Genomic DNA, 72,089 nt, shown 5'->3' on the forward strand with positions numbered 1-72,089 from the left:
TCTTGGCTCTAAGATGGGTTAAAGAAAATAATTAAAAGCATTATTTGCCCATTATTTACATCTGTATACTTAAAATATAATGAATATTACCAAAATTAGAATAAGACATTCCTATCATAGCTTCAGCTTTTATTTTTAGTCATTTAGTGGTTGCCAGGGGCTAAGCAGAAAAGTAACTGCTAATGAATATGGGTTTCCTTTGGGGTGATAAAAATGTTCTGGAATTATATATTGATGATAGTTGCACAATTTTTTTTTTTTTTGAGACACAGTCTTGTTCTGTCACCCAGGCTGGAGTGCAGTGGCGTGATCTCGGCTCTACTGCAACGTCCGCCTCCCAGATTCAAGCAATTTTCCTGTCTCTGTCTCCCAAGTAGCTGGAATTACAGGTACATGCCACCACACATGGCTAATTTTTGTATTTTTAGTAGAGACAGGATTTCACAATTTTGGCCAGGTTGGTCTCCAACTCCTGACCTCAGGTGATCCACCTGCCTCAGCCTCCCAAAGTGCTGGGATTACAGGCGTGAACCACCGCTCCCAGCCGCACAATTTTTTTTTAATTTCCCAGTTTTATTGTGATTGCTATGTTTTTAATATTTATCCCCTCCCAAAGTTACGTTGAAGTTTAATTCCCATTGTAATTGTATTAAGAGGTGATACCTTTAAGAGGTGATTAGCCCATGAGGGCTGTGCCCTTATGAATGATTTAATGCTACTGTCTCAGAAGTAGGTTTCTCATAAAAAATGAATTTGATCCCCTTTCCTTTCCCTTGCCCTCTCTTTGCCCTTTTGCCATGGGACAATGCAGCAAGAAGGTCCTTGCCAGATGCCAGTCCCTGACTTGGACTTCCCAGTTCTAAAACTGTGAGAAATATATTTCCATTCATTATAAATGACCTAATCTCAGGTTTTCTGTTATAGCAGCACAAAATAGACTGTCATAGTTGTAAAATACACATAACATAAAGTTAACATATTAATCATTTTTAAGTGTACAGTTCAGTAGTACTAAATACATTCACACCATCATGCAACCATCATCACTATTCAAAACATTTTTATCACACCAAAATGAAACTGTGTACCCATTAAATACTAATTCTGCATTCTATCCTCCACTGCACCCCTGGCAACCACCATACTACTTCCTGTCTCTATGATTTTTGACTACACTGTATACCGCATAAGTAGAACCATATAGTATTCGTCTTTCTGTGACAGACTTATCTCAGCATAATGTTCTGAAGATTCATCCATGTTGTGGCATATGTCAGATTTTAATTGTTGTATCATCTTGCTGTATTGAACCATTTATTAATATATAATGTCCTTCTTTGTCTCTTACAACATTTTGATTTAAAGCCTATTTTGTCTGATAACAGTATAGCCACTCTTGCTCTCTTTTGGTTACTATTGCATGGAGTATCTTTTTCAATCCTTTCACTTTCAATCTATTTGTGTCTCTGGATCTAAAGTGAGCCTCCTGTAGACAGGATATAAGTGAATCATGTTTTTCTAATCCATTCTGCCAATCTCTGTCTTTTGGTTGAAGAGTTTAACGCATTTAAGTTCAAAGCATTTATTGATATATACTTCTGTCATTTTGCTATTTGTTTTCTATATGCTTTATACATTTTTGTCCATCATTTCCTGCATTACTGCCTTCTTTGTATTTCACTGACTTTGTTGTAGTAAAATGTTTAAATTCCTTCCTTATTTCCTTTTGTGTATATTCTATAGCTATTTTCTTTGTGGTTACTATGGGGATTACATTTAACATGCTAAAGTTAAAACATTCTAATTTAAATTATTACCAGCTTAACTTCAACAACATACTAAAACTCTGCTCCCATAACAGCTCCATTTCCTCCCCTTTTGGCTGTTGATGTCAAAAAATTATATCTTTAGACACTGTGTGGCCAAAAACAAAAACTAATAATTATTTTAAATGTGATAGTTTCTTAAATTATGTAGAAAAAAAATGTGGAGTTACAAACCAAAGTGACAATAATACTAGCTTTTGGACTAATGATTGTTTTTCTTAATGTATTACTCTTAAATCATGAAGAAAACAAAAAAAGTGGGGTTACAAACTGTTGTTACAATAATACTTGCTTTCATAATTACCCATGTATATACCTTTATTGAGATCTTTATTTTTTCATACAGCTGTGAGTTACTGTCTAGTCTTCTTTCATTACACTCTGCAGTACTCCCTTAAGCACTTCTTGCAGGACAGATCCAGTGGTAATGAAATCCCTCATCTTTTGTTTATCTGAGAATGTCTTAATTTCTCCCTCACTTTGGTAGGACAGTTTTGCCAGAAATAGAATTATTGGCTGATAGTTTATTTCTTTTAGTACTTTGAATATGCCAGCCCACAGCCTTTTGGCCTCCGAAGTTTCTGATGAGAAATCTGCCAATAATAATATTAAGGATCCCTGGTATGTGATAAGTTGCTTCTCTCACTGCTTTCAAGATTCTCTGTCATTCAAAAATATGATTTTTTAAGAGATAGGGTCTTGCTCTGTTGCCTAGGCTGGAGTGTGGTGGCATAATCACAGCAAACTCCTAGGCTCAAGCAATCTCTCATCTCAGCCTCCCAAGTATCCTGAGTAACTGGGACTACAGGTGCATGCCAACACACCTGACTCATTTTATTATTATTATTTTTTAGAGAGGTGGGTTCTCACTATGTTGCCCAGGCTGACCTTGAATTCCTGGCCTCAGATGATCCTCTCACCTCAGCCTCCTGAGTAGCTGGGACTGTAGGCACAAACCACCACACCTGGCTGTCAAAGTATGATTATGTGCCTTGGTGTGGGTCTCTTTGGGTTCACACTACTTGGAGTTCATTGAACTTCTTGGATGTTTATATTCATGTATTTCACCAGCTTTGAAAAGTTTTCAGCATTAAGCCTTCAAATATTCCCTCTTCCCCTTTCTCTCCCTCTTCTCCTTCTGGGACTCCAACAATGTTTATGTTGGTCCACTTGATAGTGTCACACAGATTCCTTAAGCTCTGTTTATTTTTCTTCAGTATTTTTTCTTTCTGTTCCTCAGACTCAATAATTTCCATTATTCTCTCTTCAAGTTTGCTGATTCATTCTTCTGCCTGCTCAAATATGCCTTTAAATTCTGCTAATGGATTTTTCATTTTAATTATTTTATTTTCTAGCTCCAGAATTTCTTTTTGGTTTCTTTTTAGGTTTTCCGTTTATTGAGATTTCCACTTTGTTCATACATTATGTTCTTGACTTTCCCCACGTCTTCCTTTAGTTCCCTAAGCATCTTTAAGACAGTTGTTCAAAGTCTTTGTCAAGTAGATTTGACATGAGGTCTTTTTCAGGAACAGTTTCTGTTGATTCAGTTTTTTCCTTGGAATGAGCCATACTTTTCTGTTTCTTTGTATGCTTTGTCATTTTTATGTTGAAAACTAGAATCTAATAATATGGTTACTCTGGAAATCAGACTCTCCTCTTTCCTCAGGGTTTGCTGGGTTTTGTTGTTATTTCTATTTATTGTTTTTGTCTTGATTGGTATTGTCTTTGTGCCAATGATCAGCCTGAAATGTAAACTTAAGGTTTTCCCAGGTCTTTTCCAAACCTGTGCCTTTCCCTGGGCATGCACAGTCACTTTCTAATTTTTCCTCACATATGCCATTGTTTTTGAATATTCTAGCCTTTCATGTCTGCTCCCAAAAAGAGAAAAATGAGGAGGTAAAGGTGCTAACCCTTTAAATCCCCTGGAAATCACTTCAGCTGAAGGGGGAGGGGACTGCAACAATGGGGGTAGGTATACAACAAAGGCTGCCATCCTCTCTCTGCACCTCTGTGAGCAGAAATAGCAATCAGAGCACAGATCCCCAATATTTGGAGGACAAGGTGCTTTTTGCCCACTCTAGCTCCCATGAGCTGTGTGAAAACTGTTTCTGGAACACCTGTTGGCACAACTGCCTGCCATGGGGCTGGGATAGTGGATGGGTAGCTGCTACCATGCGAAGAGCTGTAACTGACCAAAAATAACCACAATTAGATCCAAACCTTCTCCCTGGAAAGTGAAAGCCTTCAGTAGACTCCAGAGATCCAAAATAGTTATATCAGACAGATTCTGCCAGTGCAGTTATTGTCTAGGTGAGGTAAGACCTTCTGATGCTTCCCACTCCGTCTTACCAAAATCCTCTTCTGATAGTTGCATAACTTTGTGAATACACTAAAAACCACTGAAATGCATACTATAAAAGGGTAAATTTTACCATATGTAAATTATACCTCAATTTTTACAAAATGAATAAATATATAAAACATATAGTCTGTCTGTAAGAAACTTGTTTTCATGATATAAACACTTTTCTTAAAAACAATGTCACAACAGGTAACCAACAATTTTTATCACATTTCAATGTATTAATCAAACTTTAGGTTAAAAGGGACTTTAAAAAGAAAAGTTGCAAACTAAAACAAAAACTACGGATGGGATTGTACCAGTTACTCACAATATTCCATTAGGGTAAGTAACGAATCATTGGTACATTCTAAGCATCATAAATGATCTTGGTTAAAGACTTATTTATACAAGGTAAAGATTATAAACTTTTAAAATAAGCTTTATAAACTTCTGATCAAGAGTAAAACTTCTAATGAGGAGTCGTCTGCTAATTTTTACTCTGTACCACAATAAATATCCAAAACCTAGTGTATGCTCTTGTTATTACTCAATTCCATTAATTCCCTTCTAGGAAAAAGAAAGTAATTCTAACCAAAACAAAGCTTCCTGCTAGTCTTCAAGAAGGTAGACATTACTATATTCTGTGCATTAAAAATTTTCAACTCTAATCAGAACTACTGGAACTCAGAACCATTGCACATAATAGCTTAACATCTTACTAATTCAAATTAACAGAACCAGCGGGCTGTATAAATTACTACTGTAAAATTATGTGTGAATTATTAATATATTAAAATAATGTTATTATTCCTACTACACAGAATAATTCGTTTTAATTTGAGCAAGGCATACTGAATTGCTAAGCCAAGAATCTGCCTAGGTCTATCCCATTAAGTCAACAACTATTAGCTGAGTAGTTACTATGTCCACAACATAGTGATGAATAAAAAGATGTTAGGCTCCACTCAAAGAATTTACAATATAATACAAGATGGAAATGCCCAGCTAATATAAACTGAGGGCAAATTATAAATTTTGAGGATCTTATACTTTAACATATATGTTATGAAGAAATCATTAAACAATCTAAACTATCTACTGTATCAGACAAAACTAGCAGCTGTGAGGCTAACACAATAGTCAAGATAAGGATGAAGAATCTAAACTAAGGCTATGGAGCCAGTTACAGTAGCTTGTAATCCCAGCAACTCGAGAGGCTGAGGTGGGAGGATCCCTTGAGCCCAGGAGTTTTATATATATATATGTATGATATATAATACATATATAAACTCACTGCTATGATCATTATATATACGATCATTGTATACATGACATATAATATGCCTGTACGTTATATATATATGAAATACATAATGATCACATATATATATACATATATATTTTTGAGAATGAAGACTCTAATGGGTTAACCAATTTTTTTTGCAAGTGACCTTGGTATGACTTATCCACAATAAAACCAATTCTTCAGTAACACATATGGTAGACTAGATACTGCCAATGTTTTAGGCTTAGAAAATGCTTTTAATTTTTTTTTATTTCTCCATGCTGTGTTCACTGCTTTACATATGTCTCTGACTGCCAAAGAATTGTTAACTAATCGGCATGAGATTCATTTTGTTAGTGCACAGCTGGGTACTTCCGTCATACAACATCTGCTTCTCAACATATCTTCTGCCTTTTCTTCATCTATCTCAAAACAGTTTCTAAAAGTTGTCACAGTAAAGTATATATATGCTCTCTCTCAAATATTTGGAAGCTGAACCTGATAATCATTATTATGTTTATTACTCTACTAAATTATAAGTGGCTTCTGAATGACTAAAAACCATCTAGTAAATCTAAGGATCTAGAAAATCTGGCATTAACATTGATTTGCTTGAGAAAACACTGGAAGAAAATTTTTAAAATACAAAAGTAAACAATTATTCGATTTGTAAAACAATTTAGTTAAGCCAAAGAATGAAATCATGCAATAATCAGATGTTAATTCTCTACACATATAGATCTCTAAGCTCTCTGAGTAAAGACCTAATGGAAAAATAACTGCTTCAACATGTAAATATTAAAAAGAAAATTAATACATATGAAGTACCCATAGGAAAGAACATACTTCATTCTGCAACCAAGACGGATTTTCCATGTTCTTAACTTTTTTATTATAGAGGGACTAATCAGGCAACTAATTATCCATGTCCTTAGCTTCTGCCTTTTTACTGGGGATGAGTGTGTATTACTCTAGCATCCTATCAAGGTACAGAATGGTAAAAACCCAAACATAGGTCATTCAACTCATGATATTAATATATTCTACTCTGAATGTTTGTTTTCAAATTGGTTGGCAGTCAAAGTATTTCCCTAAAGGAATCATATATAGTGGTATTTTATAGATCTCAGGCCAGTCCTCCAAAGCCAAAATGTAGTTGAACTAGAGAAGCAATAATAGTACACAACCCAAACATCCATTATACCAGTTTCTATGGCAAAATTCATTCCAGAACCCAAGCGAGCATTGGGTAATATCCTCCCAATCACTGGCAACGCAGCAAGAGCTTCACAGTTCAGTTTTCCTCTTCTCTCCCAATCAGCCCAAAATCAACAGGGTGAGAAGGCAGAAGGAGATCTAATAGTTGTGGAAGGCTCCAATAATAGGAAGCTGAGGGGTAGAAGGCAGAACTATAGCAGATCCCTTTGTTTTCACTGAGTCTGGTAAGAGTGAAAGGGGAAATCCCAACATGAGATATTAGGGGTAGAAAAAGTGGCCTTAAGAATACTATCATCTTCCGGAAGTTGACATTGAAGCTATAGATCTCCAAAAAGAGCAGGAGACAAAAAACTATCAGAGGGACTCTAGCAATGTTAAGGGGTTTCTTTGTTATATATCTGGTAGTGGCGGTTGTCCACTTGGTTTTGTTGTTTGATGTGTGTGTCGGGAGGGTAGGAACAATCAGAAGTAACAGAAGCAGCATTTTTTTAAGCATTCTTAAGCTAATGAGATAAGAAAATGCCTGTAAAGCCAATTTTGTAAAATGTTAGCACTTAAATATAAGGACATAGCTGAGCTACTCTTAGTCTTTATGTGATATGGATTAAAACAATGCACAATGCTTACTTATTAACTGCTTCAGACTAATGAAATGATAAGCATACCTTGCAATGGTTTTCAGTGCTATGTCATCACATAGCATCATCATCACCACCACCACCAGAACTGTACAAGACACTTCTGTAACTTTATATGAGGGAGCAATGTGCTCATCCCTAGTAGAAGAATAATTGTTGATCTAATCACAATCAACTTGTTCTCCACTTTTCCAGTGTTTTTCACAGCTTAGATAATGGCAAGACTGGAGTTAGGACAGCAGCTAAGCTATTACAGTAGTCCATGTAACCAATTCCAGCCAGTGAGATACAAAGGAAACATCTGGAAAGGGTTTTTTCTCTTCTAATAAAAGATATAGACACAGATGATACCATTCCTTTTTCTGCTTTAAATGTAACACCTGCAACTTCACAGATATCCTAAGACTATGAGAAAGAAAGAAAGAAAGAAACTTAAGTCATTGAAGACTATCTCCAAACTTTTTATTATGTGAAGCCATTTAAAAGTGTTTTTGCTAAGCCACTGTAAGCCACTGTAAGTTTTTCTGTTGCTTGTAGCTATGATAAGATCAACTACCTGTTGATCAACTTATCTGTTGATCAGATAAGATACAACTAGCATCTTATAAAGCATGTATCATGTGCCCAGCACTGCACAAAACCCTCTAATACATTATTTCATTTAATTCTCACAATAATCCTCTAAAGTAAATAATGATAACAACCACATTTTTTAAAGGGGGGAAACAGAGATTTATAGCGATTAAGACACTTGTCAACATTAGTTAAATGGTAAACTAGAACGCAAATCCAGGTCTGTATGATGTCCAAGTCCATGTTCTTTACATTACACAAGATCATATCATCAGTTATTACACTAGTAGTAAAGAAACAGCACGGTAAAATGAAATAACCGGAGACCGTAGAGTCAAAACAGGCCTTGGTTCGAGTCCTGGCTCTAGTATTTAATAACTGGGGAAATTAATTAATTTCAGTTTTCTGAACTATATGATGGAGATAATATGTAATAAAAATATATACTAATTATGATAGTATGTTCTTACAAAATTTATTGTGGCAATTGAATTTATTCCATTGTGTCTAAAACAACACAATTAAGCACATTCCCTGGCACATAAGAGACACTCAAACTTTAGTTTCCTTTCTCCTTTCCAGTCTAACAATTGAGTGTTCTGTCCAAATCATGAAGAGAGGTGAAATAGTCCATTTATGTTCTCATGGAGCTCAAAGTCAAGGGAGGTGATAAAACACTACAGTATAGTCATCTTAAAGGCATACATCAGATGCTATAGGAGGAATACAGAAAAGGAGGAAGTGTAATAAACTGGCTTCAGGAAATAACCTCTGAGCAAGCTAAAAAGAGCTTGCCAGGTGATAAGAAAGGGAAGGGCAATAGCAGAAATACGCTCTCAGTAGAGGAAACAGTATGTGCAAAAGCACAGAGGGAAAAGAAATCTGGAAATACAGTAGTCCCTGCTTATCCATGATTTCGCTTACCAGTTTGTTATCCTGAAGTCAATATTGGTCCAAAAATATTAAATGGAAAATTCTAGAAATAATGCATAAATTTTAACTTGCACACTGCTCAGAGTAGCAATCTCGTGCTGTTCCACTCTATCCCACCCAGGATGTGAATTATCCCTTTGTCTGGCATGTCCATGCTGTATATGCTCCTCACTCATTAGTTACTTAGTAGCTTGCTCTCTTATCAGATAAACTGTCACGGTATCACAGTGCCTGTGTTCAAGTAATCCTCATTTTATTTAATAATGGCCCCAAAGCTCAAGAATAGTGATGCTGGCAATTTGGATATGCCAAAGGGAAGCCATAAAGCACTTCCTCTTAAGTGAAAAGGTAAAAGTTCTCAACTTAACAAGGGAAAAAGAAATTGAATGCTGAGGCTGCCAAGATCTACAGTAACAATGAATATTCTATCTGTGAGATTGTGAAGAAGGAAAAAGATATTTGTGTTAATTCTGCTACTGCACCTGATAGAGTTTAGATGTTTGTCCCCTCCAAATTTCATGTTGAAATGTGACCCTCAATGTGGGAGGTGGAACCTAGTGGGAGGTGATGAGTAACAAGTGAATTCTCACTGTATTAGTTTACGTAAGAGCTAGTTGCCTTAAAGAGGCTGGCAACACTTGATCTCTCACCAGGCAACACACCTGCTCCCCCTTTGCCTTCCACCATAACTGAAAGTTTCCTGAGGTCCTCACCAGAAGCAGGTGCTGGTACCATGCCTGCTGTACAGCCTGCCTAACTGTGAGCCAAATAAAGCCTCTTTCCTTTATAAATTACCCAGCCTCAGGTATTCGTTTATAGCAACACAAAATGGACTAATATAGCACCTCAAACTGCAAAAGTTACAGCCATAGTATGTGATAAGTGCTTAGTTAAGATGGAAAAGGCATTAAATTTATGGGTAGAAGATGTGAACAGAAACGTGTTCTGATTGCCAGCAATCGAATTCAGTATTATGCCCAGTTTCAGGCATCCAATGGGGGTCTTGGAACATATCCCCTCAGGATACAGGGGGACTACTGTATTTCAGGACTATAAGTAAATAGGAACAGTTGGAGCTAGTAATGGGGAGTGATAAGAGAAGGGGGCTTGTTGCTTAAGCCCAGCAATTGGAGGCCAGCCTGGGCAACATAGCAACAACCTTGTCCCCCCAGCCCCAAACAAAAAGATTGCTACATCAGTCTTGCAGAGCCAGGCACCGTGGCTCATGCCTGTAGTTCCAGCTACTCAGGAGGCTCAGGTGAGAGGGTCACTTGAGCACAGGAGTTCCAGACCAGCCTGCGCAACATAGAGAGATCCCTGTCTCTATATATTCAAAAAAGAAAAGGAGGAGGAGGAGGAGGAGGAGGAGGAGGAGGAGGAGAAGAAGAAGAAGAAGAAGAAGAAGAAGAAGAAGAAGAAGAAGATAGAAGAAGAAGAAGAAGAGAAGAAAGAAGAAGGAAGAAGAAAGAAAAATGAAGAAGGAGAAGAGGAAAGGAAGAAGAAAAGGAGAAGGAGGAAGATGAGGAGGAGGAAGGGGAAAAGGAAAAGGAGGAGGAGGATTAATTCTATAAGCTTTTGGACTGATAAGAGTAACTGATATATATAGTTTAAAAATAATGTATTATTCAATATATACAAAGATAGTAGAGAAATATTTTTGCCAGTGGCAAACACAGCTAAATAACTGAATGAAAAATTATTAAGTAATCTTTATTTATGTTCTACCTTCTTTCCCTTTCTATTATCTAGGGAGAAAAAAACTTAAAAACACAAATTACTCATAAGATAATGAGATGGGCAAGAAAGAAAAAAGGAGGAGAGTAAGGGTCTAGAAAAATAAAGACATTTAATTAGTTATGAATTACTGAATTAGTAATCAGTTTAAAAATAACATGTACTTGCTCTAATTCCAACTTTACTATTCTCATTTAACATTAATAGATAAAGATGAGTTTAGTTCCAAGCCTGTTTTGGAGGGGGAAGGGGAAAGAAAAGACTGAAAATAAATATTAAAACTTATAAAATATTAATATTAAATAAAAGTATGTAAAAACTAGGCTAAGCATGGGAGTGGGGCAGATAATCAAAGAAATAAAGGGAGATAAAAAATATTTTCCAGGCCGGGCGCGGTGGCTTATGCCTGTAATCCCAGCACTTTGGGAGGCCAAGGCAGGCGGATCACAAGCTCAGGAGATAGAGACCATCCTGGCTAACACGGTGAAACCCTGTCTCTACTAAAAATACAAAAAATTAGCTGGACGTGGTGGCACACGCCTGTAGTCCCAGCTACTCTGGAGGTGGAGGCAGGAGAATTGCTTGAACCTGGGAGGCAGAGGTTGCAGTGAGCCGAGATCAGTGCCACTGCACTCCAGCCTGGGCGACAGAGTGAGACTCTGTCTCAAAAAAAAAAAAAAAAAAAAAAAAAAAAAAGACTGTCTTTAAAATAAAATTTGGAAAAAAAGAAAACAGAATAACAGAATTTTAAGAGTAACTTCACTTTAATATAAGTTGTGCAGCTACAATTCCATTCTCCAAAGTGCTTTGACAGTATTTAAAAAAATGACGTTTATTCATTAAAGGAGCACCAAAAGAGAAAAAAGAATCATTTTGCATCCTCCGTGAACTATTAACATTACCCAGCTCAAAGGTTAAATAATATCCTTTCCATTTTAAGTAAATGAAAAAAATTAAACCCCAAATGTCCTAACTTTTGCTTTTTGAATACTTTAAACCTCCTTGCTGATCTACAGATTCATTTATTATTCATGTTTAAATAAAAACACAGAATAAAATTCACTTAGGCATGTAAATATATGAGCTACTCTGTATCATCTCCATCATTCTTACAAACAAACTGCCCATTAGAGAAATCTTTGGTTTTTATCTCACTAATGTTTTCATGTCTTAATCTGGTCATCTATATACAAAATATATATATATAGAGAGAGAAGGCAATTACATTATTTCACTCATGGAAAATTATTTCTTACAAAACACACTGGAATTGTAAAGAGATTAATGGGAGAATGATTGTTATTCAGCCCTTTTCTGAATTATCAAATTATAACATCCCTATATCTGTAGTCAAGATAATTTATAATATGTTATAATTCTAACAATTATTCATCATTTTGAACTATTCAGGTATTAACTAATTCATCTGACATAACTTTCCTAAGATGCACATGTTTGTATTCATGTTTTTCAATAATCATTATTTCTAAATACTGAATTCAATCCTCACAAACTCACTGCAACAATATATGACACAAAGATTTAGAGTAATAAGCAGATGCTATAAGTACCTCTAAAAATCTTTCATTTATGAAAGAGCTACAGCCTCATGCTTTCAAATCAAAATATCAGAATATTATTTGCTAAATATATTTTATAGAATGGTCAAGCTGGATGCCAGAAAAGGTTAAATTCCTTGCAGTTCTTTGCTGTCCCTTTTTCCACCTGATTTATACTCTAGTCTTTTGTAATATTTCAAATCTCACACAGAGATTTAAATATAAATTAAAGACATCCCTCCACATATCAGCTGTGTTGAATTCCTCTTCATAATACTAGCACCTTGCACATATGATAAGGACTGAAACACATTTATTAAATGGATGACTGGCTGAACCAAGAATGAATCAGTAAATAAATAAATGATGTGACTATGACATAACATATTAAGAAGAATCTTGCTATTAATTATTTTAAGGTAATAAATCACTTCTCTAAATTTTCCTTAATTTCATTTTTCAAAACACTTCAAGTAGGTTAGCAATTGTGAAACTGACACTTCCAAATTTGCACATTAATATTTTTAAGAGTAAAATGAAGAAGGAAAAGAGGAAGTAGGTATTGTGATCCACAATGAAAAAATTTACTTAGGCTGAGGGTCAAGAATTCATGTAGCCATTTAAAAGTCAGTCAAAAATAATCATCTTTGGTGAAATTCTATGAAATAGAAAACCAAAGAGGCTATTACTACAAACGAACGCTTATTAAGTGTCCACTATGTATTTGGCATTGTGCAAAACACTAAAATCTAATTTCCCGTGAGTAAAAGGAATTTAGAATTTCAACTCTGAATCTTAAAATATGTAAGACATACTGCTAACGGGGGACAAAAGTGAATAACCAAGAAAAGAGTTAACTACTAAGGAAAATAGTATATTAACTTAAACATACTTGGTATGTAAAACATACATATTGCATAACAACAAAATATGTAACTATAAAAATCAAAAGTGATGACTAAAGATAAAAATTTTGCAAGAATATAACATTAAAAGGCTCATGGATAAAAAATGGTTTGGGGCCAAAATGAAAAAACAAGGCCTTGCTAAAAAGCAGAATGATACTAAACTTGCTAAAAAGCAGTATGATTAAAAATACTGCACTTGCAATAAGTTTCATGAATGCAAGAACCTTCCTTGTCTGTTCTGTTTACTTCAGCACAGTGACTGAAACAGCACAGTGACTGAAACAAAAACTGAAATATTTGTTGAACAGCAAAAGATAAATAAGAAACTGATCCTTGTCTTCAAACACCTTACTTAGGAGATAAATTTTTAATCACAATTCAACATTAACCAGTGTTATAATACAGTGTGTTATAAAATAGAGAGGCACAGAGGACAGAGGAGATTCTCTCAATAAAGAGAGCAGCTGTAAAAACTGAATGGTCTTGTTCCATCCCTTGAATTTGGGCTGACCTGATTTGTTTTATTCACAAATTATTTAGGGAATGCTTACTAAGTAACAGGTGTTGTTCTAAGCACTGAAAATAGAGTAGTATAACTAGTACGCTTTTTGTGTGTGTGTGTGGTGGTGGTGGAAATAAGGTCTCGCTATGTTGTCCAGGCTGATCTGAAACTCCTGGGCTCAAGCCATCCTCCCACCTCAGCCTCCCAAAGTGTTGAGATTACAGGCATGAGCCACCTTGCCTGGCCTATCAGTGTGCTTTTAATGATTAACTCACAACCCTCAAATGTAGTGGCAAACAGCAATCACCATTTAGCTCATGTTGACAATTTGTACTAGATTCAGCAAGTGGTTCTTTTGGTTTTGGCTAGGTTCATTTATGCATTTGCGGTCAGAAGATAATCTGGTATCTTCTGGGTAGCACAGTACAGCTACCAGGGTACAGCTCTAATATCACAAATCAGGGCAATGAAGGATGAATTTGGAGCTGAGAGGCAATTAATTGGTAATTGGCACATGCTCCCATTTCATCTCTCAAAAGACTTTAAAGTGGCCACAACTTTTTAAAAAATCACATCCAGGAAAGAGATAAGAATAAAAATAAGAAAATACATAAGTAATCAAATTAAATCACAAATTGTGACTCAACGTCTGTGTGATTAAATTTCTAAATAATTATGATTACCTGTGGGGTTTTTAATGGGGCATAATAAGAATTTAAAGCTCCTCTTTTAAAATGGGGCTGTTATTCTCAACTACGTACGCAAAGGTTACAAAAAAAAGACAAAAGAATATACCGTGTTAAGTCACAGTTCTCTAAATGGTTTATTATTATCTATGAGTTTGTATTTTCCAAAATTTTTTCACATAATTATTATTACTTTTTAAATTAGGGAAATTTTTAAAAATTGTTTTGAAGTTTAACTGGTCACTAAATATCAATGAATGGGATTAAAGCTGTATAGCCTCTTATGTAACAGGATTCTAAATTCCTTTGAGAGAGCATACATTAGAAGGAAATCATTTCTGCAAAGTAAATCCTGAAGTTTTAGGTTATTTCCTAATAGCTACGGATTTAGAGAGAATAAACCAAATGTTAATCCCTTCAAATGTTATGAACTGCACCAGCAAATTTATAGTGTTCTATTTAATGACTCAGGAGTACAGCTCTAAATGAAAACAAACAAATGAAAAATCTCCTAGAAATAAAAAATCAGCCAGAGCAGGAGATCTGATCATAGTTGCCTCTCTGGTTTTATAGAATGCACAGACCCAGTAGTACCTGAAGGTAGAATCACATCACCTCTCACAAGCTCAACATAGTGCCAACTGTCAGCCCCATGTTCCAACTCCCACAGGTTCTTCACTGAAGAAAATATCACAAATGGCCATTAATAGAGGAAATTATGCTTACCCTCATTAAAAATCAAGGGATGCAAATTAAAACCATACATATACCATTCTATGACCACCAGGATCAGAATAATAGCAATAATACTGTTTATTTATTATTATTATTTGTAGAAATGGAGTCTCACTATATTCCCTAGGCTGGTCTTGAACTCCTGGCCTCAAGTGATCTGCCTTGGCCTCCCAAAATGCTAGGATTACAGGCATGAGGCACCGTGCTTGGCAGAAGAATTATAAAAGTCTAAAATACCAACCGTGCAAGAGGATGTGGAGCAACAGAAACTTATACCTTATTGATACGGTAGAAATTCTACATATTTATGGTTACAGGGTACAATCCTGTCTTATTATCAGTATTAAAAATATCTTCTCCAAATTTCTGATTTGCCTTTTTTTAATAGTGTCTCCTGATAAATAACTCTTTAAGTTAGCCAAATTTATTTTTTTCCTACATGATAAACATAAAATCCTTCCTTTAAAAAAAGAAACAGCCTATAGTCCCAGCTACTTAGGAAAATGACTTGAAGGCAGGGAGTTTCAGTTCTGTCTCGGAAACATATAAAGACCCAATTATTTAAAAAAAAAATTAACAAAAATTTAAAAACAACCCTTCCCTATCCTACGGTCATAAACAAATGCCCTTATATTGAAAATTTTAGTTTCGTTCCGCACATTTAAGTGAAAAAGTATAGCATAGTGGTTAAAAGCATAGACACTGGAGCCAAACTACCTGGTTAAAATGTGGCTCTGCTACTGTGACCCTAGGCAAATTACTTGACTTCTCTGTGCTTGCCTCAGTTTCCTTATTTTAAAAAATGAAGGTAACTAACATGATAAAAAGAGTAAATGTATATAAAGTGCTAGAACAAGGTCAATAATATGATATGTACAACATAAGTGTTGGCTATTTTTATTAAGCCTTTAATTTGCCTGAAATGGATTTTTATATAGGGTGGGAAGTAGAGATTCCACTTCATTATTTCCCATGTAGATAACCAATTGTCCCAGCAATATATAGTGAACAGTTTATTCTTTTTCCACAAACTTGCAGTGTCACTCTGACATACATTAAGTTTCCATAAAGGTCTGCTTCTGTGCCTATATTCTGCTTCACTAGTCTATTTATCTATCTCTGTGAAGCTACCATTCCATAAAATTATAAATTATTGACATCAGTAATATAATACTACATAGTGTAGATCAAGTGCCTGCTCCCTAACTTGTTCTTCTCCAAGTTTCCAGGATAATTTAACCTCTGCAAATTTTAAAATAAGTTTCCAAATTTCATTTTTAAAAACCACAGGAATTTTTGCATGAAATTGCATGAATTTACAAATCATTTTGTGAATAAATGACATAATTATGATATTCAGTCGCCCTATCTGAAAATATTTTTTCTCTCCATTTAGGATTTTTAATTTTCACTCAATAAAATCTTACTACCTTCTCTGAAAACATCTTACACGTCTGTTCACACTTACATCTCGATATACTTTTGTGAAATTATAAATATTGTCTTTTTTAAAATAGATTTTGGTTTTAGGTTTACTTAAATACTATTTATTTTTAATCATTACCTTATATCCAACAACTATGCTAAAATATTGATTTTTCTGTAGACTCCTTGGACTTTTCTACATAGACAATAGTATCATCTACAAATAATACCACTTTGTTTCTTCCTTTCCAACTCTTATACCTTTCATCTCTCTGCCCTGTGTCATTACACTGGCTACAATTTCCAACTGAAGATATATTTTAAATAACTTACAAATAAGTTATATATTAATGTCTAATATAAAATAGAAATAGTGAAGGCAAGTATCTGTTACCCAGGCTGTAGCACAGTGGCATGAACATAGCTCACCGTAACTTCGAACTCTTGGGCTCAAGCAATGATCCACCTTCAGTCTCCTGAGTAGCTAGCACTATAGGCATACACCACCATGCCAGGTTAATGCTTGTTTATTTTTTTGTAGAGATGAAGTCTCACTCCATCGCCCAGGCCCCAGCCCCTTTTTACTCCAAGTTTCCAGGTTACCTACTAGGTCTGTGTATGTCCCCAGGTTATCCAGTGGTTTCAAATCTCGCTAGCTTCCCTAGTCTCCTGCTCATTCATTTTTGTAGTTATCTATTCATTTAAAATGACCCTTTGTTGTCATGCCTTTTTAAATCAAATATGTTTTAAATGTTTTATAACTGATTCAGTGAGCCCTATTATCAGAAAAATAAATCCAATTAATGTTTTCTTGACTGTTCAACCTAATGCCATAAGTCATATGAAGCTTTTGAACATGTCCTAGCTTAAAACAACTGTTGTAGAAGTTACTTTAGGAGAGTCTATTCCAACAGGAAAATTCCTTTAGAACAAGAATTTAATAAGTCAGTTCATTTGGTTGATGAAGAAATCAAAGACATTTAAATGTAGAGATACTTCTATTAGAACAATCAGCCAGATAACTGATCTAGTACGAACACAATTTGAGAACTATTTTAAAAACATGAGATGATTTACTTCAATAGTGTTCTATTTAAATCAGAACAATTCACTTTCCAGTCATATATCATGCATCATGAGTTATACCAAATTAAACAGCAATTCTATTGTAATTATGTCCCCAAACACCTCTTTTCATATTCTAAAAAAAGTCACAAAGCCAAATGCCATATATGACTTTGTATAATATTACTCAGACATTTCAGCCAAAAAGTCTCAGTTTACAGTAATAGAGGGCCTCACTCATGAACTACAAGAACAATGGCTCCATATCTGATCAATGAGTTCTGTTAAGTATAATGCTTCCATTTATTTGCCAAAAATTTGAATACCTAGTATGTGCCAGGCCTTGTGCTAAGTACTAGAAATGATAGAGCAGTATGTAATTTCCAAAATCAGCAGCTACTCCAACCTCTTCCCTGGTCCTAACACCTTCATAGACTCCACTCTGATAAAATAAGAAGAAAAAAAGAAATGTATTTATTCACTTTTTTCCCCCTTACTTCTATATTATATGTTAAAATCCTACCCTGTGGTTTGCATTTGTGGCCTGAATAACTGATATTCAGAATTATCTGGAAAAGCTTATTTGCAGAGGTGCAGATAAAGGAATGGCAGTGTTTCACTAAGTGTTTCACTTAGTGTTTCTGAAACACTAAGGCCAGTGTTTCAGAACCAGTTGTTTAGTTAGGAAAAGAACCAAGTCAACTATCCAGCCTTCATGGTGAGGCAGGAGAATAGGGTCTGGAGGCAGGGAATCTAAGGCCAATTCATGCTGACTTCCCAGAACTGAATTAAAAGGAACACCCTACCTCTCCACATCCAAGTAACAAAGGGATCAGAGGCTACTCCCTTTGTAATACCCCTACTTTTTCTGCAGTTGCAGATGAAAAATGAAAGTACCTCTGACTGGTCTTTTCCTGCAACCAAACTGGTCACGGGCCCAGTCTTCATTTGCATAGGAGTACAGCTTTGTAACTTCACTTCAGCCTCTGACTGGTCACTTTCCGCAACCAATCACACGTTTGCATAGGGTATAACTATGTAACTTCACTTCAGCCTCTGATTGGTCACCTTCACAAGCAATCAGACTGATTGTGGGCCACTACTTCATTTACATAGGGTGTAAACCAAGTTACCAATGGGAAACCTCTAGAGGGTATTTAAACTCCAGAAAATTCTGTAACAGGGGCTCCTGAGCCACCTCCTGGAGCCCACTCCCACCCTGTGGAGTGTACTTTCATTTCAATAACTACATGCTTTCGTTGCTTCATTCCTCCATTGCTTTGTGCATTTTGTCCAATTCTTTGTTCAAAATGCCAAGAGCCTGGGCACCCTCCACTGGTAACAATAGCTCAATATCACTTTGGATTTCTTGTTGTCACGTATGCAGCTAACAATGTAAACAGTAGTAAACTGTGATGAAAAAATGCTAGTGGACATTGACAAGGTGATTCCAAAATTTATATGAAAATTTAAATGATTAGCAATAGCTGAGGCAATAGCCAAAAACAAAGTTGGAGGACTTATACTACCACTCTGATTTATGATAAAGTGACAGTAATTACAAAAGTATGTTCTACAGTAAAGACTGACAATAGAATAGAATAGAGCTGCACTGTCCAATATAAGAGCCACAAGACACATGTGAGTGCTGAGCACCTAAAATGTAGCTAGTGTAATTAAGGAACTGAATTTGTAATGTTTAAATTTTTAATTAATTTAAATTCAAGAACTGATAAGTGATTCAGTTACTGGAAAACTCTGAAGTATGATTTGGACAAATTTAGGCATATGAACCTACTTATTCAACTGTGATTGTATGAAACCTAAATACAGATCAAGTATTTCTGGTGAAAATTTAGAGTCTAACTTGAGACGTGCCACACATGTTAAATTTATGCCCAATTTCAAAGACATAGTACCAAAAGATGTAAAATATCTCATTAATAATTTCCTATTGATTACATGTTAATATTTTCACAGGTAGGGTTCAATAAAACATGTTATTAAATAAAATTCATAAATTTCTTTTTACTTTTTAAGATATGGTCATTAGAAAATTTAAAGTTACACATATGGCTCACATTTGCGGCTTGCATTATATTTCTACTGAACACTATAGTGGTTCAGAAAGAGTTGGACCAGTTGCCACTGGTATAGTGAGTCCAGAAAGAGTTCCACATATAGAAACCTGATTTATAAGAAAGGCAATACTGCAAATGTGGTGAGCAAAGGATGTCTTTTCAATAAATAGAGCTGAATGAACTAAAAATCCATATGGGGAAAAAATGAATCTTGAGCCCTCACATAATAAATAAAAATGCCCAATTCCAGATAGACTGTGTATCTAAATGTGAAAGTCAAAGCAATAAAGCTGTTAGAAGAAAACAAAGAGTATCTTCATTACCTTGGGCTTGCCAGATATTTCTAAGCAGAATTCAGAAAGTATTAATCATTTTTAACAACAAGTTGAACTACACTAAAATTAAGAACTTCTCTTCATCAAAAGATACCATTAAGAGAGTGAAAAGGCAAGCCAGAGTGAGGAAAAAAGCCATTAGAGCAGAGAAAGCACAAAAAATGGAGAATATGAGGAATGGGGACACACACACACACAGAACACATTCATTGTATATACTTTAATGCCTCAACATTTGACTATTGCTTTCCTGTTAATATGTTCCACTTAAGAAAAAGTTCAAGTAACTAAAGTTTACCCATTCAAGAAACAAAATTTTAGTGAGCCAATTTTGATTCATTTTAAAAATAGTTATATACATGTATTTCTTGTTGTTGAGTTATCCTCAAAAAAAAAGGCAGCGTTGGAAAAAGTTACCCTCAAATTAAAATTAATAAAATATTTTAAAACATGATTGAGACTTTCAGTCCTGACAAGCTAGCTTAGACTGATTTCTCTTGTTCTTCGCCTGTATATACAACTATAAACCCAAGAAATACTGCAAGAGACAGCCAAAAGAAAACTTTGGAAGGTACGGTAGTAAGAGGACAGCAAACTAGTTTGGGATTTCAGGACTATATGTGCCCTCTACTCTACAGAAGAAAGCCAGTCTCAGCATGACCCAACCCCCAATTTGGTATAGAAGGCAGTCCAGGTAGGCTCATTCCTCCCCAGGATTGAACAGGAATACTTTCAACAACACCAGGTAAAGCTGACAAGCCAAAGGCAAGAGGGTTTATGACTGGGAAGCTTGCTAATAAGCAGCCAGGGGAAGCAATCTCCTTCTCCCACAAGGTCTGAGATTCTCTTGTCCCACAAAGGGAGACTGGGTTAGGGGGCCAGATGGCACTGGCAAGAGGGATTCCTTCAAAAGCGTCTCTCCTGAGATGCATCTTTGGCCTCAAAAGCCTGAGACTCCCTTTTCACCCAGAGGTGGCCCAGCCTGGGCAAAACCCTTCTGCGTCCTCTGGCAGTACCAAGAGGGAACCATGGGAGCCCCAGTGGTATCAGATAAACTTCACAGATCAAAATAACATCACAAAGACTCTGGGACTTAAACATCATTGAAATCACAGCCCACAAAATGTGGCAGGATTTCATGCTAAATCTAAACGGGGTGACTGTCTGTAACAAGTAATATATGTATACATACACAAATATATAAAGAGAGGGGGGAGAGAGACATATATATGATCATATATATAGATAGATACATATATATATATATAGAGAGAGAGAGTAATAAAAGGGCAGAGTTAAGCTCTAACATATTAATAATTACCTTAAATGTAAATGGTCTAAACATACTCATTAAAAGACTAAAATTGGCAGCATGCATACAAAAAAGATGAACAAACTATAGGCTGTCTACAAGAACTTGGTCCAAATTCAACATTAAGTAAGCTAAAAGTAAAAGGATAAAAAAAATTATATCATGTAAACATTTTAAAAAGCTGAATTAGCTAAATCAACATCTGCTAAAGTAGATTTCAGAGCAAAGAAAATTATTAGAGACAAACAAGAATATTACACAGTGATAAAAGGGTCAATCTACTAGGAAAACATAATAATTCTAAATGTGTATGTACCAAATAACAGAGCTTCAAAATACACGAAGCAAAACCTGACAGATTTGAAAGGAGACACAGACAAGTCCACAATTATAGATGGGGACTTCAACATGCTGCACTCATCAACTGATAAAACTACTAGAAGGAAAATCAGCAAGGTTATTTTGAACAGCAAAATTAACTAACAATTTAATTGACATAAATAGAACACCCCACCCAACAACAGCAGAATATACCTTTTTTTAAGCACCAATGGAAAATCCATTAAGAAAGGCCATATCTTGGGCCTGAAAACAAACCTCAGCAAATGTTTAAAAATTGAAATCATAGATTGTGTTCTCTGACCATAATGGAATCCAACTAAAAGTCAATGACAGAAAGACAATAGGATAATCTCTAAACATATGAAAATTAATCAACATACTTGCAAATAATCCATATGACAAACAGGAAGTCTCAAAGGAACATTTAAAAATACACAGAATTGAAAGAAAATGAAAATATAAAATCAAAATATGTGGAATGTAGCTAAAGCAGTGCTGACAGGAAAATTTATAGCATTAAAAATTTATAGTAGAAACAAGAAGAGGCTTCAAATCAATAAGTTATTACCTCAAGAAACTAGAAAAAGAAGAGCTAAATAAACCCAAAAAAGCGTAAGAAAGGAAATAAAGATAAAAGCAAAATGAATGATATTGGAAATAAAAAATCAATTAAACAAAAAGCTGGTTCTTTGGAAGGTTTTTAAAAACATCAAAATTTAGTAACCTCTATGTAGGAAGACTAAATAGAGACAAAAATAGAGAAAATACAAATCACCAATGTCAGGAATGAAACAGGGTCTATTACGACGGATCCTGCAGTCATTTAAAGGATAATAAAGGAATATTATGAACAATTTTATACTCATAAATTCAATAATTTTGAAGAAATGGACCATTCCTCAAAAACCACCCAACCAAGATGATGAAAATCTGAATAGTCCTATAAACATTTTAAAAATTGAATTTGTAGGCCGGGCGCAGTAGCTCACATCTGTAATCCCAGCACTTTGAGAGGCTGAGGTGGGCAGATCACGAGGTCAGGAGATGGAGATCATCCTGGCTAACACGGTGAAATCCCGTCTCTACTGAAAAATACAAAAAAATTAGCCGGGCATGGTGGCGGGCGCCTGTAGTCCCAGCTATTCGGGAGGCTGAGGCAGGAGAATGGCGTGAACCCAGGAGGCGGAGCTTGCAGTGAGCTGAGATCGCGCCACTGCACTCTAGCCTGGGCGACAGAGCAAGGCTCCGTCTCAAAAAAAAAAAAAAAAAAAAAAAATTGAATTTGTAATTTAAAGGCTTTGAAAAAAGAAATCTCCAGGCCTAGCCTATTTCACTGGATAATTTTACCAAACATGTAAACAAAAATTAATACCAGTTTTTTGTTTGTTTTGAGACGGAGTTTTGCTCTTGTTGCCCAGGCTGGAGTGCAATGGCGCGGTCTCGGCCCACTGCAACCTCCATCTCCCAGGTTCAAGTGATTCTCCTGCCTCAGCCTCCCAAGTAGCTGGGGTTACAGGCGCCTGCCACCACACCCGGCTAATTTTTCATTTATTTACTTATTTAATTTTTTGTATTTTTAGTAGAGACAGGGTTTCACCATGTTGGTCAGGCTGGTCTTAAACTCCTGACCTCAGGTGATCCACCCACCTTGGCCCCCCAAAGTGCTGGGATTACAGGCGTGAGCCACCACGCCTAGCCCCAGATTTACATAACGTGCTAATCTCTTCTAGAAAATAGAAAAAGAGGGAACATTTCCCAACTCATGAGCCAATATTACCTTTTAATTTATGGTCACATTAAAACCTTTATATGAATGCTCATACCAGCTTTATTCATAATAGCCAAAAACTGGAATCAGTCTATGTCTTTCAACAAGTGAATGTTAAACAAAAATACTACTCAGTAATGAAAAATTGGTATAATTGCTACATGCAACAACTTGGATGAATGTCAAGGAGATTATGCCATTCCCAAAAGGTTATATATCACATAATTCCATTGAGATAACAGTTTTGAAATGACAAAATTATAGAAATAGAAAACAGATTAGTGGTTACTTTGAGGTGTATTTCTAGACTGCTCTTGTTTTTGCCCACATAATGTCATTCTTCCTGGATGTGGGGTAGGAAGGAGGGGTGGCAAAGAGGTGGGTATGGTTCTAAAAGAGCAGTAATAAGAGAGACGCTTTTGGTGATGGAACTGTTCTGTATCTTGTCTGTGGTGCTAGATACACAAACCTACAAAAATGGTAACATTGTATAGAACTAAATATACATATGATGTCAGTGGCGGCCCATGTGGAGTGGTCACTGCGAGGATGCCAGCTGTAGCGGGGGGCGGGGGGGGGAGGAGGCGGGGGTGGCTGGAGCTGCACACTCCTTGGAGCTGGCAGGGGCTAGGAACAGGTGATCCCAGCAGGAGTCCTGTGCCCTACTGAGTTGGCAAAGTGGGAGCCCGCACTCCCTAGTGCAGGTGCCGCCCAGCAGCAGCTCCAGACTGGGTATCCTTGCGCTCTTGCAGGGCGGGAAACCCCCTGCCCCCGTGGGCTCAGAAGTGCCTGCACCTGCTCCCTGGCTTCTCCCTGCCCAGGCTCACAACTAGGCCGGGTGTGCAAGCACTTGGGGTGGCGCTGACACACCAGCCCCTGCCCCCACCCCACCCGCCACCTCAGTCCCCTCCAGAAACTGCTTCTGAGGCTGAAACTTTGGATGCCGACAAGCATGGAAGGGAGGCTCCTGGCAGACAGATTCCCAGGCGGGAAAGGGACGGTCCCTGGTGAAACCTCACCTTCAAGCAAGGGAAGGCCTGAAGCCTGGATGCCGGGCTGCCAGTACCGGGTGGAGTCTGAGACTAGGAGTGAGAACTTCCTTGATGCCTTTTGGCCAATGGGATGGTGCTTTTTCCAGGCCTACCCATGGCTGCGCATGGACCAATCAGCACACACTTTCTCCCTTCTGTGCCTATAAAAATCCCCAGACTCAGCAGGGCCCAGTGGCTCACGACTGTAATCCCAGCACTTTGGGACGCTGAGGTAGGCAGATCATGAGGTCAGGAGATCAAGACTACCCTGGCTAACATGGTGAAACCCCGTCTCTACTAAAAATACAAAAAATTAGCTGGGCGTGGTGGCGGGCACCTGTAGTCCCAGCTACTCGAGAGGCTGAGGCAGGAGAATGGCGTGAACTCGGGAGGTGGGGCTTGCAGTGAGCTGAGATCAGGCCACTGCACTCCAGCCTGGGCAAAAGTGCGAGACTACATCTCAAAAACAAAAACAAAAACAAAAACAACCCCCCCCCCCAAAAAAAAAAAAAAAAAAAACGAATACTTACCAGGACAACCTGCCTGCAGATAGGAACTACGCGCTTTGGGTCTATTCTCCACCGAGAGTTGTTCTGTTGCTCAATAAAGTTCTTCTCTGCCTTGCTCATCCTCTAGTTGTCCACATAATCTCATTCTTCCTGGATGTGGGACAAGAACTCAGGACCTACTGAATGGCAGGAGCCAAAGGGGTATGTAACACATTCTTGGTCGGCTCACCAAGCTGTGGGCAGTGACATACTCTCAGACTGCAGAAGTGAAGGGTGGCAACCCTTCCGGAGGCCCAGACCTCAGGATTCCCCAAGCCAGAGTTTCTGTAACACTATAGCCCTCCCGCCCTCCACCAGCACCAGGCAGCCACACATGCAATGGGAAGTAGCGGTGGGGCCGGATCAGCCCAGGAGCTGCAAGCCGGAGCTGGGTAGTGAGACTGAAAGAGCTATAACACAATTGGGCCAAAACATGCCCCCCGAAACACGCCTCCCCCACTCGCCACACTGAGGGCAATAGGGTTCTGCTGTTCCTGGTATCTCTCAGCTTTCAGGCGCCACCACGTTCCCTTATCCAGACACTAGTGCCCGCAGCAGAAGCTGCTTGCAGTATGTCTGGTATAGATGCACCCTTGCACGGAGCAGGCGCCTGTGCCAGCGCCGGGAGCTGCCTGCCCTGCCACCCCGCCCCGCAGCAGCTGGCATGCCTGTCTGTGCGCAGTGGCCAGACCCCACACTCGCTCACTCACATGCCCCTCACCGCTCTGTCCTGGCTCACCCTTGGCAGGTATGGGATCCGGGCAGGCATCATGAGCCAAACGCAGCCTGCCAGGCCAAGTGGGCAGAACGAGCCCAGCAGGTGCGAGCAAAACTCAAGTAGAGGTGCCACCGGCACAGAAGTTTCCGGCTAGTGAAGCAACACCCTAAGGATGCTGTCACACATACACATGCACAAATGAATAGAAGTAAAACTAGGGAAATCTGTTAAGATTGGTGGTATCAATGTCAATATCCTGACTGTGATATTATACTGTAGTTTTGTAAGAATGTTACCATTGGTGCAAACTAAGGGAAAGGTATACAAGATCTCTATTATTTCTTATAACTACATGTGAATTTAGTTAGCTCAATAAAAGTTCCAATTAAATAAAAAACAAGAATTGCTATCTAAGCTTACTCCCTTACAGTCAGTAAAAGGGTAAAGAGAGAGAGATGGGCAGGGCATGTTTTACATAAAGTTTTAAAGTCAGTTCACACTAATGATAAGAGGTGAAATTCCAAAAACAACATGAATTCTAAGAAAGCACTCAGTCCAGCATCCAGGTCACCAAATTCCACATCAGACAATCAGTAAGCAAAGCCAAATCCAAACACATATAGATTGAAAAAAAAAAAATCAAGGTGGTTTCAGACATTAGCGTATAGCAAGAATCCAAGAGCAGTCCAGAAATACACCTCAAAGCAAATACAGAAGTAATTACAGAGCCATAGTCCCTTATATCTGGTTCCTTGTTTTAAGATTGGCTACTTCCTACTGGCTGTAGATAAAACAAAAGATCAAGTTTATGAAGAATCATATATTAAGAGTATGGTCCAAGTACCTGGTACAAGCTTCACATAACATTTATTAAAATACTGAAGAAAGGTAGGGAATAATTCATGAATGAATACATAAAAGTTGATGGACCCTCATCCCATAAAAAGACACAATCACAGAAATTTTGCATGCAGCTTCAGAGGGTTCTTGAAGGCTCTAAAGCCTGGATTTTATGAAACCTTGGTTTAGAGTCTGCATTTTGAGGAAACTAACGAATTAGGTCACTTGCCTCTTTAAAGCAGAGAGTTAGATGAGACAACTTGTCAAAGCCCTTTCTAATACTATTACTTAATGATTTATACTCTGGTCATATCCTCAAATGGGACTATCTCTTTTTCACTGTCAAATGAATAGCACAAAATTTTTAACTTGACATTGGATTTATCTAAGAGGACCCTTAAGCATATTTACCATGTGGGACAGGCTTGAAGTATAAGGAAGAAGCTACAGAAACCATGGAATTTTTTTGTGTATCATTAGTAAGTCATACTTAAATAGAAAACATGAGGCACAACAGCCTCAGGGAAAAAAGGTAAATACCATGATGCTGCACTATGCCAGACTGGTTAGAAAATATGTTCAATTTCACTCTGTTTCAGCAAAAATACCTTTCAAGAAAAAAATACAGTTAGCCCTCTCAAAAAAAAAAGTTTTAATCTATAAGGTCATTAAAAATGTATGGAGAAAACAAATTTGCTACATAATACATTATGAGATGTCTGAAAGTACATAAACTTTTTCAGCTCTCCCAATGCAATATTCACTGACTACCAGCTTATAAAAGCCACTCCCCCCATGTACAGACATTTGACTTGTATTCCCTGAGATACAGAAAAGCTTTTTGAGTCTACCTGAAAGTGAACTACTAACTAGATCTCTCAACTAAAACTACTGAAATTGGTTCATATTGGTTGGTTATAATCAAAACCATGAAATATTCAACACAGATGAACAGATGCTATGTTCCTCACCTAAAGCCTTCACATAGGCCTATTAAATTCCAAAAAATTTTTTTTCTCCTATTTAGAAAAGTGTAAGATTAAATATTCAAACTCCTTCCACATAACTTTTTAGGAATGCCATCCATTCAAATTGTGAAAAAGTCTGAATATTTTTCACCTGAATGGAAGAATGAGTCATTCAAAACAAGTGAAAATATATTTAACCCAAAAGAACTTCATCAAACAAAAGTAGGTTTGATTGTCTAAGCAGTAGGTTCCTAAATCTACAGCCCTTGTTTTCAGTCTTTCTTTTAGGCCTTATGTTTACTGTTGTATTGAAAGGGGGCAATAAAGCAATACAGCAACTAATGGAGTAAAAGTTGAATTCCTTAAGGCAGGGATTGTTTCATATCCAAATTATAATAGCACTGAGCTATGTATAGAGAATCATTTGATCTCAGGGTTGGCAAGGGTCTAAGGCTCGTGTAGACCCACCAATGTTTATAGATCCTATCTACAACAATTCTGGGAAGAGGTTGTTCATCCTCTATTCAACACTGCCAATGTCTAGGACATGCTGCTGCTTTCTGAGACTGCCCACTCCATCCTTACAGCTGATGGTTAGAAAGTTCTCCCTTAATGTGAGTACAAATCTGTCTCTGTAATTTCCACCCACAAATTCTAATTCTATCCCTTTGGACTGCACAGTATCATCACAAAGATCCTTCTAAGAGGGTAGTAGGAGGGTCAAAGTGAGAGAAGGAGATGTGACAACGGAAGGAGAGGCTAGACTGATAACGCTCTGAAGATGGAAGAAGGGGCCATGAGCCAAGGAATGCAGGCAGGCTCTAGAAACTTAAAAAGGTAAGAAAATGGATTCTTCCCTAGCGCCTCCAGAAGGAATGCAGCCCTCCATACCCACTTAGACCTCTGACCTCCAGAACTGTAAGATAATAAATCTATGTTATTTTATGCCATTGAATTTGTGGGAATCTGTTACAGCAGTAATGGAAACCAATCACTCTCTTTGCAAACCAAGAAGAAAAAGATGTCTCCAACCACTCTCCAAAAATACAGGTCTTGCTCTTGGGATATTCCCAATCTTTCTTTTTTCTAAAACTCCATGCTTTCTCTTCCTCCTAGCCCTGCACTCTACACTCCCGGCCCAAAAGAGCCTCTTACACTTTCTCTCCAACAAAGATGCCTAAAGCCCTATCCATTTGGTTTACTTGCCCTCACCAAGCATAATCACAAAGTTCACTGCTCAATATCAAGTTGAAATGAAACAACTGTTCAGAACTCTGAACAGTTCTGATCTTCTAAAAGATAAAAAGGCCTCATTCCTCTATTCCTCCCAAACTGAGTAATAAAAATATAAGTTAACCTGTAGAGTCCCCAGGTTTTTCCCATCTATAAGGATTTAAGAGTACAGAATGTAGATTCGATAAATGACTTCTCAATTGAGACTTTCAGTCATATGACTCCTTAATTAATAAAGCTAATGTGGATATTGAAGATAAAAGTAGAAAATCCCTATATAATGTGTATGATTAAAATTTCCTAAAAATGGGCCCCCTAAACTCTATATTTACTTTTACTTATCATGTAAACTATTTACATTATAAGAATTATAAAAATCAAAAATCAATTAAACAAGTACTGCATTAGTTAAGCCAAATGTTTTTACAAAATATTTAGTTATATAATAGCTTTATCTGCCAACATTAATTTCTTCCAGGAAAACAATGATGTAGCAAAAAAATAAGTGTTTGATAAATGTACTGTAATATATATTGTTCCTGTAAAATTCACTTTAAAATCTTTAAAGTTGTTCTACAACACTTCTGTTCATAGATGCTAAAGTTTAGTGTACTAGTCATTATATTTTGGAATTTTATCAGATATAAAATGATTCACTATCATATTCTCTCATTAATTTTCTATACATAAGTGCAAACAGGTGTCTAAATACTCTAATCAAATATATATTTATTGAGGACCATTAGGCACAAGCCCTATGTTAAAGACAGCAGGAGATTCAAGCACATGTAAGAAATGGTCCTCAAACTCCATGTGCTTTCCATCTTGTGTAAGAAGATGGCATATTTATAAATTAAAAAAAGAGAAAGAAGAAGACTAGAAGGCAGTATTACAAATGAATAGCATAAATAGTTAAATCCCCTAAACGAGGTCAAAAGGGAGTGCTCTATGGAATAGAATGGTCAAAGATGTTGAAGGTGGGACTTGATTTGGGTAAGACTCAGAAAGAAATGGAAGAGAAGAACATACCGGATTAGTGAAATAGTACAAGTAATGGCTGGAAAGCAAAAAGCATGTTCAGAGAAAAGTAAGCAACCAAATTAGACACTGTGGAAAATTTTAAGTAGGGAAGTAGAAAAAGATAACAGGAAAAGTGGGTTGGGGACAAACTACACAGCCTAACAAATCACCCATCACAGTGCATTTGAAGTTATCAGACACCAAAACCTTGTAAATAAATAATAAAGGTCTTGAATGCTAGACACATAAGCTTACATTTTCTGTGGTAAACAACACAGATCCCACTGAGCTTTCTGAATAAGAGAAAAATTTACACAAAACTGAAATAGCAGTAGTATACAAGATAAAAAACAAAAACAAAAGACTGAAACCAAGGATCCCAGGTCTTAGGTCGAAAAAGCCCAGACAAGGAAGTGAATATGAAAATAAAAATGAATGGATGAGGATATAAAAAATATTATAAAGAAAGAAAAATTGATAAAACTTGGTAATTAGGCTTTCTTTCTTTTAGGAAGAGGCTTTAAAGAGTCTAATATTATTCTAAAGTATTTGAGTCTAGGTGACAAGAAAAACACATTCAGAAAATATCTATTACCTACTATGCCAATCACTGAGTTAGATGATAGGGATCGAATAATGATCAAGACAATGAAGCACCTCAGTGAGACTTACAGACTAACGGGACAGACAAGTAACTATCAGTTATAATAGTGTGATAAATGCTATGAATGAGGGAAGAAACATATACAGGAGGAATACATAGCCCAACACAGAGATCATGAGAAGAAACTGATTTTAGGCAGAAAATTAAATGGGAAAAAGGATAGGGGAGGAGGGAGTAGGAAAGTAAAAGTGTAGATTTACATTAAGTCCTGTTCTTAAATTGCTCAGTTAAATACAAGAAATTCAAATTACACTACCGTGAGCCCAGGAGTTCAAGACTGCAGTGAGCTGTGATGTCACCACTGCACTCCAGCCTGGGTGACAAAGCAAGACCCTGTCTCTGAAAATAAAAATTAATCTATCAGAAATCAATAAATGTGGTCCCCAATTTAAGACGTGGCTATACTCCAAAATCCACTTCTATAATAATTTGATTGTTTAAAACTGAAAACTTTTATTTCGTTGAAATACATTATAAGGTGAAATTGCATTCTCAAAAGATCACCAATCTACAGGGGGGGACCAGGGAATTTCATGGGGGATTTTTGAAATCTGTATTTTGATTGGGATAGTGATTATATGACTCTATACATTCATCAAAACTAATATAACCATATGCCTAAAATAGATGAATTTTATTGTATGTAAATTATACCCAATAAATCTGACACTTTAAAAAAGGTCTAAAAGAACAATGGAGAAGTAAAAAAAAGAAAATAAATGAAATTTTAAAATAAAAGTTTTTTAAAAAATCAATTACTAATTGCTAATTCAATGACAATTAGTCAAAGGTGATTCAATAGTTACTTAATATTATATTAGAAACAAAGTATATGCTAATATCACCCTTACTTTATTTATAACCACTCCCCCAGCAACAAAAACTTTCTTAATAAATATGCAACTTTGTCATTTTTATTTGAATAGAACTCTAAGCATTCCATTCTGAATTTGAGAAATAAGTCTTAATGCTCAGGTTCTAATCTGAAGTCCATATTTATATCATCATTGCAAGCAAACCTATTTAAAATCTAAATCATATTCCTCCTTAAAACCAGCTCTCCTTCATAATCTCCCTTATTCTGTCATTATCTGTATCTCAAGATTTGTTGACTTTGATACCTGATATCTCTCTTCCTCATCCCAGGCATCAGTTCTACCTATCCTGGGAAATTTGACTCTTCCTTTAATGGTTTCCACGCTAATCTTTAACTCTTCTAGTGTCTCTTACACATCAGTGCCAGATTAATCACATATTCCCTTATTAATTATATATAATTAATATATATAAATGTTTTTGACCCCTGCTCAAAAACATTTGGCTACTTTCACTAGCTTTAGGATCTGACTAGCTTTCAAATCCTCCATAATCAGACCGAATACTATATATACAGTACGACTTTATAAATATAAAATGCACTCATTTAAAGACTACAGAAGGTGCAGCTATTGGGAGAGGGAGTAAGGAGATAACATACTAAAACTTTTGAAGCTTAAAAAGAAGTACAAAGCATATTCTGGTGAGAAACAGACCATTGCCATTGGTGTAGGAGAGAATAACTGGATGTGAGGCTGGAAGAGTAGGCTGGGTCCACACTTGTAAGATTTGCATGCTAAACTGAAGATTTTAGTTGGCAATAGGAGACATCATCATGGATTTGAAAAAAAACAGGAATGACTAAACAAAAGTGACGCTCAAGAATTATATTGGGGCTGGAGTATAATAGGAGCGGAGAAATAGAAAAGAGAGGCAAAGGAAGATCACAGCCATCACAAAGCAATCTAGGCAGAAAGTGACAGGAAAAAAAGGAGAAACTATTCATTCTCAACTATTGCTGGTATACACAAACCTCTGAAAATAGCCAATTAGTGTTAGATGTTCTATCAGGCGTGGGGAATGGGGATGGTTACAAAATTCATCCTCACAGTATCTGAGTAATTTCTGCCAGTTTTAATCAGTCTGGAAAGCAATGGCATAGACAATTCAAAAACACCCAACATTCCTACTTTCCTTTAAATGTGAATGAACTTTTGGCAGAAAGACTGCTTGAACTATAACTGCTTACTTTATTAGTATTACTTCTGCTACTAAAGGTCCTACTGGCAAAGCACTTAGAAGAAAGCTACTAAAAACATTATAGGGAAGAGGATCTGGGATTTAAAGTTGCTCTAGTTTCTATAAATGCAAAGATTTGCCTCAGATTTACACTATTTGGTCTAGTAACACATTTATACAAATACTGTGAAACTTGTAATGATAATAATGTCATCTCATTAGGAAAATTATATACCAAATTTCACATAATAATTGGAATTAGTGTTACAGGTATAAAAGGAACTCTAAAGTCTTTTATAATATCCAGCAGTGTCTTACACATAAGCATCATTTATTTAAATCTGCTTTAGTAATATATGTTAGCTTGGATTGAAATAAATTAACCCACCAAACAGTTTTATTATTAATACTAAGTAGTAAATGTAACTATTTTATTTTTTATTTTTATATCATGTTTTGTAATTTTTATAAAATAAAATAGAAGACTCAACATTCTTTAAAAATTAATTTCTATTCCAAACTACCACCAGAGAATACTATGAACACCTGTACGCAAATAAACTAGAAAATCTAGAAAAAATAGATAAATTCCTGGACACATACACTCTCCGAAGACTAAACCAGGAAGAAGGTGAATCTCTGAATAGACCAATAACAGACTCTGAAATTGAGGCAATAATTAATAGCCTACCAAGAAAAAAAATCTAGGACCAGATGGATTCACAGCCAAATTCTAACAGAGGTACAAAGAGGAGCTAATACCGTTCCTTCTGAAACTATTTCAACAGTAGAAAAAGAGGGAATCCTCCCTAACTCATTTTATAAGGCCAACATCATCCTGATACCAAAGCCTGGCAGAGACACAACAAAAAAAGAGAATTTTAGACCAATATCCCTGATGAACATCGATGCGAAAATCCTCAATAAAATACTGGCAAAACGAATCCAGCAGCACATCAAAAAGCTTATGCACCACAATCAACTTGGCTTCATCCCTGTGATGCAAGGCTGGTTCAACATACACAAATCAATAAACATAATCCATCAAACAAACAGAACCAATGACAAAAACCACATGATTATCTCAATAGATGCAGAAAAGGCCTTTGACAAAATTCAACAGCCCTTCATGCTAAATACTCTCAATAAACTAGGTATTCATGGAACGTATCTCAAAATAATAAGAGCTATTTATGACAAACCCACAGCCAATATCATACTGAATGGGCTAAAACCGGAAGCATCCCTTTGAAAACCAGCACAAGACAGGGATGCCCTCTCTCACCACTCCTATTCAACATAGTGTTGGAAGTTCTGGCCAGGATAATCAGGCAAGAGAAAGAAATAAAGGGTATCCAATTAGGAAATGAGGAAGTCAAATTGTCCGTGTTTGCAGATGACATGATTGGATATTTAGAAAACCCCATCGTCTCAGCCCAAAATCTCCTTAAGCTGATAAACAACCTCGGCAAAGTCGCAGGATACAAAATCAATCTGCAAAAATCACAGGCATTCCTATACACCATTAACAGACAAACAGAGAGCCAAATCATGAGTGAACTCCCATTCACAATTGCTACAAAGGGAATAAAATACCTAGGAATCCAACTTACAAGGGACGTGAAGGACCTCTTCAAGGAGAACTACAAACCACTGCTCGATGAAATTAAAGAGGACACAAACAAATGGAAGAATATTCCATGCACATGGATAGGAACAATCAATATTGTGAAAATGGCCATACTGCCCAAAGTAATTTATAGATTAAATGCCATCCCCATGAAGCTACCAATGACTTTCTTCACAGAATTGGAAAAAACTACTTTAAAGTTTATATGGAACCAAAAAAGAGCCCGCATTGCCAAGACAATCCTAAGCAAAAAGAACAAAGCTAGAGGCATCATGCTACCTGACTTCAAACTATACTACAAGGCTACAGTGACCAAAACAGCATGGTACTTGTACCAAAACAGACATATAGGCCAATGGAACAGAACAGAGGCCTCAGAAATAATACCACACATCCACAACCATCTGATCTTTGACAAACCTGATAAAAACAAAAAATGGGGAAAGGATTCCCTATGTAATAAATGGTGCTGGGAAAACTGGCTAGCCATATACAGAAAGCTGAAACTGGATCCCTTTCTTACACCTTATACAAAAATTAATTCAAGATGGATTAAAGACTTAAATGTTAGACCTAAAACCATAAAAACCCTAGAAGAAAACCTAGGCAGTACCATTCAGGACATAGGCATGGGCAAGGACTTCATGACTAAAACACCAAAAGCAATGGCAACAAAAGCCAAAATTGACAAATGGGATCTAATTAAATTAAAGAGCTTCTGCAAGGCAAAAGAAACTACCATCAGAGTGAACAGGCAACCTACAGAATGGGAGAAAATTTTTGCAATCTACCCATCTGACAAAGGGCTAATATCCAGAATCTACAAAGAACTTACACAAATTTACAAGAAAAAAAACAAACAAAAACCCCACCAAAAAGTGGGCAGAGGATATGAACAGACACATCTCAAAAGAAGACATCTATGCAGCCAAGAGACACATGAAAAAATGCTCATCATCACTGGTCATCAGAGAAATGCAAATCAAAACCAGAATGAGATACCATCTCATGCCAGTTAGAATGGCAATCATTAAAAAGGCAGGAAACAACAGATGCTGGAGAGGATGTGGATAAATAGGAACACTTTTACACTATTGGTGGGAGTGTAAATTGGTTCAATCATTGTGGAAGACAGTGTGGCAATTCCTCAAGGATCTAGAACTAGAATTACCATTTGACTCAGCAATCCCATTACTTGGTATATACCCAAAGGATTATAAATCATGCTACTATAAAGAGACATGCACACGTATGTTTATTGCGGCACTATTCACAACAGCAAAGACTGGGAACCAACCCAAATGTCCATCAATGATAGACTGGATTAAGAAAATGTGGCACATATACACCATGGAATACTATGCAGTCATAAAAAAGGATGAGTTCATGAACTTTGCAGGGACATGGATGAAGCTGGAAACCATCATTCTCAGCAAACTATCACAAGGACAGAAAACCAAACACTGCATGTTCTCACTCATAGGTGGGAACTGAACCATGAGATCACTTGGATACAGGGCGGGGAACATCACACACTGGGGCCTGTCAGGGGGTGGGGGGAGGGGGGAGGGATAGCATTAGGAGAAATACCTAATGTAAATACGAGTTGATGGGTGCAACAAACCAACATGGCACATTTATACCTATATATTCAAACCTGCACATTGTGCACATGCACCCCAGAACTTAACGTATAATAAAATAAATAAATAAATAACTTATTTCTATGGAATTCTTTCACAAACAAATTGTACATTTTCTGTCTTCTCTCTTTTTAAACAAAGCATTCTTAATTGATTTTAACTTTCCTTGCTTTATATTGTGCTATACTGGTCTCCAAGTTCACTTTTATAGAAAAAAAAAACCAAAAAATTAATTTGTATTCAAGATTCAGAGAAGAAATCAAGGAATAAATCAATTTCCTTCAAAGAAGCAAGTAAGTTTTGTTTAATTTCCAGCAAAATGTGTAGCTTATTTAATTCAGCAGTTTTTTAATAATCATCGTGACTTAAAACATATCATTTCTAGATACGATGGTTAGAATGGATTATCTGGGAAGTAATCATTGGCAGTAATTCCCAATATACCAGAATACATATGAAAATCTACCTATATTCACCTTATAAAAACGGCCTAAGTTTGCCTTCTGAAAAAAAAATACAGTAAGAGATGCCTACTAATACTATCAGAAGTAGTCAGAGAAAATATAAGACTTAAAAACAGTAATTTAACAATAAGGCATTTTATGGATCCTAAGATGATTTGTGTATGTGCCAATTTAAAAGCCTCCTGTTTTCCACTAGATTAAGGTCAGTGTATCCAAATAGCTCAGCTTTATTACTGAAACACTGCCACTCAATAAACAGATTAAGTTGCTAAGAATAAATTATATATTAATGTTTTACATCTGTCAAGTTTTTAAATACTTTGGTAACTTATTGGTAGCTTATCCCAGGTTTGGTTTTGGTTTTGTTTTACTCACCAACTCAAACTTAAGACTGATTCAATTTTTTAAAATGGAAATATCAATAGTTCTTGTTCTATAGCCAAGATTACTTCTACTTTTACACAAGATCCATCTGGCTGTCTAGAGGACAGAAACAGGGTAGTGAGGAGTTAAGTTCCTTTTTTACATATAGTACTTTTTTACATACAGAATAAAAGGACACTATCCTATGTTTATCAAAACAGTTACCTATGGCAAAATTTTAGGTGTAGGAGACAAAACAGAACCAATCACCTATAGCTACTAGGCATCCTCACTGGGCCATGTAACTACTTAGGCAGGGTTAACATAACCTGGGATATCATAATTGTTTATCAACATGACAGTCATTGCTGTGAGATGAGGCCTGGAAGTTTCCTGTATAGTTAACAATCCAGCAAATAATCCAAAATAACAGATGACTATTTGGAACCAAAAGAGGAAAAAAAAATCTTTTTTTGGCTACAAGATCTAACACTGCCTAATAAAATAATAATAATAATAAAGTCCCAAAGACTGAGACAATTTAGTATGAAAAATGTATGAGCTCTAGAGCCAGAAAGATACAATGTAACATTATCAAGATCTCCCAAAAAGTTCACATTTTTTGACCATGTATTCACACGTCTAGGACGGTCACAGCCAAAATAATTTAAAATAGTAAAAGAAAAATAAAATTAATTATTATTATGGCTTCTGGGTGGTAAATGGTTAGTAGCAATTTTTTGTCCTGATTCTTTATGGAACTGTTGAATACAGAACTGTGGCAGACCTAGGATTCAAATTTAGGACTAAGAACCAAAATCCAGCCTCTAGACCTTCTTCTAATATAAGAGGCTTCCCAATGCCTCAAAAGAATTGTCACTCAGAAAAGATGAAGCTGACTTATATTTCAGTATATACAAAGAATCTCAAAATGCAGGGTATTCCGTAATGAATTTATTTTGAACAACAAAATACTGTTACAGAGGACTCTGGTAAGAACACAGAGAAAAACAACACATGGAGAAAGACCATCTTCAGGCAAGAGAAGTGGAGCTGCCTGAAGAAATGTGGTGATAAAAGACGAGGCTAGGAACCACTAACATCTTCCTCATACTTTCCAGAATCAGTTACATTAGGCAGAATACGTTTAACGGCGTGACTTGCAGAAAAGTTCCTACAGCCTTGCTTGAAATTCTGTTATTTGGGGTCACACAGGAAGTTAAGAGGAAAATATCCTTGAGTAGGTTTAGCAGTGATAATTCCTCACATCAGTATAGTATAACCTAGTATAGAACAGATTAATCAAATAACTTTCCTGACACCCACCTATTACACAATGGAAAAATGCCAAGTGATAGTGTGTGCCAATAAGAAAGGATGCTGAGACTAGACAGTCAGGAGACAGTGTGCAGACACAGAAAAGTAATACCAAGAAGTAAAAATGAGAATGGGATAGGAGAAAAAAAGTAACAAGGTACCAAATGTTAATTTCACTTTACAATCTTACCTATGTTGAACATGACTCACTGGAGCACTGACCTCCTGGGCCCAGGTGATTCTCTTGCCTCAGCCTCTCATATAGCTGAAACCACAAGTATGCACCACCACACCTGGCTAATTTTTTTATTTTTTGTAGAGACAGGGTCTCACCATGTTGCCCAGGCTAGTCTTGAACTCCTGGACTCAAGCAATCCTCCTGCTTGCCTCCCAAAGTGCTGGGATTAAAGGTGTGAACCACCACACCCAGCCAAAAAGAGAAGATTTTTAAAAGTAAACTTCTAGTTGAAAGATATATCCCAAATAAATTCAAATTGATGTCAATTTTGGTCTCCTCTACCTTTATACTTTTCTAATTCTTACTAACAAGGAACTAAATTCCATTCCATTTCTCTTTTTCCTTGTCAAATTTGGGAGAGTGAACTGGAAAAAAAAAGAAAAAAAAAAGAACAGATCCTTTTTTAACCCATGTGTGTTCCTCTTGAAACTTTCCACCAAAGAGAAACTCTTCTTGTCAAAGGTATAAAGATGCCTTCCAGTATAGAAAGTGCTTACAGATTAACTTAAATTTGGTAAGTTTTTTTCAGCATCAGTAATAAATAGATCAATTTTATCACTACAGTCTGCTGGGTAGGTCTAAATTACTGCACTAAATAGCTATAAAATTAATAATAATATATGGCAAAGTACAGAACTATTTAGGTATCCTGGGGGTGAAAAATACAGAAATAAAAAGTAATAGATTAATCCTAGAAAAATCTCTGAAGGAAATAAATTTAGGACTGGATTTTGAAGATGTGTAACAAATACTTTGGCTGTAACTGAGTATTCATATTAGGTACTAATGGGAAATGAGTTTGGGAAGATATGAGCTGAGAGAGTTGTTGGAGGATATTAAATTTTAGAACAGAGAATGACCACTTCAAGGAAAGAACATAATGCTCTATTGGGTTAATTTCCTCAAAATCCAAATTCTCAGAGCTCAATAGTGAAAATGTTTATTTTACAAGAAAGCATAAAAATAATATCAATATGAGACAATTAGTTTGACTTTTAAAGACAGACAATTAGCTTGACTTTTAAAGACAAACATGTCTCATATTTCTGTACCAACTTAAGTCATTAACTTCCAGGTTGGATACCAACTTAACTGATAACCTAGCTAGTTAATTCCATAGGACAGAAACTAAAACAGCTTATTTTCACTCCTTGGAAAATAAAGTGCTTACACAAAGCAAATGAAAAATCTGTTTGCCCTTCACACTACTAGCTATTGATTCAATTCAGTAGCCTATGTCTGTCATATGCATAAAATTTTAACAAGGAGGCTGAAGTTTTGCCTAGATTGAATAAGCTTCTCTTCCTTTCTGAACTTCAGTTTTTATTATATTTTTAAACAAACATACAGCAAAAAAAGAGAAATTTCAGAAAATTGACACAGAAGTCAAAGGCTGAATTACTTTGAAGTACGGAACTTGAATCATTCTCTTTTATGGTATCTGGGCCTTGCATGGGGCTTAGTGCATAGTAGGTATGCAAGGCACATTTGCTAATTAAAATCCAAATGCCTTGCCAATAAGAGGATTAATGCTTGGAAGAATCCCAAGCTACCTTCCTGAACCAAACATCTGAAAATGTTCCAATTCTACAACATTAGAAGGTACTTTCCAACAAGTCCTAAGTGCCGCGCTAACATTGTAATCCAGTCAAATGCAACTGTAGTACTACATCTTTTGCATTTTTGTCATAGAAATTTGGGTCTAAGATATTTTAGCACATAAACGAGTTCGTGGGAAAACTTGTCCCATTTCCAAATTTCACTTTTATTCTTACAAGCTAAAATATAATCAAATTAGAGTCCTGGACTAATGGTAACCTGCATGCTGATCCTAGATTCACCAGTAACTAGCTATACGACCTTGAGCATATTTTTCTCCAAGGTTTAGTTTTCTCATCTGTAAAATTAGAAAAACTGGGCACTTAAAAGCCTTTCTTGTGGAAATGTATTGCAATTTACATTGAAAGGCATAAAAAAAAAAAGACAGATTGATGGATGGAGGAATAGGTTAATGTATAATAAAGCAAGTACAGTAAAAAGTTAAGAAAATAATCTTGGTGGTAGATATATCTCCTTCACACAAAAAATCTGATCACTCCACCCAACCTCCTGTCTTTCCTATTCCTGGAAATAGTACCACCACCAGTTACTCAAAGCAAAAACCTAGAGGTTCTCTTGAAGTCCTCTCCCTTCCTTACTTACAATCAATCAGTTAAGTCTTATTTAGTTCCTCTTTAAAAACATATCTCAAATCTATCCACTTCATTTCACTGCCACTATTCTTATAAGTCCAAGCCATCATTTATTTTCATCCAAACTAAAGGATTTCCCTTCTTCCACTCTTGCCCTCCTTCCACATCACAAACAATGACTTTTTGACATACATACCAATCATTCTCCAACTTTATACTTTCCAGTGGCATTAAGAATAAATAAAATCCAAACCCCTTACTGTGGCTAACAGACCCCCACTGGTCCCTGTCTACTTCTTCAATCTGATCCCTCTCACTTTCACCCCTCATTTAGTTGGTGCCAGCCATATCAGCCTTTCTATTCCTATATCGAACCAGGTTCTCATATTTGTGTTTTACAATTCTGAGTAAAAAATTTTCAGAGGGCAGATGCCTGCCTCCCAGTCATTCAACTCACAATGGACATGTCCCCTCCTCAGGGATGCTTTCCCTGGCCACCCAATCTAAATAAACTTCACATTAAAAGTGCTAAGGAAATTCTCATCTGCACTGTAACACATTTTTTCTACCTATCTCCTGTAATCAGAGGAATTTTTTTTTTTATTTACCTGTTTTTAGAGACAGGGTCTCACTATGTTGCTCAGGCTGGTCTTGAACTCAGGCAGTTCACCTGGTCCCAAATCTCATGAGTAGCTGGGACTATAAGCCTGTGCCACCACATTCAGGCTTTAATACTTTAATATTGGATTAACATGCCTCAATTAGATAATTTTTTATACTTTAATAACAAATTCCAAGAGATTATTTGCTTTTCAAAAATCTATTTTCTTTTTTTTTCCATTTATCATCTTATGAAAGAATAGAAAAATCCAATTTGAACCAGTTTTTTTTTCCTTTTTTTTTTCTTAGAGATAGGGTCTTGCTCTGTCATCCAGGCTGGAGTACAGTAGCACGATCATAATTCACTGCAGCCTCCAACTCCTGGGCTCATGTGATCCTCTTATCTTAGCCTCCTGAGTAGCTGGAACTACAGGCACGTGCCACCACACCCGGCTAATTTTTTTTTTTTTTTTCCGTAGACAAAAGGTCTCACTGTGTTGCCCAGGCTGGTCTCAAACTCCTGGGCTCAAGCAATCCTCCCACCTCAGTCTCCCAAAGTGCTGGGATTTACAGATGTGAGCCATCATGTCCGGCCCACTATTTTTTTTTAAGATGATTTTTTTAAAGATGGGGTTTGGTTTACTAAATGCAATCCAGTTCAAATCTCTAAAACAAGGGCACCAAATTAAAAGTAAAATATTATCTATCTTGAGGCCAGGCTTCTGGAATATTTTTAAATCTAGAAACAGAAAAAAACATATATACCGATGTTCTGGGGGTAAAGAGCAGCTCCTGAATATGTAAGCAAAACCAAACACAACAGAAAAGAGAATACCACTCTGGGTTTATACCTAACCCCTCAGACTCAACAACTCACAATGGAGAAGTTAAGAGCACTGCAATCAGCTGACAGGATCTATACAAGGTCAGTTTTTTCTTTGGAAAGCAGAGAAGCATGGGAGAAGCAATCGGAGTACAGAGAAAACCAAACTGCAGAGGGAGCAAATCAAAGGCAGCAGAGAAGTTGAGGTTGTGAGCCACAGACACAGACAGTCCAGATCTACAGTCTGCACCTTAGCAGTTACTAAAGGCGTAGGCAGGAGCTACAATAGTAAAGAGACAGATATCACCAATGCCCCAGTATTGTACAAGCAACTACAATAGTCTCCACAATGTTTATACATGAAAAATATTACTGAATTTTTAAAAATGTATTTATAAGTGGCATTCCTCAAGACAGCCTTCAGTCTTTTTTTTTTTTTTTTTTTTTTTGAGACAGTTTCACTCTGTTGCCCAGGCAGTATGCAGGTACAAGCATGGCTCACTGCAGCCTCGACCTGCCTGGGTTCAAGTGATCCTCCCACTTTAGCCTCCCAAGTAGCTGGGAATACAGGCACACACCACCATGCCCAGTTACCTTTTATTGTATTTTTTTGTAGAGATGGGGTTCTGCCATGTAGCCCAGGCTGGTCTTGAACTCCTGGGTTCAAGCAATCCACTTGCCTTGGCCTCCCAAAGTGATTTCAGGCGTGAGCCACCACATCTGGCCTTTCAATCTTATTCTAGTGTAAAATGTGTTGGGAGAGGGAACTTGGACTAAATACTTACAAGTTACGAATACCCTGCTCTGGAAATTCTCATATATCACACTTCTCCCTGCCTTCTTTAGCTTATTTATCTACATCAGAAAATCTGAACTCAAACTTTTAACATACTGCCTCTTTTTCATGAGAAGATGGCACATAAGCATAAATAAATAAACAAAATTAAAAGTAAATAAAATTCCAGGGTATTCTATTAAAGCTGGCAACACACAGAAATTCGTAATTTCATATAATTCCAAGAGCAAGAAATAAAATGGGCTGAATCTCATGAAAACTAGGCTTGTAGGATGATTCTAGAATGATTCTAGACCTTGGGGTGAAGAGTTTTGTGGCCCTTCCCTCCAGTGCTCTGCTATTAACACCACTCAGTTCTACATCATGCATTAGGTTTTTCTCATCGTTTCACTCATAGTTTCTTCTCCCATAATTTTAGTTTGTACATGGTTTCTCATGGCCTCTCCAACTTTGATTCTCCCTCCCCGCCCCCACAATCAGTGTGATATGTTCAGGAAATGCCAACAACTACCACCATAGTCAACTGTGATAACAGTGAAAAGGGAGCTGGGAAGATATGCACAGTAGCAAACCACTATATAGTGTTTCTACCATACAGATATAGTAGATATAAAGAAATTCAAAAGCATAGATAATTGTAAAATGTGGGCAAATAATTAGGAAATAATTTGTTTTGAGTATTTATTATCTTTGTTTTTATTAAATTATTATGCAACTTAATTCTTAAAAATGGCTGTTTGATAACTCACAAAATTCTTGAAAATTTAACAATTGGTCTTGCAAAAGAATACAGCCAACTCACTTCAAAACCTCTCAGCTGAAGCTCCCACCCTTAATTGGAAATTCTTTCCTTTTTGTCTTAGTTCAAAAGACAATAAGCCCCACTCATCTTTTTAAGCTACAGAAATCACAGGTTGCTGACCAGCCAATAAACTGGTTGCTTTGGGTGAGGTGCTCCCCCTGCCTGTGGCTTGCAGGGGAGGTTGACATCAAATGATATCAAACATAGATGTCTCAGCAGCAGTTATGGGAGGTGGGAGAGATACAAGCTAACCTAGGACAAAAAGTTACTACAGATGTTAAAATCCCTTGGCCCTATGATTATTCCAACTACAGGCCATTATGAAAAGAGAAGCTCACAGAAATGACAATGAGTCATCAAGAATGGGCTAAATTGTAATTAATATACTATGTTTAAGAAGATGACTGCCTGGGAAAGGATCAGCTATCACTCAGCGACTTCCTCCTTGTAGTATGCCTTCCTGAAACGCAGAAGTTGGAAAACTAAAAACTGTCTTTTCCAGACTCCTTTATAGCTAGTATTCTGGATGCAAATCTGATTCCACCATTAAGATGCAGGACACAAGATATGGAAGGCAGAAGTAAAGCAGAGCCCCATTGGCCTGTAGCTTTCAGCAGCTTTCAGCTTGTACACAAGGTCATGAACATGTCAGTATCCAGTCTCCAGCTTTGAACTAAAACAAAAAAGAGAGCATTTTCAATTAAGGAGTAGAACCGTCAGCTAGGAGGTTTTACAGTGATGCCATGGAGTTGGCTGTACTCTCTTGCAAGGCCAATTATTAAATTTTTATGAATTTCACAAATCAGTTGTCAAACACGGCCACTATTAAGAATTTAGTTGCATAAAATTACAATTAAATTATATTAAAAACATAATTAATCATTTTCTAATTATTTTACAGACAATGGCAAAGGCAGCAGGGACCAGATTCATCATAACAGCATCTAGTCACCAGTTCACTAGCATCAAGGAGAAGCTGTCACAGCAATGGCCAGATCCTACATTCCAGACTTCCAGCAGTTACAATGTTAACAGCAGTGGCTGCCCTGATCACCTGGATCACAGCTACAGTAGCATTTTCTTGCCACTGTTTCAGTAGCAACCTCCTGATTGCCACTTTCCTGACTCAAGCAGAGGTGGCAGCTCCCACTGTGGACTGTTTCAAGGTGTCCTGGAAATCATTCTCAGAGGCTCAGTCTAGAGCCCAGCCCTCCAGCCCTTTCAAAAGATTCCCTAAGCAATTAATTCCCTGCATTATATCCCTTTCTGTTTCCTGCACTGAACCCTGACTGATATTGCAAAGGAGTATGTGGTAAATGGATTGCAGAAAGATTGTGCAAGAGCACAATCCCTCTTCTCAGTTATGCCATCACTGCAGCCGAACAAGCTTGAGGACAGTGAGCCAAAGGTATCCTTGACAGTTCATCTCCCACAACCCTGAGTGTCCTCTTGCCCTAAAATTTATCTTCCCCCAATGCATCCCCTAGTCACTCAAGGAAAAAAATAAAAGCACAGCTGACTCTAAATCAGACTTGTAGCATCAGCCCCACAGAGAGAGCAAGAAACAGTGTTAGCAGTCTACCATATAGCAGGAACTATTCAGAAACATTTTACTGAAAGCATTGTGAAGAATCTCCGATAGGAAAAATGATTTTTCAAAGCTAAAGCTAAAGCAACTAAGCAAAATAAATACTTAACTATTCAGCTATTATACCAGCTAACAATTTTGACTGTGTAAATCTTAATCATAAGTTACACCATTATAAAGGCTTAAAATGCCCTGAAAATCCATGGCATATAATGATTAAAATTCTTTCCTGTGCTGCAGGTTCGGGGATACCACTGCCTCTAACCACATTCATGCACACTGATGGCCTAACAAACTGAGTCTAGCACATTACACTTAGTTCCAAGAGAATGCAGATTTCATAAAGAAACAGAATATGTTTAACAGGTCCTTTTTTCGCCAATTTTCTACACAAATTCTTATGCCAGAAACTAGAACAATGAAAGGAATTAAACAATCTGAGTTCTAGTCTCTGCTCTACCATGCTTATGCTATGACTTCTGCCATTGCTAAGCCTCGAATTGTTTATCCATATACTAAGAATGGATTGCTGTGTTTCCTTCCACTCAAGTGACTGACTTTAGCCCAGAGAGAAAACATAACAGCGCAAACACTTAAAGAATAAGAGGTTCCAACAATCCACAACCTGCTTTACCTGCCTCTTCAAAGGATCCATCTTAGGTGTGCAATACTCGAAGTCTAGAAGGAGAAAGGTCTACTTAAATGCAATGAGTTATTCTTTTACCTAGCTTAGCTAAATTTTATTCAAGCAAAGTGTACTTTTGTGAGAAGGGTCTGCATACTTATAAAAGATCCCTAATTCTAAAGTATGTTCCTTTCTACATTCACCAGAACATTTTCTAGGCTTTCAGTAAATGTGCTAACACCTTCCTGGTGAGTGAATTACAGAGGAAGTAGAAAGGAAACACGAGAACAAAATATTATTTCTAATATGCAATTTTCCCAAGTATATTTATCCTAAAATATGTATCTAATATATTTATCTGGGCTTTTACATATTATAGAGAATATTTTCGGCAATAAAAATATTCTGCTGAAAATATTCTCTTACAAATGTAGCAAGAATACTAACTTTCTGCTTGATTAGCAATTCTTGGAAATAACTACTTTATCATGCAGCTTAGCTGTACAGATTAAACTGCACGGCCACAAACTCTGTTTTGAAACAGAACTAAGCAGTGAAGCCTTTACTGTAGTACTTGCCCAGTGTTTTACTGCATTTAACACCCACGCAAACAATTCAGAATTGTGCTTTTTCCTTTAACTAGAAAAAGGAAGACAGGTTTTTTGGATATAATGAACTAATATTCTATCCAGAAAGTAAAGAAAGACTCAACGCTGTTTCAGTTCATAATTCTTCCTGTGAGTCTGTGTGAACTTTCACGTGTTAATCTCTCTAACTCAATTTTCTCATGTGTAAAGGAAGATGATAATATCTGACTCATAGAGAATAAAAATACATAAAGTTCTTTATAAGAAAACATGAGTGCTAATATATACATCCTTATAAACCAAATAAGGCAGGTATAAAATGCCCTGACACAGAAGTTATTACTCTAAATGACAGCTAATATGTTGTGATAAGTCCTCAATATTCCTATTAGAGTAAGGTTGTCTGAACTTAGGGTTGTCACCCAAGGGAGGCTGAAGTGTCATTTCAGTCATCAGCATTACATTGTGAGATTGCTCTAGTTAGCAAATCTAATTCTATTCAAAGGAAATTAAAATTTTCACTAGCATGTGCATTCTAACTTAAAACACTGAAATTAGTGAATAGAATTCTTAGCTAAAATTAATAATATTTTGACAAAGTGTTCTGCTGAAAGCTACCAAGTTGGTTTGAGATACAATTCTGTGAACAGAGGTAATAAAGATTATATCATTTTACTAGATTTCATGGCTTAATTAATCAATATATGGAATTAATATTGGAGAACTCTAATTATTATAGGCTTTTGAAGTAGAAGCAGTAATTTTCCAAATATGGTCTAAAGTCATCCGAAGGGTGCCCAAACTAATCTAACAATACAAAGTACTTGCTATGATGATTCTTACTGGCAAATCACACCCAATTCCATGAATGTTCATTTTTATGTACAATAAGTGCATTCACCAATAATCTACCAACATTTAATATTCACTAAAGATCCAACTACCAGATGACACTTGGCAAAACTACAAAACTCCTACTGTGCATGGCATATATAAACTCAAAGTTATTACTAAAATTATTATTTTGATGGCACCAAAGCTGAAGACATTGATACAGTAATAGAATATAAAAATAGTATGAAATGTTATTTGGAGCACCCACCCCTCTCTTTCAACTGTCTACCCCTGCTCTGAGTACCTCTGTTCTCCCAGTGGAGGCTATAAAAAACTTTAAAAAGGGGATCAGATTTTATCCTGCAATATCTGCCAAATAACATTTTTGGTAATTAAACAGGTACCACATGACACCATACTTAAGTAATGTTTCAAAACTCTTATATACCCATTTTATATAAGAGTCAGTGAAGTAGTTCCTTTCACATAATTTCCACGAAATCATGGTTAAAAAGTATTATTAGGGAGCCCTCAGAAATACTACAATAATGACATTGTCTCAATTTGTGTTTAAAAAGACCATTGTTTTAAAAGCAAAACACCTTGGAAAGTAATTCGCTTAGAATTTCATTTTCAAAATGGTAGAATAAAATTGTTTTAAAAACAGAATTGTTTAACTAGGCTAATAATATTTTTCTCAATGCCAAAGACTGTTAATCTTCCAAAGTATTCCATCTCCCTAAAAATCAACAGCATTGATTTTAGAGAATCTTATTTGATTTTTTCAAAGAAAATTAAATAAAAATTACAAGAAATACTTTTAAATTGTGTACATTAAGGTATCAGTATTTCAATTTTTTAAAGAAATAACTTTTAAATAAAAGCAATTTTTTATTTAAATATTTGAGTTAAAGCAGTGCCTAGAAATCAAATCAGTTTTGGTTTATAGCCAATATCTGTTTTTCTAAAAATGATAGTTTTATGACAACTGTGTACTACTGCTGGCCTCCAAGTAAGAGAGATTAAATGTTTTAAAAGAGATCATTTCCTGTAGTATTGATTCCTCGGCATCCCACCCTTTCAGGAACTCCCCCTCCCTTACGTCTTGGGGTTCTGCTACAGTTATTAATCATATTATGCTATTTATACCCAGCTGCAAGGGTAGACATGTCCCCACGCCTGACCAATCATGGCACTTCATTGTCCTCTCCTCTCTCTACAATAATTGGTCCAAGAGATGGGCACAGGGCCAAAGTCCCTGCATGAGATTTGTTATTAGACTCCAAAAAGATGAGAAGCTTTAAGGACCCTGTATGACTTCGGGGTTCAGAGCTACCTTCACTGCTACACTGACAGTCTAGCTGAGAAAAAATCCAACCCAGAAGAAAAGAGAACCAAATAATAATTCTAATGACCAACACTTGAGAACATGAAGTTAGCTGTTACTGATCTATGCCTGGATTTTAATGTATGTAAGTCAATAAATTTCTTCTTAGCCTACATTAATCTCAACAGCGTTTCTGTCACTTGCTACAGAATTCTTACAAATACAGAAACTGATATGTAAATTAAGATTTTTTTCTTTCCTGCTGAGATCTAAGCTATATATCACAAGATACTTGCTGCAAACTAGATAACCATATCCAAAGAGTAGTATATCTCTGGAACTACTCCATTAAAGTGAATTTTTAAAAGTTATTTTATTGGAGGAAAAAGCAAAGCCAATTTAGCTTAATTCTATTTAAGTTCAGAAAATGAAGCATTAATAAATACTTGTTTTTTTCCAACCTTGTAGGATATTTTCCTTTCATAAAACTACTTCTGTTAAATGCCATTATGTATAGTAAAATCCCATTTTTCATAGTCATGTGTAATTCCCAATCAGAACAACAATGAGATACAGGCTTGCCTCTCACAAACTCCCCTGAAGCCAGAAAATAATAATTATGTGTTTCAAATTATGTGCAAAAAAAACAGCAAAAGCAAAGAGGCTAAAATGCCAGAAAGTTTTAATTAAGTAGATCGGTTACCGTTCACATTGTATACCCAAGACAATAAAAAGGGAAGCCTCCAAATAGAAAAGATCTTAATTATTAATAAACTTGAAACAAAATTTTTTCCAATTACCACTGCATGATATTTTTTAAAACCAAACCCTAAACTCCAAACCAATTATGGCAAAAAAGTTTAACCCTTCATAACCCATACAGAGTCTCTAAAACAATATCTCTCAGTATGTGTTAATAAAACAAGTACCTAATCACCTATAAGGACAGCGTGTCCTTTCTCAGGTATTTAGATATGTCATAAGTCAAATTATGTTCCTCAAAATGTAATCTATGTTCCCCTGGCCATGTTGGGATGACTGAAATGGGTGGGGGCTGCAGGTAAGTGGGTTGCTCCTGGAAACCACTGCAATGCAGCTGAGTGGCTGCATCAGGATAAATTGCTAGGGTTCAGGGAAGAATGGAGATATAATGATGCCACCCTTCTCACTGGAAGCCAATCGGCTGTGGCTGTAACAAAAGGGAAGGCGGGCTTAAGATGAAAATATATTTTTCAATTCCCTTTTTCCTAGGCTAGCAAATTGTGTTTTCCCATAAAACTGGCTAGACTTCCAAAACAACACAAATAGGGCTATTAACCATAAAGAACAGAACTAATGGTACATTAAGGGTTAAATAAAAATATTCATAGTATAACATTATGAGTGGAATGAGGCTGAAGGCAGAAATAGCATTAAGCACCTTAGAGCATTATTTCGAGGAGATAACACATTTAAAAAAAACTTACAGGAGATTATTCATAATGGAACTACCTACACATTTAAACAATTAATATGATCTTCCCTCTATTTTCCAATTATTCTATAATGTGGATTTTGTGCCCTTGTACAAAATAATTTCCAATTATTCTATAATGTGGATTTTGTGCCCTTGTACACAAACACACACAAAATTATTGAGATGGACCACACTGTAAACCTTTCTGTATGGAACGTTTTTGCCCTGTGTTTTTCTCCTCCTCTGCTTCTTACCTACTACTGGAAAGATCCTAATTCCACTCAACCAAAATCTGTCATCTTTCAAAACCCAAACAAGTTCAAAATTATTCACAATTCATTCCTCAACCACTCAAGTCAGAAAACAAGGGCAGATGGCGTGGATCCTACCAAGATATTAAAAAGAAAAAAAGAAAAGAAATCATTCTTTCACTTCATGTACACATTTAATTTCCATAAATTCACTGTACATACCTAGATGAGGATAATTTCTTAGAATTAAAAGTTTTTTTGTAAAACATATCTTTTTAATGCAAGCAAATTACTTCCTCTGGTATTCGACCAAAAAACTGCAATTGGTTCCAACATGGGTGGAAAAGTGGCATGTAGGACTCATCCTACAAACAGTACAATATAGTATTTTATGCACAATTTAAGGGCTTTTTGAAAAGACAGTTTTGCTTATATTTGATTTCCCTCTTTTTGTGATGACTTGAGAACCCAAATCCTTTCTAAAATGCAGCTCCACTACTTTTTTGAATAGCACACTATGCAGCCAGTTAGTCTCATTTTCACCAAAATTCATACTAAGACCTACCTAAAGAGTTTTAAACACTGGCAGAAAAGTGAAAAAGGCAAAACCCTTACTACAGGTATTCCTTACCAATGAGTCATTAAGCTCCCACTAAACTGCCAGCTTCTTGAAGACACACATTTCTGACTCATGTTTATATCGCCAGTGCTAGCTCCATGCTGGCACTTGGTGGGTGCACCACTAAGTATCTGCTGAGGGAATGAATGCGTGCCAGTAATAGGACTTCTTATTTTTTCTGTATTAAATAAAATATGCATCTTTTCTTGGAAAACATTCTGAATAATAGTTGTTCTTCAAAAACAAAATATTAGCAAGATATTTTGTTAGCAAAATTAGCTGGAAGAGCAATGAATGGATTTGCCTCTTTCCCTACAAACATGTCTCATAACACCAGCTTCTAAGTTTCTGAAACTCTTACTTTAGACAATAGTTTTAAATTCAGGGCATTCACTCTATCTACCAAAATGTAGTATTTCAAGAAAATTATTGCTCAAAATTTCAGAAGACAAAAAATAATTTATTAAAGGCGAAACGGTTCTAGTCTTCAATACCAAAACACTTATCTTTTGTCAAATCACACACACACACACACACACACACACAACCCTGACATTCACAGATTTTGAAATTGGTAAATAATATTGAAGTAATCCATAAAAACAAGATTCTCTTTCAACATACTCCCAAAACACTAAGTCCCCCCAAAAATTACAAAGCACTTAGGGGTTACATAGTAAAGACTCTGTATGAAACTATCACTTGAGAAGATTAGGCACTGACTTCATAAGTCAGACACTTGAATGAATTTAGAAGATTTGTTTTGCCGCCAGTTTACATAAATTAGCAGAAAAAAAATCACAAAAATTTGTCTCTCAAAACAAAAGGTTTTATAAAGTATGTCCCAGGATCTCAGAGGAAAAATAATGTATACGTCCCAGGAACACAGAGTTATGTTACATGAAAATCAGTTTTAGCAATAAACTGAATAAAATTTAAAATCATCTAAAAATCAAATGGCCAAATGTTAAGTATTTGTTTGTACCAGTAAGATAGCAAGAAATTAAAGAATTATTAAAATGCCTCAACCTAGGAAAATAAAGTTTTACACACTAAATTATAAAAGTCTGGGGGTGAGGGCAGGATCAATAAAGTACCCAAAATGATATACTAGAAAATGATATACGAGAATAGTTAACAAAAGTATGTGTGTGTGTATATACATATACATATATGCATATAATATATATATATACACACATATATACATATATACATACTGAGATATTTGGATATAGTACTCTTAGAGAATGATGGAGAGAAAATATTTTTTAAGTACAAAGATGTTAATGATATAATAAAAGTCATCAAATATCATGCAAGCAAATCAGCTTGCAATTGCTAAGGTGTAAGCCCATTACTCATATGAATTGAAGGTGTCAATGAACAGAATCCAAAACCTGAACCCCTGAGTTATTAAGAGCTTTAGGGAAAAAAGAAAAAAAAAACTACCAAAATTTGAAATAGGAAATTTTCAACTACAAGGTTTATCAAAATGTAATGCTACTTTCCCTAGCAAAGGGGCTTGGCTTGCTTCTTTTTCTATTGTTTCTAAAATAATCTCTAGGTCTCTAGATTTTCTTGTTTTAAAAAAGGTACGAAGAAATGTATTGTAAGCCTGGGAGGCTAACAATTAACTCTAAATTCTCTTACCTTTCCCATCCTCATATATTACAACCACCTAAACAAAACTCATCAAAAATCCCAAATTTCCCACTAAAAAAAAAAAAAAAAACTAACAAAAAGATTCAAGAGATAAGAAAGGCACAGCATTATTTTTATTTGAATAACATAAATATTTCTTATTTTAAAGCATCCAGTAATGTTTCTTCACCAACAGGAAGTGTATTTCTAGGAATTAGCCCATTTTAACAAAACTCCCTTACAAATTGGATGTCCCGAAGAGTCAGCAGTGAAGACTTTTACCTACCTTTAACATTACCCAGGAACTGTTTCAACTTGGTTTTTATTTAAACAAACTATAACATTGTTTCCTATGATTTCCATCCCTGGATACACTACTTGCTTAGGGTAGTTGAATGTAATGTGTACATATGGCAGTAGACAATGATTTCATGTATTTATTGTACCGATACTTAATCTCTGGAATAAAATACACATAATTTACTGAAACTTACTGAAAGCAAACTGCTGAAATATGAGCTTAAAGGTGTATGAAGAACCATAAAACTCTGCACAATTAGAGTCTGGGGAATTTTAGAACAAAATTCACTACTTGTATATTAATCAGAATAGAAATGGTTTAAGAATATATACTCTGTAGTAAAATCAAAGAAACTAAACCTAGTCATAGTAGTATATCACAAAACAATTTCACCAGAGGTCCAAAGTTCAACTTTACTACTGGGAAAAGACAAAGTTCAAACTCAAATGACAACTTTTCTCTTTGCAGAAAAATAAACAACAGGGTCATAATTAAGAAACAGGTAACTAATTGAGCCAAGCAATAGGTGAAACCAAAGATTCTTCTATAAGCGGGCAAAGTACTGACTACTAAGTACTACACTAACACTAAAACAATAAGAAATTACCTAATTGATTCAGGAAAAGCTTCAGATTAGAAACCGTATTTTAAAGAGTAACTTTCAATTCTCTATTAAAGATTATAACAACAAAAAAAGGGGAAAAAAATCAAAGCTAAAGACAGTAGCTGCCAGAAAGATGTTAAGTCACCTGGCTGATAGTACTGGCTTTGGGAGGGCGACCCTTAGCACCTAAGTGAAAAGAAGGCTAGGAAGAATCAGTGCTACAAAAGCCATGTTCTACAACCCAGCTCATCCTTCTGCCATGGACTTTGTCAGAAGACAATATGAGAACATTTCCGATTAGTATTACATCTTACAAAAATGGTTAAATTTTACTCTTTCACTGTGCTAGTCTCTAAATGTCATGTTATGAATATGGTTTAATAAAAAGCAACAGTCAAGACAAGAGAGAGCTAAGTACACTTTACAATACCTTACTAAATTGAAAAATCAATTTCTGTCACAAAGTTTAGATAAAAGCAAAAAATAAAACAATGTTTATGGCAAGTTTCTTTTTAAATTCCCTTACTCTATTTTCATCCTTTCCAAAATGAATCACAATAAAGAATCTTTGTCTCTTCTGAAAATAATATTTGTTTTTAATCAAACTCAAAAGTTCTACAGATAACCTCTTCAAATTCTTAACTTCTAGTATTTAAAGTCTTGTGTTTAACCTGCAAAAATCTTGCTATTTTATAACAAATGTTGCTTTTAAGCAAAGCCATTTAAGAAAGCCATTTAATATAATACCTAACATGAGGCTATTAAGAAGCTAAGAATACTATTTTTAAAAGAGATTAAAAATTTTAAATTACAACCTGCTTAGAAACAATATTAATCTCAAATAACACAGACATAATGGTATCTTGAGAAATTACTGACACAAAGTGTCTCTTCAAAAAATAAGTGTAGTATTCAGAACTTTATTACTAATGACTACAAAACGTTCTGTGGCCATTAATACGTTATTCCCTTTATTTTGGCTAAATCTTTAAAATAGAACAGTGTCTGTGGCTGTCAAGAGGGCAAAACTGTATTACTCTAATAATGTCAACTACATACGGGGGCATAGGATGTTTATTCCACACAGTTAATATTACTAATGCTCTAAATCTTGAATTATTGTTAAATATAATATAGAGGTTGAGAAAAATGTATAACAGGTAGATTAGACTAATGTTATGAAATAGCCATCTCTTCAGTCTTCTAAAAAAGATCACAATAATTTAGAATACACCAGCTTCCATGTCAATATATCAACTTTAAAATTTCTAAAAATAAGTTATATTCTCATCTATGCCCTAACGAATCAAAACAAAACACAAAGAAATGATGCAGATGTTCTCACTATTCACTAACTCATGGGATTTGAACTAAGATTTGGCAGCTAGACTAGTAAATGCTGTCTATACAGCCTTTTGCATATTACAGACAGTGCCTGACTAGCTGAATTACAGCCCCAAAAGTCTTTCCTCTGCCTTTCACACATGGCTGTAAAAGTTAGAGTTAAGAAAAAAATTTACAAATTCTCAAAACTATACAGAAAAAGCTGTTTAAAGTCTGCCAAAGTTTTAAAAAATTAACAACAATAAAAAGAAAACCTCACCACATAAACCCATACACTTAAAATGAATACGATGGAATACGCTATAGAAAGAAAATCTTAATTATGACCTTAGGAGCATGTGAGTCTGTGTGTATACATATCCACAATACACAGACATATGTAAACTGCACCACAAACCATCAAGCCCCATTAAGCTCAAGGACTATTAAAGATATATTAATATTTCCAAAGCGAGCTGCTGAGAAAGAAATGAGAAGGAGATAACATATTAAATTTTTATCCAGAATTTTCTAGCATTTTGCCATCAAGGGATGGACTGCTACCTAGCCCAGGTAACAATTAACCAGCCCATTATATTTTGATGCACCGTATACTCAATAGAGCACATTCAGGAAAAACAGTTTGGTTTCTAATAATGTTACAATCACAATTCTCTCTCCCACAAACATCTAAGACGACAGAACCACATTCTATCTATGCTGAAACAAAACCAACAATGCTGTCTATAACAAATTCATAAGAACTACTACATACTATCAGATCTCATTGTATGCTGTCTCTGATCAATGCTTTGAAACTGACGAGTATGCCATAAACATAACGTGCTTTGCAGCAATTTTTACTAGCATAAAAGATACCAGGGCAACAGAGGCTCCTTTAACCTACCACTTCAACAAAATTCTGTAAAATCAAAAGCGTTACAGAAGCTTTCACTCCGCTAGGCACCTAGGTCTTCCTTCAAAACCCAGACTCTATTCAACAGCTCCCTGCAAGAACACACCAGTCTGCCACATATCACATATTGTACCGTCATCGGTACTCAGACACCTGAACCACCTGGACTGACAGAGTTAGGCTGTCAGCTCTGAGATGTCTGCTAGAGTGCAAGAAACACTCAAGCAGCTAAGCCCTTCCAGGTACACCAGGTGGTAACCTTGGCACCAAGTGCCTCTATAGTAAAGTCCCTTTTTCCCTGTTAGAAGATGCGTAAGATCGTTCCAAAGAAAATGCTACAATCCTAAGGGCCTTTTTGCACAACACAGAGAGGAAAAGGCTGGCTTTCTCTAGTCAAAAACTCTTGTCTGCGGGGGGAGATGGAGCTACAAATGTAGGAAACCCAGCTTCTAGTCGCAATTCTGTGACAGCTAGCACAGCTAGCAGAGCAACCGCGCCAAGCCAGAGCTCAGTTTTCCCATCGGCAAAATGGGACTCACCAACGCCACCCCTCCCCCTCGTCAAGGAGTCAGGCACACCCTAGAGGTCTAAGATTACCCGGGACAATACGCGGTGGGGAGGTGCCGCCGCTCCCAGGACGCCCACTCTGAAGCCCCTCTCCCCAACACCCCGAGACAGATACGCAGGGCCGGCGTACCTGGTTTCACAGTCTTGAGACGGATGGGCTCGCGGAAGTGGCGGATGACAGCCAGGGTGTCCCGGTTGGTGAGCCCGCTGACAGGCGTCCCGTTTACCTCCAGCAGCACATCGCCTGGACTGGGCGCCTTGCCCGAGACGACGCAGCAGGTGCCCCCGCCGGGCTCCTCGCGGAGCCGCCCCAGGTAGGGGAACTCGCCACGCTCCGCGCCACCGCGGATCTCCGCGCCACCGCGGATCTCCGCGCCGAAGTCGCCCGGGGGCCCGGCCCAGGATACGGCGCACTCCTGCACCTTGCTGAGCCAGTGCTTCTTCTTCTTCAGCGTCTTCTACATCCCGAACCCCGCTGCACCATGGGGGAGACCCCGCGCGGGCGGCCGGGCCGCCGCTCCGGCCCCGTCTCAGCCCGGGGGCCCTGGGCGGCCCGCGCAGCCCGGTAAGGGGGGCCTCGCCGCTCCGGCCCCCACCCCGCGACCACAGCCCGCTGGGGGCCCGGCCGTTCCCAGACCCGAGACGCCCCTTGGACGCCCCTCCCGGCTGCGCTCCCCGGGGCTGACCGGACTCCGCGAGGGCCACCGCGGGTTAGGCTGAAGAAAGGAAAAGGGAATTGTCCCCAGGAGGTTCCAGAAGGGGCTTCGGGTGGGGTCACTGCCGCCGGTTGGTCCCTGGGCTCAGCGCCCAAGCGGCGGGAAAGGCTGAGGCGGGGGGGCGGTGAGGTGAAGGGGGAAGAGCCGGGAACGGGAAAAATCCGTCGGGGTCGCGCAGAAGCGCGCTTAGACCCGTCGCAGGATCGATCGTGGCCGCTGCGGAGCTGTAGCGCGGAGACCAACGCCTGCCCAAGCTGCCAGGAAACTGCCGCTTTCAAATCAGCCGCAACCTCCTCCTCCTCCCTTTTCCCTTCCCCCTGCCCTCGCCCATCCCTCATCCAGAGCCCCGCCCCCTCCCGCCGCGCGGCGCCCGGCGCGCTGCCGTCACAGGCTGGGCGCTTGGGAATGAGCCCCGGCACCGGACTCTCGCGCCAGGGATTGGCCCCCGGCAGGCAGGAGGCGGACCGCCAACGAGAATGGGGACCACTGGTTGGTCGGTGTGAGTGGAGGAGGCGGGCACTAGAATGACTGAAGTTTAGAGAGGGTGGAAAAAAGAAGTTTGGAGAGTGAGGGAGGGCGCAGAGGAGGGGCAGGGGAGTGGAACGGGCTGTAGGTCGCAGGGCGGGGAGAGACCCTCTGCGCGGCGGCTGGAGCCGAGGAAAACTCGAATCCGAGAGGGACCGAGCTCCCCGAAGTGGGGGCGTGGCCGGCGAGTTAGGCGGAGACGCGGGCGGAGCCTCTGAGCCTGTGCGGGGCGCAGATAGGGGCTGGTGTGCTTAGATTGGAAGACAACGTGCGGAGTCCTGAGCCGGCCGAGGTTCCGGGGCCTTTAGGGTGGCCTGTTACAGCCGATAGTTTGCATTGAGTGGATATAGCTTGTTCATTCGTTCATTCAACAAATGTTACTGAACGCCCACTGAGGCAGGGCTTAGGAGTCCGGTTGATGAAAGATATAAAATAGAGTCCGGCACTGCTGTGTGACCTAAGACAAATTAGACAACCTCTCTGAGCCGCAGCGTCCTCAGTGGAAAGTGAAGATTACAGAAGATGTACAAAATAACTGCATAGTGCCTGACAGTGGGTGGATGCCTCTTAAAGTTTGGTAGCTGCTGCTGCTGCTGCTGATGATGACGATGACGATTTTGTGTTAGATATTGTGCTAGGTACTGGGATTCAAGGGTGAAGAAAACAGAAGCCCCGCTATTGAGGAGGTTACAGTCTAGTGGGAGAGACTGAGAAGTAAGCAGACTGCCTGAGGTGAGGGAGTGGGGTGGAGGTAGAAGGTGGATTATTAAGAACTAACCTGGTAGCCAGCAGATCTGGTTGGAGTCCTGACATGCTACTTACTTGCTGTTTGACCTTGGCCAAATCTCAGTTAAAGGAGGTGAAGGGAGAACGAACATTAAATAAAAGATATCGTAGATCCCTTCCAGCTCTAATTTTTCAGAAATTTCACTTGAGCTTTCTCTCTTCCCCGGCATGACTTACACTCTTCCCTGTCTTTGGAATGCCCTTCATCTCATCTCTTTTAAAACTCCTTTCCGTCCTCATCCCAAATGCCAGCTCTTCCAGGTAGCTTTCTCTGATTTCTTGCCCTCAAGTGGAAAGTGTTTTCTCTGAGCTATGATCTTTGTTTCACTTTTGCAGCATGACATTTATTTGTGTAGTCTCCTGTCTCCCTTTAATAGTAGGTGAAAGCCCTTATTTAACTCCACACCTCAGATAGACTGGACCAAGTTTCAATAGCTGCAGTGATTTCTTTGACACCATTGTATCAGTCAGGGTCCTGGCAGGAAACAAATGGCATTTTGCAAAGATGTGGGCAGGGTGTGGGAAACCACAAGAGAAGCTGGAAGCCTGAGGCTACAGCTCCTAGATCTGTCCAATCAGGGGAAAGAACAGTTACCGAAAAATCCAGACACAGAGGGCCACCTGACGGGAGTCTGTGACCTTCAGTCAACGGATGCAGTCAGCCTAAGTAAACACCCAGCAAAGTACCTGGGGGATTTATATCTAACTCACCACCCTCCTCCAGTCTCCTGCTGGTGCATGTCAATGGCCAAGTCCAACCAGAAGCCAGAGGGCAAGGGAGGCTTTTGATATAGTTCATATCAGTCAGTTTCAGAAAAGGAAACAGTGCATCTGAGGGGAAAATATTCAGCACAGACACCATGTGGGTGGCTCAGATTTAACCATATCTGAGACAAAGCTTGGAGTATTTTTTTTCTAAATTACTACCTATACTAATGGATTCCTGGATAAAATCTTCATAACCCACACATCATCGGTTTTTGCAGGAACTCTGGGAAAGCATCTTTCTGTGTCTAGATTGCATCTGTTAGAATGACTTTGGCCTCAAGGAACAGAATATTTGGCAGTAGCTTAAAGCATGAGGTCATTTACTATATCTTCAATATAAATTTAAGTGCAGATAGTTTCAGGGTTAGTTGAGCAGCACAATCATGCCATCAAGGACCCAAGCTCTTTTTTGTGTTTGCTCTCTGCCATCATATGCATGTGAGCTTTCGTCCCCAGGTTTGTCACCTCTTAATTGCAATGTGGCTGCCATAGCTCCAGACATCACATCCACAGAGGTCACTGCACAGAGCAGGAACAGAAGAAAAGGAAGTGCTGTGCCCCATTTTTATGAAGGAGAAAAATATTTCCCAGACTTTAGAATCTTCCTTATTGTCCAGAAAATGGTCATATGCCACATCAGACCAGTCACTGGCAAAAAGGGATAGGATTGGCCACAGTTCATTAAATTGATCACAAGTCACCCCTAAACAAAATGAGTGTTCTGATTGAGAGCAGAAAAGGGGAAATAGTTGCTAAGTAGGCATCCAACAGTGTTTGCCACATGCCTCAACCATGAATAAGTTGTATTCATTCTTGGGCAGAAAACTGCGGTGGTTCAGAGCTTGAGCAAATCGGACTGCAAATCCCAGCTTTTCTACTTACTGCAAATCCCAGCTTTTCTACTTACTAGCTCTGTGATCTTGAGCAAGCTATTTAACCTTGCCTATCCTCAACTTCCTAATCCACAAAGTGGGTTTGATGACAGTGTTTACCTGCGTTGTCGTGAGAACTGTATGAAGCTATTTGAGTCAAGTAATTTGAGTCAAGCTATTTGATAACATAGGGTGCAGCATAGAGCAAACAGTAAATTTTTATTTTAGTTTGTGCTAAATTGTACTATCTTTGACAAAGCTAAAAACATTGTATTAAATTCACCCATCTTAGTAAGCTTTGGTTCAGTTTTTTAAATATTCTAGAAATAAGCTACCCATGCTATTGAATTCATTCTGGTAGGATATTATTTTGGCAATTATTACATAAAGGGGTCATATTTTAAGCTTCTGTCTCTAAAATGACACCTAATTAAATAATCGTATTGTATTTATGTTTATCACGACTTTCCAAAAATAATGGTTGGTTTAATAGTTGTGATTTCCATTGGGGAATATTAATAAACCAAACAACATGGAACAAAAATAATAAAAATAAATGAGGCAATTGAATTTGGTGATCTCCAAGGTTTCTTTGGGCTATCCCTATCTAATCTATCTAATCTATAGAGCTAGAGATAGCTATGTGTGTTAGGCCATTTTTGTGTCATTATAAAGAAATACCTGAGGCTGGGTAATTTATAAAGAAAAGAGGTTTAGTTGACTGACAGTTCTGCAGGCTGTACAAGCATGGCCCTGGTATCTGCTTGGCTTCCTGGTGAGGCCTCAGGTAGGATTCAGTCATGGTGAAAGGTGCAGCAGTGGCAGGCACATCACATGGTGAAAGTGGGAACAAGAGAGGGTGGAGGTGCCACACACTTTTAAACAACCAGGTCAGGTGTGAACTCACTCATCGCCAAGAAGATGGCACTAAGCCATTCATGAGGGATCCGTCCTGTCCCCATGATCCAAACACCTCCCACCAGGCCCCACCTCCGACACTGGGGATCACATTTCAACATGAGATTTGGAGGGGACAAATATCCAAAACATATCAATATGTTTCACTATGGAAACTTTACAAGTTCAGTCCCAAGATGGCTGCAGAGGCTCCAAGTATCACATCCACACACAATAATGGCTAAAGACTGAAAGGAGGGAAAAGGATATTTCCTTTCCTCATTTCCTTTTTGTAGATCAAGGAAGCCTTTCCCCGAAAGGCCTCCAGCAAGACTTCTCCTCTAGCTTCTTGGCCACAGTTTCCCAAATTTCCTTTACTAAATGAATCTTTGCCAAGGGTAATGAAATATCCTATTACTTATCCAGTGTCACCTCTGGTACTCTGAAGGGGGCCCTGCCTCTTTGGCTGCACCATATAGGGACAAAACTTGGTGGGGAGGGGTCTCTTAGTAAATACAGGGAGGGGAGATTAGCTTTTGGGTAAGCAACTCACAGTGTCTGCCATGTGTACACTGCATTGATTTGCTTCTAATAATTTTTTTAAAGCAAGGTGGAAAGTTTGTTTTGTTTCATAATATTGTGCCTAATGTTTCTAATGACAGTTAAGTAAACCCACTCCTGACCGTGTGTGGAGGCTTAGGCCTGTAATCCCAGCACTTTTGGAGGCCAAGGCAGGTGGATCACTGGAGGTCAGGAGTTCAAGACCAGCCTGGCCAACATGGTGAAACCCTGTCTCTATTAAAAATACAAAAATTAGCCCGGCATGGTGGCAGGCACCTGTAATCCCAGCTACTCAGGAGGCTGAGGTGGGAGAATCGCTTGAACCAGGGAAGCAGAGGTTGCAGTGAGCCAAGATTGCACCATTGCACTCCAGCCTGGGCATTGCAGTGAGGCTCCATCTCAAAAAACCCACTCCTTTAAGTAGAAAACTTCAGAGTGGAAGTATAAATTTCCCATTTTTGGAAGTGACCCATACTTAGTTACTTCTTTGTACAATCAGGGATGCCTCATATGGTGGTGCAATTCAGAGTCTATGTGAGTAGTGCCCTGGAGTTGTTCATGGCTCTGTGCCAAAGCAAGACAAATGGAGGGGGAAATGTTAGATTTCGTTTATATTTGTATTCTCACTAGTTTCATGGAAACCTGAATTTCTAGTAAGAATAAATCAAACCATCATTATGTAGATGAAGTCATTCTCAACTATTGAGGTGGCAGAGGGTGGGGAAAAGGTGGAGTGGACGGATGGAACAAATATGCGCCTTTTATACAGAATATAAGAAAATGTGTCCTGTTTTTTTCCTGCAGATAATTATAATAAAATCATCTTAAGTTGTTAAAATTCTGATTCACAAAATCTTTCACTGGGTTAGAAAATATTTATATTTACACATATAATGGAAATAATATATGTTATGTAGTCCAATATTAAGAGCTTAGCCAAACTCAGTACTAATGTTCTATTGTACTTTATATTTTGTTAGTGTTTTTATTTGCCTAGGTTATAGGCCAATTTGTATGCCAATGCTAAAGTATGCTCAATTACAAAAGCAATAACATGGAAATTTTTATTTCAGTTAAATAAACTAATTCATTGTTTAAAATCAGTATTACTGTGTTTCACACATAAACATGCATTTTTACCCATAGGTGCACTTACCTACAAATGACCAAATGAATCCAGCCCAAATTCAGAGAACAACAGGAACATTAAAAATCAGTTTTGGCCAGGCACGGTGGCTCACGCCTGTAATCCCAGCACTTTGGGAGGCTGAGGTGGGCTGATCACCTTAGGTCAGGAGTTCAAGACCAGCCTGACTAACATGGTGAAACCCTGTCTCTACTAAAAATACAAAAATTAGCCAGACGTAGTGGCGGGCACCTGTAATCCCAGCTACTCGGGAGGCTGAGGCAGGAGAATCGCTTGAACCCAGGAGGTGGAGGTTACAGTGAACTGAAATCCTGCCATTGCACTCCAGCCTGGGCAACAGAGCAAGACTCCATCTAAAAAAAAAAAAGAAAATCAGTTTCAGTGCCAACATGTTTTGGAAAGGGGAGTTAGTTAAGCAGTTAGGTGTCAAGTTTGTCTAACAAAACAGGACAAAGAGAACATTGAAAGAAATGGAAAATGCCAAAATGCCCAACTTTCTAAAGGCCACCTTTTCCCCAAGGCTGGCCTGGATTTCCTATAGGTGGATGTCATCTCTTCCTTCTCCAGTGTTATTTCTATCTATGTGTTTTATCTTTTCCAGTAGACCTCAAGATCCCTGAGGGCAAGATCTCTTTTTGGTTCATTTATGTATCTCTCATTGAGCTGGGTGCTTTGTCTTTGGTATAGTTAGCACACATTCATTTACAGCAATGAACAGATTTACAAGGTCCTTCCTTTCATAGGGAAGAAGACAGTAAACCTGAAATGAGTAAATTATCAGGATAATTTCAGGTAGTTGGCCGGGCATGATGGCTCATGCCAAGGCGGGTGGATTACTTGAACCCAGGAGTTTGAGACCAACCTAGGCAAGATGGCAAAACCCCGTCTCTACAAAAAATACAAAAATTAGCCAGGCGTGGTGGCCCATGCCTATGGTCCCAGCTACTCAGGAGGCTGAGGTGGGAGGATCACCTGAGCCATGGGAGGTCGAGGCTGCAGTGAGGTGTGATCGGGCCGCTCCACTTCAGCCTGGGTGACAGAGTGAAACCCCATCTCAAAAAAAAAAAAAAAAAAGATAATTTCTGGTAGTAATAAATATAAATAAAATAGAATATGAAACAGAATAAGTGTAAGTGATTGGGTGGTTAAAAGTAGACACAGGCTTCATTAGATAGAGGACTTAGAGAGAGGGCCTCAGGGAAAGTAACAGTTGTGATGAGACCTGAATGACAAGGAAAAGTGAGCCGTATGAAGATACAAGTCCAGCACGTTCCAGACCTACACGAAGAACTTAGGTAGGCCTTTGTCTGAGTGAATGTTAGGTAGGCCTTTGTCTGAGTGAATGTAAGGAACAGAAAGAGTGCTGGAGTGGGGTTATGGAGGAGAGAAGGTAGGAAATGAAATCAGAGAGGTAGGCCAGATACATAAAGCTTTTAGGTCAAAGTAAGGAATTTGGAACTTATTCTGAGCACAGAAGCTTTAAAGAGAGGAATGACATAATCTGGTTTACATTTTAGGTCTGATTGCTATGATTCTGACTGCTATGTTGAAAAGGATGGCTGGGGGTGACAGTGGAAACAGAGAAGGCAGATAGAAACCCAGAATGAGAACCCACTGAGAGATGACAGTAGCTTGGACCAGGGTAGAAATAATGCAGATGAAAATTTGTTGAAGGCACTGTGGTAACCAGAAATTATAGCTTTAATTTTCTAGACTGATCATAGCTAAAGAAACATACATTACAATTGTACTTAATAAGGAATTTTGTGGAGTGTAATTGTTTTGTTGAAATGTCCTGTCCCAGTAAGATAACGAGGAGGACAATAGAAAGTAAAAAGTTAGGAAAAGTTCTTAATTAAGTTTAAATTTATACAGGTTCTTTGTTTTATTATGTTTATTCAGAAGAGCTTCCAGAGAGATGTAATGTTAATTTCAAGGTTTTTGTTTAATCTCTTAAGAAAGTAACATCCACTCAAAGCACATGATGACTTAACGTTTTTGAAACAACATTTATTCTATAGAATGTGTTATATGAAGAAGAATTTGTTTCTTAAATTATAAACTAACTCGCAAGCCTAGTTTTTTAAAACAGCTCTGACACCATATAAAATCATTTAGGTTATTTGACTAGTTAGAAAACTTCAAATTTTTGAGTCTTATTTTCCCATTGCAGACTGGAAGCCAATAGTGCCTGTGGCAGATTCCAATAGAAAGCACAAACTGAGGCTCCTTTACTTCAACAGAAGGAAAATTCTCATTTACTTGGCTAAACTTAGGTGTAGTGCTTCCAAACACACACTCTCAAAATTTCACAGTAAATATGATTGGGAAAACACCACATGAGCTTAAGGTAAACACACGCCATTCAAAGACAGGATACTGTGGTCTTTCTTACACTAACAATTACTGACTTAACGATGCTTCCATGTATGATTTTTCAACTTTACAGCGATGCAAAAGGACTATGCATTCAGTAGAAACCATAATTCAAGTACCATCCAACCATTATATTTTTCACTTTCAGTACAGTATTCAATAAATTACATGAAATATTCAATGCTTTATTGTAAAATAGGTTCTGTGTAAGATGATTTTGCCCAACTGTGGGCTAATATAACTGTTCTGAGCATGTTTAAGATAGGGTATGCTAAGCCTATGATGTTTAGTAGGTTCAGTGTATTAAATGCATTTTCAGCTTACCATATTTTCAACTTACAATGGGTTTAACCAGGACATAACCCCATCACAAGTCAAAGAGCATCTGTACTTAAAAAGGAATCAAAGTAAGGTCTATACTGAATTGGCCTTCATTCAAAAATAAAGAGTAAATCAAAAGAAAACACACATGTGCCCAACAGCTATGTGAAAAAATTCACAACATCATTAATCATCAGAGAAGTGCAAATTAAAATCACAATGAGGTATCACCTCACACCTGTCAGAATGGCTATTATCAAAAAGATGAGGCTGGGTGCAGTGGCTCATGCCCATAATCCCAGCACTTTCAGAGGCCGAGGTCAGAGGATCATTTGAGCCCAGGAGTTCAAGACCAGCCTGGCAACATAGTTAGATCTTGTCTCTACAAAAAACAATTTTAAAAATTAGCCAGGCATGGTGGCATGAGCCTGCGGTCCCAGCTACTCAAGAGGCTGAGGCGGGAGGATCACTTGAGCCCAAGAGGTCAAGGCTGCAGTGAGCCATGATTGTGCCACTGCACTCCAGTGTAGGAGACAGAGCGAGATCCTATCCAAAAAAAAAAGAAAGGTAATAAATGTTGGTGGTGAGGATATAAAGAAAACCCTTGTATACTGTTGATAGGAATGTAAATTAGTATAGCCACTATGGAGAACAGTATGGAGGTTCCTCAAAAAAAAAAACAAAAAATAGAATTACCATTTGATACCATATGATCCAGCAATCCCACTTCTGAGTGTATATCCAAAGGATTTGAAATATCTGCACTCATGTTTATTACAGCAATGTTCACAATAGTCAAGATGTGGAATCAACCTAAGTGTTCATAAGTAGATGAATGGATAAAGAAAATGTGGTGTATAGATAGATAGATAGATAGATAGATAGATAGATAGATAGATAGATGAGTTAATACTATTCAGCCTTAAAAAAAAGATGGAAATTCTGTCCTTTGTGACAACATGGACGAACCTGTAGAACATTATACTAAGTGAAATAAGCCAGGCACAGAAAAACAAATACCACATGTTCTCATTTATATGTGGAATATAAAACAATCAAACTCATAGAGTCAGAAAGCAGAATGATGTTTACCAAAGTCTGGGGGGTGGGGAGAATGGGGAGATGTTGGTCAAATGATACACTGTTTCAGTTAGGCAGGACATAAATTATAAGTATTTGAGGTGATGGATATGTTAATTAGGTTGATTCAATCATTCCAGTGTGTGTGGCTGTGTGTGTGTTATATACATATTATATATATACATATCATAACATCACTTTGTACCCCATAAATATATACAATTATAACTTGTCAAAATTCAATAATCTCTTTTAATAGAAAGTGATCTTTCTGGGTTTGGGATGAGGGAGGGAGATGAATTTCAGTCCGGAATCAGGGCAACATTCTAGGTAACATGGGTTCTGATGAGGTGCTTCTATGCTTAGAACCCAAAATTAATCTTAGCGGATTTAAATATACAATAACTGTCCAGCCACAGTCTGATAGGCACAACTTGGACAAAGAAAGTGACAGAGTATATCAACAGCAAGCCTTCAGAACCATTCATACAAATGATACATAGTCAATTTTCAAGTTTGCCTTTTCAGCCTTGGTGTGTTTGAGAATGTTTAAGAGTTAGGAGATTGAAATTTTCAAGTTGCAAGCTGCTATGGACTGAATTGCATCCTCCCCAGATTCATATGTCAAAAGCCCTGATCTCCAATGTGGAAATAGGTTTTTTGGGAGGTTATTAAGGTTAAATTAGCTGATAAGGGTGGAGCTCTAATCTCATCTCTTCCCCCACTCTCTTCCTCCCACCATGAGAGGACACAGAGAAAAAGTCAGCTGTCTACAAGCCAGGAAGACAGCCATCACCAGAAACTGGCGACGCTGCCACCCTGATCTCAGACTTCCAGCCTCCAAAACTGTGAGAAAATAAATTTCTGTCATGTCAGCCATTTAGTCCATGGTATTTTGTTATGGCAGCCTGAGCTGCCTCAGACATAAGTAGTTAGAGTGATCCTTTCCAAAAAATGAGTGAGATCTTGTCTGTCTTTGTTTAACACTGCATTGTGTTACCATTTCACTCTGAGTAAAAGCCTTTGTTCCTACAGTGACCAACAGGCCCTACCTGATGTGGACCATTTTCATCCCCAGCCATTATCCATGTATCTCTCTAATTTCATTCATTACTGCCCCCTATTCTCCCACCTGACTCCAGCCCAACTATCCTGGCCTTCTTATAATTCATGCTACATGCAGGTATGCTTCTGCCTAAGCTCTCCCTCTGCCTGGAGTGCTCTTCCCCCAGATATCTGCATGGCCGATTCCCTCACCTCCAAGTCTTTGGTCAGATGTCATTTCTCCATGGCCTGTACTCTGACCTTCCTATTTCAAAATGCAACATTTTCCCAACCCCTAACCCTCCTTATACAGCCCTCTCTAGCTTTTCTTTTCTTTGTCCACAGCATTTAACCCTTTCTCATATACGATACAATTTATGTGTTACATCTATTATTTTGTCTGCTTTTACTCTAGAATGTAAGTTTCAAGAGGGAAGGAATCTGTGTTTTGTTCACCGGTTTGTTCCTGATGTCTAGAAGAGTGCCTAGATCATAGAAGAATCTCAATAAATACTTGTTTACCCAAGTACTTTCAGACATTTTAGCTATACTAGGTAATTGAAACTTCATGATTTTAAATAATTCAATCTATAATCATCCTATGAGGTAATCATTATATGCCTACTTGTAGTGGGTCAGAAAGCTTAATATAGTCACTCACAGGTTTCTCAACATTAAGTGTGAATCAAAACTTGCATTCAGATATTTATGCTCCACATCTAGCTTTCTTTCCTATATCATGGTAGTCATTTTAAGACATTTCATAGTGGAACAAAACGTCAAAATACCCAGGTTAAGAAACAGTGATCACCATTACAACTGCATCAAAATGGTTACAATTAAAAGGACTGACCCTATTAAGTGTTAGCAAAAAATGTAGACTTGGGAAATCCCATACACTGCTAATAAGAATGCAACATGGTTCAACCACTTTGGTAAACTGGTAGATTCTACTAAAGTTAGCATATGTGTACTCTATGACCCATCAGTTCTATTCCTGGGTATATATCCAACAACAATGAATACGTATATCCTCCAAAAGATCTATACAAGAATTATTCATAATAGCCTGAACCTGGAAGCAATCCAAGTGTTCATTATGACTAGAATGGTTAAATAAATCTTGGGATATTCTTACGATAGTATATACTATACCGCACAGCAAGGTAAGAAAAAACTAATCTGCACGTAATAAAATGGATAAATATCCCAGCACTTTGGGAGGCCAAGGCAGGCAGATCACTTGAGCCCAAGAATTCAAAACCAGACTGAGCAACATAGTAAAACCCCATCTCTACAAAAATAGAAAAAATTTGCCGGGCATGGTGGGGCATGCCTGTAGTCTCAGCTACTTGAGAGGATGAGATGGCCGGATCACCTGAGCCCAGGAGGTTGAGGCTCCAGTGAGCCATGATCACACTACTGCACTCCAGCCTGGACGGCAGAGTGAGACCCTGTCTCAAAACAAAGCAAAACAAAACGATAACTATCACAGGCATAATTTTTAAGCAAAAGAAACCTGACACAAAGATCACTATGTGATTCCATGGATATGAATTTCAAGAATGGGCAAAACTAATATACGGTGATTGAGGTCAGAGTAATGGTTTCCTTTGAGGGAGTATTGACTGAAGGGGGGGCACAAGGGACCTTCCTAGGGTTCTGACAGTGTTTTATATCTGATCTGGGTGTGTTTTACAGAGGTATAAACATATGTGGAAATTAATCTGATTGTACACTTAAGATTATACATTGTACTATGTAAGATATATATGTAGATATATATATATCAATGGAGAGAGTTTTTAAAATGAATAGTATTTATCAATGAGGAAATAATGGATTAAATGGTTACAGAACCCTGGTTAGCCATGAAAAAAAATGTTGATCCTTGATTCCTACCATATTCCTTACTTAAAAATAAATTTCACTTGATCAAATATTTAAATATAAAAAACCCAAACGGTACTAGAAAAAAGATGCTAAAATTAGTTTGTAATACTGGAGGAAGGCAGTCTTTCTGGTCAAGACACAGAACACAGGATAATCTTAAGAAAAGTTTATTACAAAAAATTTAAATGTATATATGACCAAATAATTACCATAAACAAAGTTTAAAAATAAATGACATACCTTTTATTTCTTGGACCTATGAAATAAATAAGTAAAAATGACAATCTTGGAACAAATATTTATAATATTGTTGACAGAGGCAATTTTCTTCTTATACAAGGAACACTTATAAATCAATAAGCAAGCAAAACAAAATAATCCAGTGGAAAAACAGTCTACATGAGATTATAGAAAAAAACGGATTTTAAACATATAAAAAAATCAGCCTCATTTTTAAATAATAATAAAATTCCATTTTTTACCTAACAGATTAGCAAGGATCAAAAAGTTTGATAATATGTTGCTGAGGTGAGACTATAAATTAGTATAGTTCTTTGGTGGGCAACATGCCAGCATTAAAATTTTTAAATTTTCAGTGCAGTTTCACTACTAGGAATTTTCAAAGACATATACTAGCATGCACATTGTAGCACTGCATGTAGTAGAGAATGTCTAGAATAGAGGCTGGTTAAATGAATTGTGATGTATACATTCAACAGACTATTATGCAGAATGAAGTAGAGCTTCACATGCTGATGTGGAAAGATTACATAAAATATATTTTAAAGGTACAGAATTTTTTGCTCCTATTTGGAATAAAAAGGGGAAAATAGTGGATATACATATTTGCATGTACATGCCCATGTTCCTCTGAAGGATATGTAAGAACTGATGGCTGTAGTTGTCTCTGGGCAATGTGACTAGGAGACTGAAAAGGAGAAATGTTTTTTCACAAAATGCCCTTTGCACTGTGAATTATTAGTAGTAGTATTAGTAGTAGTATTTTCACTAAGTGTATATACATTACATGAAACTGAAAACATTATGTTCAAGAAAGAGGGGGGATGTGGAGTGAAAGGGAGGAGTTGGGGGAGAGGGAAGAGCAAGTGGTAGAGGAAAAAGAAAAATAATCAAGACCTCCACTTCTACATGTCCCCGCATCACCTAGCCCTGTGTCTTACAGATAGTGTGCTGAATAAATAAAACTCTCTACTAGTCTCGAATCTCGTCCAAGCCTTAGTTCAATGTTTTTAACGTAGATTAACCTTTTAAAACCGGACTATTTCGGGTATGAGATACTCAGGCTAGGGAATTTTCTGTTTCTTAAAGGTAGTTTATGCTGGTAAGATATTAGAGTTTACCTCATGTTATTAGCTTTAGAGAAGATGAAGGATAAATCAACAGTGATGGAAAAACATGATCACACCAAAGCAGCATGCTACCTGTCTGAAGCTAAAAATGGACCTGTTAAATTTACTAGAACAAGACCTATTAGCAGAAATTCCATCATTGTTGGTTTTTGGAGAGATTTGGGGTTCAACTGATTTCTAGGTCTCAGGTGGCTTGCAGAGGAGGTTCTAGCCCATGTTTATCTTGTAGGACGTTAATCTGTATCAAAAGGAAGTTGTTTTAACATGAATCTTAACAAAGTTTTACAGAATATTAATAGAGGAACAGCTAATATAAATAGGAAGTAAGACTTGGGAAATTAGCAGGAATTCAGTTTTGAATGTATATGTCAAGTTAGTGGATTTTTAAAGGTTTGGTAAAAATAAACATGAGGAAAATACTCGCCTATCGTGAATAAGATTCCTTCTAGTCGTAAGAGTAGAAAAACGAGTACGAAACAATCGACATATAGAATTGTTGAAGTTTAGAAACAACAATGGAGTTATACTTTTTATAACCAAAATTACAACCTTTCCTAGTTGCAGAAGTAGTGTGCAGCGAATGCAGCATAGTTGAACAAGGGACAAGCTTATTTAAGGGGCCAAAATTCCCAGTTCTAGAAGAATGTGATGCCCAGACCTCTGGGGACCTTATACTGCCTGTACTCAGCTAAACCGAAAGCATACTGTTGCTGCTTCCATCACCACCAGAGCAGAAACAAATACTGCGGAAGCATTGTGACCTGTAGAGGCAGATTCTCCCACCTTCTTTCAGTTTTCATGTCATCCCTTAGAGGCAGAAATGCATTCTCTTGATTTCTTTTCATGGATCTCGGCAAAATGCTTATGTAACAGCTTGGCCTTTTCACAAAAATTAAGCTCTGTGCTAGGACAAGTTGCTAGTTGTATAAATAATTCTAAACTTTGAAACCCCAAAATATATTATTTTAAAGGTCTTGAGTGTTCGTTCGGATTATAAATTGTGACATTTATGCAGAAACAAATCTGGATTGAATCCAGGGATATCCAGTGTGGCTGGAGCAGAGAGGTCTATGGAGAGAGAAGGTCATAGAAAGGATTGTGAAAAGAAGGTTGGAAGAAACTTGGACTATATTTGGTAATTATGGAATGCACTCATGCATTATAGAATAGAATAATATAATAATCAAAGTAGTGCTTTTAGACCATGAAAGATATGAGAAATTGAAGGAGAAGAAATCATTTTAAAATAAATTGTATATGTAATGAATAATGTCAGAAAAGCATTACAAATTGTTACCAGTAGTTGAATAATTATCTCCTGAGCAATAGAATTATCACTGTTTTGTGTTTATCTGTGTTGTCTACTTTCATTGAGAATGTATGACTTTGTGTTGCTTTGCTTTAAAGAAGCCCTAAATTAGGTAAACATTTATTTTATAATTGAAAAATTCAAACAAATACAAGAGAAAAGAATAAAATGAACCCATACATCTGTCAACCAGATTAAACAATTACCAAGATTTTGCTGTATTTTCTCTCTCTCTCCTTTTTCTTTCCTTCTTTTTGTTTCTTTACCAATGTCTTGCCCCTGTTCGTTCCTGCACCTTGCTTTTCAGCACAGCAAGATGGCCCAGACTCCTCCTAATTTCCTGCCACAGCCCTGAAATCAGTCCATCTTTCAAGGTGCTCTGTGTCCTTTCAGTGGGTTGAAAATTGTTTTAAGAAACAGAGGTATAAGCTGACAGAAATTTTATACAGAGGTGATTCCTGAACAATTATGGGTGTTATCCTCCTCAGGGTTGTAGAGAAAATAATTAAAATAGCATAAAATAAATAAGAGTAAATTCACTTTAATAAACATACTAAAATAAATCTGT

The sequence above is a fragment of the Pan paniscus genome, chromosome 1, assembly GCF_029289425.2.
Source record: "Pan paniscus chromosome 1, NHGRI_mPanPan1-v2.0_pri, whole genome shotgun sequence".
Taxonomy (NCBI): domain Eukaryota; kingdom Metazoa; phylum Chordata; class Mammalia; order Primates; family Hominidae; genus Pan; species Pan paniscus.